Below are 72,089 nucleotides of genomic sequence, written 5' to 3'. Positions count from 1 at the left end.
CACCTACTGTGTTTGGCATGCAACATTAATTAATACAATACACCAAAGGCTAGACCCAAGTTTCTAAACCAGACTCTATAGTAGAACTTTCAGTACCAAAATAATTTGCTTTCAATGTTGGTAAAATGATGTGTTTTAAAGTTCATGTTATTTAGTGAAATAGCTTTTAATCAATCAAAAAAGATTTTTAAAAAATCACAAACACACGCAGGTATCTCTATTGTCTGACCAGTAGCCTATATTATAAAGTGCATGTCATTTCGTGATCCACAGCCTCATTTCCTAACTTTTCTCCAAAACAAATGAGATTTTTATACCACTGGAAACCCCTGGCTACAGAATGTTTATGTACAAAAAATTTCTTGCAGATTAATTTTGTTTGCAATAATCGTGCGCAACTTGCAAGTACATAGTTTGAATCAACTGAAATTTTGGGAATGAGCTTTTTGGTGGATATCTATAATGAAAAATGTCTTAAAAAGAGGATGCTAGGATCACGAAATACTCCTTTAAATGGTGATGCAATAGAATATAATAGAAAATATTATATGATTCTGATTATCTGGTATGACTTTCCATTTTGAATGCAGTAGGCCTAGTGTATAGTTTCTTTTTTTAATTAGCTTACATTTGCTCTACCATTTAGACTACGTCATGCATGGCCATCTTTTATAAAATGAAATTGGAACAATGGCATAGCTTCCAGGGGCTCTGGCAAAATTGCATACCCACCCCTCCACCTGCCAGTACAGGAACAAAAAAGAAAGAAAATGTGGGAGAGAGAGGAAAAGATAGAAGGGATTAGGGATCTAAAATGAGCGTTTATTGCGTTTCGACAGTATTTTTGTGGGACATGAGAGCACCTCGGACCTATCGAATTGCATTCTGAATACGAAGCATGTCTTTCTGATATCAAATAATTTTCATTTTTGAAAATCACAATATAATACAAATTTTATAACAAATTATAAAAATTTGATATTTTTCAAATTTTTGATATATAACAGTCCTTGAAGTAAATTATATAAATCTAATGACATATTCTTAAAGTGTATGTAGCAGGGAGGAAAAGCCCTAATTTTTTTTTTGTTTTGGGAAAAAAAATCCATATCTTCAATATAATACGAAAGGTCAAAATTTTCAATTGATCGTCGGCTTTTTATCCCACCTACATACACTTTAAGTATAAATCATCAGATTTATAAAGTTTACTTCAAGTAGGCCTACTGTTAAATATCAAAATATCAATTTTTAATGATTTGCCATAAAATGTGTATTAAATTGCGAATTTCAAAAATCAAAATTATTTGATATCAGAATGACATTCTTAGTATTCAGAATGCAATTCGATATGTCTGATGTGCTCTAATGTCCCACAATAAATACTGTCCAAACGTTCATACCCCAGCCCTTATAAAGGGAAAGAGAAAGTACAGATCTGTACAAATATTCCATGAGATTTATCTTATCACTATATAGGCTACTCGTAGATCCAAGGATGGTGATTGTGGATGACAATATTTTAAGGAGCTTAAAGGGCTATCATTTTCTTCGGAAGGGAGGTCCCAAATATATTGGGAGTCATAAATTTTTGAAAAGAAAAATGAGGGGGGTCATAACATTTTTAATGACCAAAATGTAGGGAGTCACAAGATGACCACAGATAGTATGTTTATTTTAAAAAAAAGACTGATTTCAATACAATTTTAGCCTGTTTAGGGGCAAGGTGTATCAGTGGTGGGGGTGGGCATAAATTTTTTGTTGACAAAATGGGTGGGGGTTGCAATTTTATTGACGGCAACTTTTTGTAAATTGGGAACACCTTTCTGAAGAAAATGATAGCCCCCTTAACATGCTAAAGGCAAACAATAATTAATGATTCTTTCATTTCTTTATCCCCTCAAAAAAGTGCGTAACATCTACACAAACAGGCCTGTACATGACATGATGTTTTTGCAAGGAAGAAGTGCAGAATTTTCTACTTCATCTTACTTCATCTAAGAATGTACTTTTGTTGGATATTTTGAACAGCTCAAGTTAGCATGAAAAGTGGTCCCTTTGTGAAATCTTCTTTTTACTTGGGACCTTCTTTGATAATTTTACTCTGAAAAGAGGACTTACTTGTTGATGTAGGGGCGTCGCACCACAACCCCCATACCACCCCTTTTTGGTGGATTTGGGCCCCTGCCCTACACAGGCTAACCCCTCTAGCAAAAATCTCAGCTATGCTATTGAATTGTTGTTCAATTACCTGAATCTAAGTTATTACCCGTAACTTTCTGGATATCTTGACTTCTCTATCACATTTCCATCCCTGATTTCACCAAAGATACTTCTAAAATTCTTGAAGATAGTTTGTGGAGTGCAAATTTTCACTGTGCATGTGTTTGGGCTGAGTAAAAATAAAACATTTTTCTATTCTGATTTTTTAAAAAAAAATGGAGGAGGGACTTTTTCAGAAATGAGACTTTTCTGACTTTTGTCGGAATTGCAACTTTTTTGTGTACACATATAATCCTTGAGACCCCCTCTCCCAAATACTAGTAAACTGATGCATTATTTCATCAAATTTGCGTTGTGTAATTTGGTAGGCCAATAACAATATTACTTTAGGCCTAGTATACGATATCCAAGACTGAGAATGAACTTAATGAAGAAGAAACAGAGTAATATTATAGGCCTATATGTTTTCTTATATCCACTATAAAACAAAAGAAATTGAAATGTGCATGGATTAGCTTTTCTGTGTCCACGATTTCGACTTTCCACTGCCCATATTAATCCACAAAAAACAATTGGAAACAACACAAATCCTGTGAGGTACTACTTCCAGCTACATCATTGCTTGGAATGTTCTGGAGTTTTGAACCTCTCATTTTAATTTAATCTGGAAATGATATTATTGACATTAAGTTTACTTGACAACATTTTTTTGTATAACATTCATGTTATACAGATAGACTAAGATGACAAACATTAAACCATACCACACAATGCCCCACATAAATTAGCATGAACTTGCTATGTGTTCATTTTTGTTTAATGCTAAACAGTACAATGAAAATTCTACAGAACATGCTGAATGCTTGGAAATCATTCGGGATCATGGAAATTATGTTTTGTTTTATATTATTGGCACCTACCTATACCTATCCTATTTGCCAAGCCCATAAATAAGACCTTGCCTGCAGGATCTCACATCCTTGGGTATACAGAAACTCATACTCCACAACTTGAGTTTGCATTTTAAGCACTATACTGTTGTATGAGGCTATTGAACTATGTCATTGGAAATGAGGCTAGTTTGCTTCCAAAGACTTGAAACAAGTCTAACACTTATCGAAGAAAAAGTCTACTACCAGGATCACCATCACCATGATTTTGGAAGTATATTAAGGCATAAAGCTCTACATAGCTCTATAGTATACATAATTTTACTCAGTTAGCCTGAGAATCTTTGGCATTTTGGTATGCAGGTTTATGCAGTTTTATGCACAATCTGTTATGCAAAATAGACTTGCCGCTGCTGAGTGTTGTTTTCTTTGTTGTTGTTTTTTGCCAAATTTCTCATTTCAAAAATACCATGACAATTTGAATGACTTATCATTCACTTCTAAGCATTATAATTTTTAATTTGTTTACAGGTTCGCTGGGATCACTCAATGGGTCCAGTTTTAATAATAACACTATATAGTCTACAAACTAGACCCACGGACTAAGAATAAACTTTTGCCCAGCCAGATGATGCTGTCTGGTACTTTCTGCAATTTGCGAAAAATATACTGCCACAAACATTTACATGTCTGAAACTTTAAATAATCAGACAAACTTGGATAACATTACTATTACATAATACCTGGCCTTGTGCTCACAATTTTAACCAAATCAGCATGCACATAATGATATGCTGATTTATCAGTGGGTATACATCATGCACATCACAATCATTCACTTGTCCACTCACTGGACTCAACATGCTGAGATAGCTCCATTGAAATATAATTATTGAAGTATTAAAATCATAGATTAATTGGTAAAATGAATTAAGTTAGTTGCTGAATGACACTGACAGACCAGCACCTACCTTATAAAGTTTCACTGGAGTACTTCCATGTCCTGGGCAAGTCAACAATATTTTTGGCAGCTTAAAAATTTGCCAGATTTTTCAGATATTTTTTAATTTTCACCAGAAGAAACCATGAGGCTTACAAAAAAAAATTATAGGCCTACACACAAAAAGTCAAAAAACAAGAGACATACTAAATAGAAAAGTGTGGATTTATTTAGATAAGGCCCTTTACAATTGATTCTGAGTTTACTGTTCAAGATTTTAAATATAGGACGAGGTGACTTTTAATTATTAATTATCTATTATTTTCTTTATTTAGTATTAGTTATCACAACCAATTATCAGCCCGTTTTGCCTGGAGCCGGCATTTAATTATTTTATTACTATGCTTACTTTTACACATACACTGTAGTATAAGGTGCAGTTATGTTGTTTGTTTATTCATCATTATTGTTGATATGATTCATGTAAAAGTAAAAGTCATTAAAAGCAATTTTAAAGGACAAAACAATTAAATATTTTGCAATTTTCAATTTTGACCGTGGGCGGTTCACAATAAACTAAGAATTGATTGTGAAGAGCCTAAAAGTGTTTTTATTTTTTATGAAACAAAATCCACCTGCATACAGCTGCATAACAATTTAAGGGAAGCAAGAAATAAATCCCTACTTTTTTTATTTAGTATGTTTGATATTATTTTTGATGACAAATTTGCTAAGTGATGAAAAAATCTGGGATTTTTTCATCACATCAATTTGTGACAGGGCCAAAAGCCAAGGAGGCATTTTTGAAAATTGAGTTACTATATTAAATTATTTACCTTGTAGTAACATTAGGCTATCATTATACTGAAAACACCAAAAGTCTTGTATACTTGGTTCTAAAGTTATGAGGTTTTGTGATGTGCATTTTCTTATCTATTTTATTGTTTTTTTACTCCATATTTTTGCCTTTATCTCAGTTTCAAATTTGCCACCTTTGGCCTCCATGGACCAGATCATGTTACATTTTAGATTTCTTATGGTTTAAAAAAAATTATTTTGTGAGGAAAAAAGTGAGGATTTTTTTCAACACTCTGCAACCTTTTTTTATTGTGCTTTTTATTATTTTGTGAGGAAAAAGGTGAGGATTTTTTTCATCGCTTAGCAAATTTTTGTTTACTTGTACATTATATAATATTTTATGAGGAAAAAGTAAGGAATTATGTTTTATATTATTTTATGAGCAAAAGACAGGAATTTGCACCACTTTCCAGTGTTTTTTATTTCCTTTTGGGATTGTTTCCCAACTAAAAAACCCAGTGGAACTATTATTTTATTATTAAAAATTATTTTATAAATCAGCAATTCTAAAAAGTGATGAATTATAGGATGGCAAAAAATGAGGCCACTTTTGTTATACCCTAGGCATGAATAATTTAAGAAGAGAAATATAGGCTATATTTAAAAATAAAATGAAATTTTCTTATTTTGTGATATTGGCAATTAAAAACCTATCCCTGTAATAATTCAAATTGCTTATGTCAAAATCTAACCTTTTCTGATCATAAATATAGGCCTACACATAATTATAATCATTTTCAGTAAAGCAATATCCCGAGCAATATTCTGTGCAGAGCTTGCCACCTTAAAAATATGGTATGGCATGCTAAAATAATTTGAACAAAGACTATTTTCAGATACTATTGCATTGACATGAAATTGCATTTCATAAAAAAAAAACCATTAGGCCAATGAAAGTCAATTCCGAGTTTATCGTCCCTTTTTTTTTCCCCATGTTGGTGAGGTGACTTTTTCATTTTTCATTTTTCATTATTTCATCAGATTTCATTATTGACCTTAAATGCATGTTGATTTAAAGCCAAACTCATACGTGTGAGTTATAAACATGTTTTTATATGGACAGGGACTAGAAAAGTTAGAAAAGAGCCTGGTTTTGCTTCCAAGTTATGAATTTATATGTTTTACAAACAAAAATATATGTTTCCAATTGCTAAAACTGGTGAAAACACTGATAATTTGAAAATAATGAATTATTTTGGCAGTTTTGAAAATTGGACGCGGGTATTTTGGTTTCCAAAAAGTGACGCGGGCGGGGGACGATAAACTCGGAATCGACTTTCATGCGCCTTACAATGTACATTAAAGGAGTATTTTGTGATCCTAGCATCTTCATTTTCAGTAGATATCCATGAAAAAAGCTTATTCCCAAAATTACAGTTGATTCTGATTTTGCGTTTGCGAGTTCTGCATGATTACAGAGGAGGCTTTTAAGGCATTCCTACAATGCACTATGATTGGGAATTTTGATCAATATAACCTAATTTTAAAGACAAAGTCCCCATAATTGCCACACACACAAAATGGTAATTTTAAAACCGCAACCAATGAGCTCAATAGTTGAGACTTATAACTTATATTTGACTTTCTTACAGGAAACTTTCATATTGTCCCACTGCATTAATTTTATTCATAAAGTCACAATGTTTTGAATGTTAATTTAAATAAAAGGATGAAAACACCAGATATTTGCACACAACTGTAGGTCAACTGTACCACATGTGTACAAAAGCCAGACACCATATTATAGACAATGTGTTATAATTTCGTACTGGTATACCAGAACGAAATTCAAATTTCACAATATCTTTGCTAAACGAATTAATCTGCAAGAAATTTTTGTATAGCCTATACATTTATGTATAAAGCCAGAGGTTTCCAGTGATATAAAAATCTCAACTTTTTGAGAAAAGTAGGGGATGATGCTGTGGATCACAAAATGCCCTTAGGTCACAATCAAAATACTATTAAAGAATGTTGATTTTATATTGTCTGAGATGTAATTTGCACCAACCTAGATTGACCCACAGTCTCGGTTCGGTTCCATCTCTGGATAATGTAACAATAAATAATCACATTAATGCTCTATGAACAAATGTGACGTGTCATGTCAAAAGGAGACACTTTTGGGCAGGATCTTAAATGGAGAAAAAGCCAAAAATCTGCCCAGGTGATTTTTTTTGGGGTTTGTTGCGAATTTGTGATGTTATTAATGTTAAAAATATTGTCTGATAGTTTCAGACCAGAATATAACTGGCATCTTGTATCTTTTGAGACATTTTGTCAAGGTAATTCCTACTCTCAACACTGTCAATGATATTTGTAAAGGCCGATATCTTAATTTCCAATTTTATAATACCATAGCTTACGAACTCAATATCTTCGCTTAGGAATGTCCGATTTCATTGGGGATAAGGCATTATGGAGCAAAATATCTCTTTATTTAAGATATGTAAAAACCTCAAAATTGATAACCTGCCCAGGGGGGGCCGGCCAAGATTGGCTCAATTTTGACGTTGTCATTGGTTTTACACGTAAACACAAAAATGTCTCAAATTATTCCAAAACTGTACGTATGTTATTAAGCACTATTTTATCAGTCTAAATCCGTTGAGGTTCGCCAATGAACCTCATTGTAAGTACTGTTTTTTTATATTTTTTTTGTATGAATAACGCACGATATGTTACGATATATACTGAAAATTTCCTCTACGTGTATCAATGAGTTTACGTGGTGTAGTGGTTACGGATCTCGCCGCCCACGCATAGGGTCCCGAGATCGATTCCCATCCCCGGCGATGATTAAAAATGTTTCTTCTTCTTTTTTCATTGAATTTAAAATTATTTATTTTCATGTGAAAATATATATATTGCACTGGGAAATATATTTTGTGCATTTTTTTTCTGTAATGAGGCCACTGAGCTAAAAACGGATCTTGGCTCCGGGAAAAAATAATTGCGTCCATCGTGCAGGCAGTGTTGCCGTCATATTGTCTGTTTTGTTTACGCTTTTGGCTGTTGCCACATTGAATAATGTAGTCCACCATCGTCTGAACCTGCCCAAAAGTGTCTCCTTTTGACATGACACGTCACAAATACCAAAATCTTGTAACCCCACCCCCCTTAGTTTTCTCAATGCCAAAAACCCATTCCTCTTCATCCACAAGTCCACAAAGTAGAAGACCAGCCTGTGACCAACTCATAGAACAAAGATTTGAACGTTATTTTGTGATCTTTGATTGATTCTGAATCAATTTAGCTTGGGCTCACCTCCTGAAACTTCCGGGCATTCCGGGGAGGGGTCAATCAAGGCAGGGGCGATGCTAGCTGGGGGGGGGGTGTATGGGGTGTGACACCCCATACACAATTTTGTAGGCAAAATTGACTTTTGTCGTCAAAACCATGTGATTGTCGGCAAATGTAGTCAAAGCTATGTATGATTGTCGACAGATTGCAAGAGTCATCTAAAATATTAATTGTGCTGTTGTTACGTAATATAGCTATGGTTAATGTTACAGTAGTTACTCATTAATAAAATTTCGTCAACATTTTTTTTTTACTCCTACGTTTTAGGGCTTTTAGGGCGCTAGCGCCCATAATCCTTTTTTTTTTGCTTAACCAAAAGGAGGCCGGGGGCACTCTCAAGTCATATATTGGTACACGTCATTAGACCTGTCAATAGACCTCTTTTTGGGGAGGGGTAAATCTCCAAACTTCACCAAACATGAACACAGTACAGAAGTATTATGGAACACAACCAAAAAGAAACACAATACAAGTCTGACTGTACAAAATTCTAGTAAATGGAACTTAACCAAAAGGAGGCCCGGGGGGAGGGGGGCACTCCCATATACTGGTACACATCATTGGACCTGTCAAAGGACCCACTTTTTTGAGGCAAATCAGATTACACCTAATGACCCTCTGTATTTGTATAGAAATTTACACCAAATCTTTGCCCAACCTCCCTGCCCCCCCCAAATCAAATGGTGCATCCCCTAGGCCTACTCATCAAACAGGAGTAATACAGACCTTCACTTAACAGGAACACACACAGTACAGCAGATCTGACTCTTGGCTCATCCAACAGAAGAAATCATAGAATATCCCACCCAAGTTCACCAAACATGAACACAGTACAGAAGTAGGTCTATTATAATGGAACGCAACCAAATAGAAACACAATACAGGACTGACTGTACAAAATCCTAGTAATGGATCTTAAACAAAAAGGAGGCACAGGGGAAATGGCACTCCCATCCCATATATTGGTACACGTCATGTACCTGAGGCTGATATGTCAATAGACCCCCTTTTTTAGGCAAATCTCCCACCCAACTTCACCAAACACAGTATATAAGTATTATGGAACACAACCAAAAAGAGACTCAATACAGGTCTAACTGTACAAAAATTCTAGTAAATGGAACTTAACCAAAAGGAGGTCGGGGGGGGCACTCCTATATACTGGTACACATCATTAGACCTGTCAATGGACCCCCTTTTTTGAGGCAAATCAGCTTACACCTAATGACCCTCTGTATTTGTATAGAAATTTACACCAAATCTTTGTCCAACCTCCCTGCCCCCCCCAAAAAAAAAAAATCTAATGGTACATCCCCTAGGCCTACTCGTCAAACTGGAGTAATACAGACCTTCACTTAACAGGAGCACACACAGTACAGCAGATCTGACTCATGGCTCATCCAACAGAAGAAATCATAGTAATATCCCTACACATCATTACCTGGCAATAGACCCGTTTTCTGATGCAAATTTTCCACCAAACATGAACACAGTACATAGTATGGAACTCAGCCAAATAAAAACACAATACAGGACTGACTGTACAAAAATTCTAGTAAATGGAACTTTAACAAAATGAGGCACAGGGCACTCCCATATATTGGTACCGGTACACGTCATGAACCTGATATGTCAATATACCCCCTTTTTTGAGGCAAATATCCCATCCAACTTCACCAAACACATTAGGCCTACAGAAGTATTATGGAACACAACCAAAAACAAACACAATACAGGTCGGAATGAAACTTAAACAAAAAGGAGGCCCAGGGGGGCACTCCCATCCCATATATTGGTACACCGTCATGTACCTGAGGCTGAATAGACCCCCTTTTTTGAGGCAAATCTCCCACCCAACTTCACCAAACACAGTATATAAGTATTATGGAACACAACCAAAAAGAGACTCAATACAGGTCTAACTGTACAAAAATTCTAGTAAATGGATCTTAACCAAAAGGAGGCCGGGGGGATCACTCCCTTAACCAAAAGGAGGCCGGGGGACACTCCCATATATTGGTACACATCATTAGACCTGGCAATAGACCCGTTTTCTGATGCAAATTTCCCACCAAACATGAACACAGTACATATTATGAAACTCAGCCAAATAGAAACACAATACAGGACTGACTGTACAAAAATTCTAGTAAATGGAACTTTAACAAATTGAGGCACAGGGGAGCACTCCCATATATTGGTACCGGTACACGTCATGAACCTGATATGTCAATAGACCCCCTTTTTTGAGGCAAAACTCCCTTCCAATTTCACCAAACACATTAGGCCTACAGAAGTATTATGGAACACAACCAAAAAGAAACACAATACAGGTCTGACTGTCAAATATTCAAGTAAATGGAATTTAACCAAAAGGATGCCAGGGGGGGCACTCCCATATACTGGTACACATCATTAGACCTGTCAATGGACCCCTTTTTGAGGCAAATCAGCTTACACCTAATGACCCTCTGTATTTGTATAGAAATTTACACCAAATCTTTGTCCAACCTCCCTGCCCCCCCCCCACAAAAAAAAATCAGATAGTGCATCCCCTAGGCCTACTCATCAGACAGGAGTAATACAGACCTTCACTTAACAGGAACACACACAGTTCAGCAGATATGACTCTTGGCTCATTCAACAGAAGACATCATAGAATATCCCACCCAAGTTCACCAAACATGAACACAGTACAGAAGTAGGTCTATTATTATGGAACGCAACCAAATAGAAACACAATACAGGACTGACTGTACAAAAATTCTAGTAATGGATCTTAAACAAAAGGAGGCACAGGGGGAAATGGCACTCCCATCCCATATATTGGTACACGTCATGTACCTGAGGCTGATATGTCAATATAGACCCCCTTTTTTTGAGGCAAATCTCCCACCCAACTTCACCAAACACAGTATATACAATGTAAGTATTATGGAACACAACCAAAGAAACACAATACAGGACTAACTGATGATGGAACTTAACCAAAAGGAGGCCCGGGGGGGGGGCACTCCCATATACTGGTACACATCATTGGACCTGTCAATGGACCCCCTTTTTTTGAGGCAAATCAGCTTACACCTAATGACCCTCTGTATTTGTATAGAAATTTACATCAAATCTTTGTCCAACCTCCCTGCCCCCCCCAAAAAATCTAATGGTGCATCCCCTAGGCCTACTCATCAAACAGGAGTAATACAGACCTTCACTTAACAGGAACACACACAGTACAGCAGATCTGACTCTTGGCTCATCCAACAGAAGAAATCATAGAATATATCCCACCCAAGTTCACCAAACATGAACACAGTACAGAAGTAGGTCTATTATTATGGAATGCTCCTGTGCCTGCTTTGTAAATAAAACAGATAACACCATATCTTTTGCATGATAGTTACACTAATGTCTATACTTTTCAAAAATATTTTTTAAATTTTTTTACGTTGTGTTATATTCGTGTCAGGGGTCAACAAAGGGTCGGTCACGTGTGTGACATCAGACGGATGCAAGCTTTTGGATTTTAAAATTTCTAAATTTCTGTGAATATTAAAGGACCTACATATTCATACCAAATGTAGTAAAGCATTGATATCTTGCAATTACAATAACACCAACATTGACAAGAAACATTTGTGCCTGGCTGTGTTAATTGAGGGTTTGATACTAAACGTTTGGTAACGTGTGTGACATTTGGTCTTGGTCGTCTGAATGTCACACACGTTACCAAACTTTTGGGTGAACAATTAGAGTATTTTATAAAAGCAAATTTGTTTCCAAATTTATTTATTATATGCCCTATAACCAACTAAATGTATTGTTTAGGGAAAAACAGTGGTGTCATGTCAACAATCACTTCATCCAAACTTTCCATTAAAACTAAAATAACCGGATGGTGACACAGAAATCCATATTCTTAGGGGTAGGGGTAAAACTTGGGTCAGTTTTTGCTCTTTTAAGAATATTTCAGGTGATGTTGAGCTAAAACTTTGTGTTTAGGTTCATTTTGTGATTTACTTTTATATGGCAACTACAAATCAGGTAAGAATTACATGTTTGGGTTTTTTTCTTCCATAAATTCCATTTTTAGCCTATTTGTGTGTACAATCAAGGTTTTATCACATTTGTGAGGACACAACCACAAAATGATACCATAGCAGCAAGGTATCAAAATGTTGGTACTTATTTTGGTGTCAGTGGATAGAGGAGACCCATAGCTATACATTGATACCAAAATTCAACATCATAGGGTGCTCTTAATGGAATTCCATGGCGGAGTTTGTACGTCACACACGTTACCAAACTTGTCACACACGTGACCCCGGTCACGTGTGTGACTTGTTAATTATCATGAATTACGTAAAAACTAACAATAATAATTTCCATTTAGGAAGCTGGAATGGAGGGTATAATCAGTCTACCTTTTGACATAAAATATGAAGTTCAGTTAATAAAATCTTTTCTGATGGTAAAAACAATTGCATGTTTTTGGTCACATGTGTGACATACAAAACCAATTACCGGTAATATGTTTCGTTAATTACGCGATTGTTGTGGTTTGAAAAAATTTTCAACAGTTCTGATTTGTTTTAGTGGCGTCATAACAGCATATTTTTAGGAAATTAAAAAACAGAATTATAAAATGTTAAAACTACAGTAAAGTGTTAAAATGGCCCAAAAACCTTACTTTTAGACCCAAAACTAACAATTATGTTAATTTATGCAAATTAGGGTGTTCGGCGATTAATTGTTCATGAAAATTACAGTTCTTAAAACTTTGAACTGTACTTGTCGCAAAAAAGTTTTAAAATAAATGATACCTACAATTTGATTTTTTTTCAAATTAGTTTCATTTTCTGAAGAATGGCCCCATATATTGTTTGGTTACATTAATTATACCAAACTGACATGCAGTGCTATCTACTGAAGATAGTATGTACATGTATGGCTTGTGACTTGTTGTGAGAGAACCTTTACCAATCATGTCATGCTATTTTTTTTTAAATAAACCCAACTTGACAAGTAGTGCTTTAGTGCTATCTACTGAAGATAGCCAAATGTGACTTTCAATCAGAGAGGACATTTTTGATTCATAGGATGAACACTTACTATTGAAATATTCAATAACAGATCTTAACATTAAAAAAAGCATTTAGTACAAGTGTAAAAAAGCATTTGGTACAAATCATATGAAATCATAAGGGATTCTTATTTTAAAGATGTTTTATATATGGAAGTCTATTCAATGGATACAATCACTGTTTAACTTGAGCGTACAGTTCTGTTATCAAATGTTGCACAGCTGACAGCCAGACTTGTAGTACCCGTACTCGAGTCCCAATTTTCGTACCCGTACCTGTACCCATGGCTCTGTACCCATACCCGTACCCATGACTCCGTACCCGTACCGGTACCCGTACTCCGGGCCAGTACTCACACCTTATTTTGGCTTAGGACCCATACCCGTGGCTTCGGACCCGTACCCGACCCGTACGCATGGAATGGGACCCGTACCCGTACTCATGGCCCGGGACCAGCACCCGTACCCATGGGTACGGGTACCATACAGTACATGGCTAAATGCATGCAGGAAAGTGAGAGTCAGAGCTAGCTCTACTCTTACTTCCCACCCATGAATCCCACTGCACTGTGAGCCCCACATATATGTTAAAACAAATCTAGGTTACATGGGATGGGATGGGGTTAGGTGGGGAGTAACACATTAAGCCAGATAGCCAGTGCCCTAAATTTTAGCCTGGCCCAGGGCCATGAAAAAGGTAAATATGGCCCTGGCTACACAAAATGTGTATGCTACATATTACAGTGTAGATTCCTACATTGTGACAGCCTCCAGACTGATGTGCACACTTTATGCTACCCATATACATACAAATTACATGTCGCATTCACACTCTGACAGCTTCTGACTGATACAGAAAAAAGCAGCAAACTGGACAAACATTTCAAGAAATTGTGTTTTTGTGGTGAATTTCAAGTTATCGTGTTCATAGCTTTTATTCATCATTTTAATATTCCCCATCTGAATACACTCTCCTATAGGCCCACATGAACAAGTGCACACATGAAGAACTACCAGGGTACATTATGACTGGTGTGAGCAGTGAACACTTTCCGCCATGTACTTGGGATCATAGGTTCTGTGTTGGAGTGTGGTAGTGTATCTGAATAGAGAGTTCCTTTACCTGTAAACACTTGAGAAATTTATGATTTATAGTAGCTTATAGGCAAAGTATTAATAAATCTTGGATATAATTATCCCGATGTACATAATTAATGATAATGATTATATTAAGCTAATTGGATAATCTGGTATGTGTGGCAGGATGTGTGGATGTGCATGAAAGCTAGGCTCCACTTATTTGGAAAATTGACAATTAATTTTAAAGTCTACCAAAATTGGATCAAATTTGAGATCCAATTGATGTTTTGAGATAAATAATAACTTGAATGCTATATCACTGCTAAATGTATGTTGAAATTAGTATTGCACAGTGTGTGTGTCCATACAAAAACATAGTTTTTTCATTTGCATGAAATTTGCATCCCAAAATATGCCACCTTTAAGCTAGATTCACTAACACCATTAATATTACATCTGTTTTTGTACTTGATTAATTCCTAAAACCAGTTCTGCAACTTTCTGTAAATGAGAGTACTTCTTTGCAAATAAAAATGTCTCGGCAACTCATGGCACACATACAACTTAAAATGTCTGTTGTATGATTATGACGTAATAAATTTCTGTAATTTTTTTGGAGCAGACTGTAGTTTTATTCATTTGTTGTGGCATAAATGACATCAAGGAGTGTATTTACAGCATGGTATTGCTAATAAATTAATGTTTACACCAATAACAAGTAACCGTACGCATGGCCCCTACCTGTACCCTTACTGGGACCCGTACCCGTACTCGAGTCCCAATTTCCGTACCCGTACTCATGGCTCCGGACCCGTACCCGTACTGGCACCCTATTTTGGGTTCGGACCCGCACCCGTACCTGTACTCATGGCTTGGGACCCGTACCTGTACCCATGGCCTGGGACCTGTACCCGTACCCATGGTCTGGGGCCCGTACCCGTACTCATGGTTTGGGACCCGTACCCGTACTCATGACGGGTCCCAATACTACAAGGCTGCTGGCAGCAGAGTAGCTATACAGTTCAGAAAGCCAGGTGTATCATCAAAACCTAAATGTTCCATACTCAATGTTTACGAAACAAAGGTGAACCAACATCAGCACCAGCTAACATGCCCCCATCGATTTGAAAATTTAGAAAATCCCATAGAAAAATGTCAGAAAAATAGCCTGTGCCCTCCCCCATGGTTGGTGCTCTCCTACCAATAGGATAGCCCATGTTACGTCACACGGCTTTCCTGGGAAGTTATTAAATAAAGTGATTGAAATTCAATATTTTACAGAAAATGCCATCTGGGAACAAAATATTAATATTAATGTTCTGCTCACTGGTGAAAACTGATTGCTCATCAGACAAAAATTGTCAGAAAGATACAATGATGATACCCCCTGCTAGTGCTATGGGAGGGCATTCATTCACATGTAATTCAGCAGCTAAAGTTTGTTCCTACATGTACATGTACGGTGTACGACATGTGCCACTTTTGCCAAAAATTGTTTTATTTTTTCCAAAATTGTTTTATTTTTTCCAACAGACGTTTTACTTTTTCCAACAGACGTTTTACTTTTTCCAACAGATGTTTTACTTTTTCCAACAGACGTTTTACTTTTTCCAACAGCTTTTACTTTTGCCACAAATTTCCAGATTTTTGCAAAAAAATTCCACTTACTTTTGCCACAAATTTCCACACTTTTGCCAAAAAATCCCACTTACTTTTGCCGCAAATTTCCACATTTTTGCCAAAAAATTCCACTTACTTTTGCCACAAATTTTTCAAAAAATCCCACTTACTTTTGCCACAATTTTTCACACTTTTGCCAAAAAATTCCACTTACTTTTGCCACAAATTTCCACACTTTTGCCAAAAAATCCCACTTACTTTTGCCGCAAATTTCCACATTTTTGCCAAAAAATTCCACTTACTTTTGCCACAAATGTTTACACTTTTGCCAAAAAATTCCACTTGCTTTTGCCACAAATTTCCACACTTTTTGCCAAAAATTCCACTTACTTTTGCCACAAATTTCCACACTTTTTAAAAAATCCCACTTACTTTTGCACAAATTTCCACATTTTGTAAAAATCCCACTTACTTTTGCCACAAATTTCCATAATTTTGCCAAAAATCCCACTTACTTTTGCCACAAATTTCCACACTTTTGCCCAAAAATCCCACTTACTTTTGCCACAAATTTCCACACTTTTGCCAAAAATTCCACTTACTTTTGCCACAAATTTCCACACTTTTGCCAAAAAATCCCACTTACTTTTGCCACAAATTTCCATAATTTTGCCAAAAAATCCCACTTACTTTTGCCACAAATTTCCACACTTTTGCCAAAAATCCCACTTACTTTTGCCACAAATTTCCACACTTTTGCCAAAAATACCACTTACTTTTGCCACAAATTTCCACACTTTTGCCAAAAAATCCCACTTACTTTTGCCACAAATTTCCACACTTTTGCCAAAAAATCCCACTTACTTTTGCCACAAATTCCCATAATTTTGCCAAAAAATCCCACTTACTTTTGCCACAAATTTCCACACTTTGCCAAAAATCCCACTTACTTTTGCCACAAATTTCCACACTTTTGCCAAAAAATCCCACTTACTTTTGCCCCAAATTGCCATACTTTTGCCAAAAAATCCCACTTACTTTTGCCACAAATTCCCATAATTTTGCCAAAAAATCCCACTTACTTTTGCCACAAATTTCCACACTTTTGCCAAAAAATCCCACTTACTTTTGCCACAAATTTCCACACTTTTGCCAAAAAATCCCACTTACTTTTGCCACAAATTTCCATACTTTTGCCAAAAAATCAAATTTCCATACTTTTGCCAAAAAATCCCACTTACTTTTGCCACAAATTTCCATACTTTTGCCAAAAAATTGCACTTACTTTTGCCAAAAAATTTGACTTACTTTTGCCACAAATGTCTATACCAGAGACAAATCAAATCCGGGGTCAAGGTCCCACCGCGTGGCGTCAAGCTTTGATCTCATCCATCATCATTCCATGACACACGAGTATACAGACCCCATGCCTTTATGTACAAAGATCTTTGATATGTACAAGGTAGCACAAGGGCGCACACCGCCAAATCATTAGTTCCGTTAAAAACAAAATATTTTTGTCGCCACGGAGTGGCACTCATTATGTAGACTTTGGTCCAACAAGATTTAAGCAAAACATCTTATGATAAAACATTCCTGTGATTCGGCTGGTTGAAAGTAGGTCAAAATGTAATAAATCGAATATTGAAAACTGATATTTTTAATATTAATTTTGTCTTTTCAAAAAAAAAAAAAACGGGTTTGAAATAAATTGTTTTCTATTTTTTCTAGGACTTAGTATATAAATTCACAGTGGCGTAACTACGGGGGGCAGGGGGGGCGCCAAATTGACCAATTTAGCATCGATTTTGCGCCCCTCCAGGCGATGAAAATCAAAATTTTTGCATTTTAAGACAGTATTCAACTTCTAGTATAAACCAAAATTAATTAGTGATAGGCCTTATTTGTCCAAAATTGCGCAATTGTTTCAAGAATGGGGGGTGGGGGGTGGGGGGGCATCTAAGACATTCTCGGGTGGGGGTAGGGGCGCCAATTTTGTTTCTTGCCCCGGGCGCTACCAACCCTAGATACGCCACTGTAAATACAACTATATAGCATAATTAATAACATGTAGGCATGTATCTGACAAGTTTGTACATAGACAATTGATTGGTCTATGGATTTGAACTATCTCTCTTTTGTCATGTTTGTTTTAAAATAATGCTCCTGCACTGCTCTTTTTCCCAGAGAGCCCCCAGCTTTTGGACAGCGCAGCTCCCACAGACCCCTGAATTAGACCAAAACAGCGCACTGAAAGACTCTTGATTTTAATAATATCAGCTCGCTCTAAAACTAAAAGACCCCTAAGGGGCTGTGCAATAATTGTATATGAGCCCTGCGGGGAGGGTAAATTGGGGGGGCAAGACATTTTTGGCGAGCCAAAAGGGGTGGGCAAGCAATTTTTGGCAAGCCGAGAGGGGGGCAAGTGATTTTTGGCACACATGGCGCCATTTAAATAAAACGCTCTAAAAAGGCATAGGAAAACCGTATGGAGACGCTTAAATATGCAAATTTTCCTGCCCGCTGCGCTCGCAACATGTATATAGAACATTTAAGCCTTAAGGTTTGCAAATTGGGATCCCAAAAATTTGGCATGAGTCGTTTGGAAATTTCCCCCCCCCCGGGCTCATAATTATTACACAGCCCCTAAATTGCTCATTCCGCATATTTCTTTTTCAGACGATTTTCAACCAGAAAACCAAGAAAGACCCTTGATTTTAACCGTTCGCAGCTCCCAAAGATCCCTCATTCCGACATACAATCAGCCTCCAAAGACCCACCCCTCAAATCTGCGGGGGAGCATAACCACCAAAATGTATGGTATGCACCTCCCCCGTAATGCTCCTGCATGCAAATGTAGAAATCAAATTGTAAACTACATATTGCGAATAATATATTACAACTAAATAAAAGGTTATGATTCTAATGCGAGCCATATTTGTTTCAGTTTTAAACTAAAAATGTCAGTTTACTTCTCAATAAAATTATTAATGGAGTGTTCAGAAATACTTTGTGGGGGGCTGGTAAAAAGGGAGGGGGGCCAAAAAAGTTTTGGACCTTAAAAGAGGGGGACCAAAAGTTTTAGGTGGTAGGAAAGGAGGGGGCCAAAAAGTTTTCCTCTTCAAAACCCAAAATTTGCGCGAGCTTCGCGCACTGAGAGCCTCTATATCACTTTTAACATGGGCAAGTTTTAGTTTTCAGTGCTTAGTGTACACATATCTATTAATTAATATAACAATAAAGATGATCAGCAACATCTGGATTGGTCTAAGAAATACTGACACTTTTTATCATAGAATTTTATAGCTCTTCAAAGTAGGCTACAAGTATGATTATGTACCAATCTGATCAAAATACAACTAAATCAAGAAAATATTGCAAATAAATTTCTTTGCACGTAAACTGCACACTTCAGTTTACTATTTCTCATTGCAAAATTATCTTGTACACATAGCCCCATGTGTAGATTTACCATAAGGCAGAGTGGGCCCAGGTCTTTGGGGGCCAAAACTGATACCTGTGTACATTTGCGTGACCAAATTAATCTCATATTTGACCATTTTTAGCTTTTTGCATAAATTAGTTTCAATTTTAACAATATTTGACCATTCAAGCTTCACTATGGCCAATTTTTTGCGCGGTTCGCGCGCATTTGTACTATCATAATAGCCACGGATCCAAATTATGCTGATGTGCCTATGAACCTCGAAATAAATCCTCTATTTCATTTATCCCTGTAAAATCAGATAAACACCCTGATTTGGGACAAATCTAAATTAAGTATAAAATGAAAATTTCCTTGTGCTTGTATTTCATGCGCAATTGTCCCATCACCGGGAATGTTTCAAACATTTGCCTCCCTCAATGACATGTGACCCAGATATCACACCACTGGAAACAACACTATTAAGTATGTTTGTTATACGATAATGGGGGGGTAAAAAAGTTTTGTCTGTCAAAAGAGGGGTCAAAAAGTTTAGCAGTCCATCGAGGGGGGTCAAAAAGTTTTCGAGCGAAAAATTTGAGGAAGACCAGCCCCCCCCTACCAAAGTATTAATGAACACTCCCTAATACTAGAATATTGGTAAAAGACAGAAAATAAAATAAAAATTCCTTTAAAAAGGAATGGGGCACCCAATGGGAGCTTTGATGTGATGTGCTGCAATCTGGGTGGGAGCACTCCCACTTTGGAGGTAACGCGTATGTAGGGCTGTTAAGACCCCCTTTTTCACCATCGTTGTCACCCAAAGACCCCATATTGTTCCTTTAGATCTGTCACCCAAAGACCTAAACCTATATTATTTCCATCTGAACAGCAACGAGTCTCGTCTATCACTGATTTTGTTAATTCTTTTGAAATAACAAAGCCATTTGAAATCATTTAGAACTATAAATTCAATTTTAGAGGCTTCTTTAGGCTCTCACACAAAGACCCCATTAAAAAAGTCATATTCTCACCCGGATCTACTCTCTCAGGCAAATGACCCCATATTTTGTACTGTAAAGACCCCCTTTTTCACCATCGCTGTCACCCAAAGACCCCAATACCAGCACACGCTGTGTCACCCAAAGACCCCATATTGTTCCTTTAGATCTGTCACCAAAGACCTAGACCCATATATTTCCATCTGGACACAACACAACAAATGTCAATTGCAACTACCGCACTAGATTTTCCAGGGGTAAGAGACCATCAGCATCCTTTTGTTGTTGTTGTTGTTTTTTAAATAAGAAATCATGTTTATCGATGGAATTCACGCTCCTTGATCGACAAAGCAGCTTTTTTAGATCAATGCCACATCAAATCATGCCGCTCATCACCTGGATCATACTCTGCGATCGTAAAAGCACCATCTCTTAAAGCCTTAATGTACGATCTTAGCTGATCTTTTTAAATTTTTAGATTTTTCTTTTTTCTTTCAAAATGATATTATGCAATCATTATGAAGTTCCCAATACATTTGGATGTGAAAAACATGGGAATTTGCAAAGAAACAACATAAACTTCACCTCTATCACTCGAAATATCTCGCCGCACTTTTTGGATGAGGACGGCGAGTGCGGCCTGCGGCCTCAGAGCTAGTCTCCTACGCAGCCAGTTTGGTTACGCTCCCTCCACACGTGTGGATCTTGTCACGGAGTTTGAGCCCCGTGCCCCGTACAGATATCCAGAAAATGCATTTCCAAAATTTGACCTCTGCATGACCTTTGACCTGACCCCTGCAAAATGTTCCCCTGGTTAAGAAATTGGTTGTCACTGAGTTTGAGCAGATATCCAGAAAATGAAATTCTAAGATTTGACCCAGATAACCTTTGACCTGAGCCTTGCAAAGTGTTCCAAAATGTTCCCCTGATCATTAAGTTTATTGTCACCAAGTTTGAATCCCGTAGCCCTTACAGATGTCCAGGAAATGCATATCTACTATTTGACCTCTGCATGACCTTTGACCTGACCCCTACAAAATGTTCCCCTGGTCATAAGATTTGTTGTCACCGAGTTTGATCCCCATACCCCTTACAGATGTCCAGATAATGCAATTGTAATATTTTACCCCCTTAATGACCTTTGACCCCAATTGCATGTACTAGGCAATATAGGCACTTTGAAAGCCGATTCATATGTGCAAGTGACGTCATTTTGCTATGTAATATGTGGCAGAAGAAGCATTTTTGAAGGTATTTGAAGGTATATCAGAAATGCCCCTTTAATAATCTATAACCCCAATTATGTTTACACCCTATGGGCACTGGACAGGCGATACATATGTGCAAGTTACATAATAGTGCATAAAGAGTTCATTTGTTTTCCAGCGGAAGAACAAACCGACCGAAAACAGAACCTAGCAGCTGGGGTGTACTCCCCCCAGCTAGGCAACAAGGCAAGTTGTGTTTTTTATTTCTAAGCTGAGCATACTCCTTAAAGCAATAATGTGTGATTTGCATAAGGAATAGATTTTTATTTAAATGTTTGTTTTCACTGATCACATTATCCCCTTTTAATTTCGAGCCAAACAAATGAGGTATAACCAGGGCTGTCAACTCTCACGCATTGGCCGTGAGTCTCACGCATTGGGTCACTTTCTCACGGTCTCACGCCAAGGTAGTACAATCTCACGCTTAGGTATTAAATCTCACGCAAAAAGCTGCAAAATGAGTAAAATCTCACGCATTGTCATGAATAATTTGTTGCTCCTACCCCCCCCGCTTTTCACATTCTCGAGCGCCGTGGCTCAAATAATGGTACAAAATAACATTGGAGTCGGCAAATCCCGGTACGCCTCTGTCTCACGCCAAGCAATTCCAACAAGTTGACAGCCCTGGGTATAACGAAGAAAATTGCGATTTCATTCCAACGCCTACAATGCGTGTACTAAGCTCGCTGATCGTATTACATGTAACTCGGGGGGGTCACTACCGCGATAATAAAAACGCGTGAAAGGGTAGTTTTTCGTGGATAGGCACGATACGCGCGTATCGTGTTTAGGGTGTCAACTTGAAAACATGAAATATTTGTTTGTTTGTTTGTTTGTTTACCCAGGTTGGTCCGTGAGGGACACATGCTAATCCATGGAAAACCATGGACCGTTCCAAGCTCATACAAATGCACAAGCCTGGATAGCCAGTGTAGGCTAATAATATACATGCTGGCCTAGATAGCTTTGATAAACAAAGCAAGAAATGGAAGAAAATAGCTAGGAAAAAGAGAAAAGAGAGAAGGCCACTCCCAAACACAATAGTACAATTTTACTCTCAGCCCCTACTTGGGAAAAAAGGGTAGCAAAATTGCAAATGCTAATGCGCGGAAATAAAATTTAGGGTATGAAATTTGATGCAAGGAATAAAATCCCTGTTTAGGGTGTGAAAACACCTGTTTAGGGTAACGTTTTAGCCAAGGGAAATCCTTGTTTAGGTTGCTTTTCAAAAGTTGATTATCGCGGATGGTGTACAGACCACAATGGGAGTGCCCCCCGGATGTAACTGCACGGAGCATCGCGCTCGACGTGTGTACATACAAGCTGACATCCACGGTACATGTTAAATTTTACTGTTATTAAAGCACTTCAGGCTTAGTCTATTACGTGGTATTTTAGTATACCACTGGGCATTATAATATTGTGCAAAAAGTAGAAATCCGAGTAAAATTGAGGGCGTCACTGTGAAGCAGCAAAACAGTTGCGAAGTAATTCTAGCAAGACCGAAATTAGAAGCTTTTTGCAAAGTCAAGCCAAATAAGGGGCCCGCAAAAAAGGCAGAAAACTTTGGGAGTTATAAATTAGCGAGTTGACACAAAATACTAAGATAGGAGTTAAGGCCTTCTCAGTAAGACAAAAAACATTTTTGAAGTGATCGTAGACAAAATACAATCACAGCATCACCATCTGCTGAAGACGCTAGTCGAACTAGTGAAAACGTTCCAGGTGAGCGAAAAATAGTGTAGTGTTGAAGTTAAACTCTTTAATCATTTTTGAAGTATTTTGGGCCTTTCTGTGGACTTACAATCAAAAGGAGAATCATGTTATAGCATAATAATTTGAGATATATATATATGAACTTGGTTCCCAAACACAATATTTGGAAAAAAAAAGTAGGCCCTCGGATTGAAAAATGACCAGAAACGGGTTTTCAGGAAAAACGGTGATGGTGTTGTTTAAACGCCCGTCGAAATTGAATCGAAAGACTACCCGTTTACTAAACATATATGTTACATTTTCTTCGATTTGTAATCGATTAGTGATATTTTATATTCAATTTGCAATGAAACAACAGTGTGGGCCAACAAACCAAAAAGTTTTTTATTATTATTATTATATTTTGTTTAATTTTACTGTGTTTTTATAACATCAGGTTTTTTTTCAAGTGTACTATGTACAGTTCATGTTGTATATGAGGCTACAAATCTCTTCACGTGCTATAATTTCACCCAATGGTTCAGTGATGCTGATTTTTTTTATAATAGGCCTACTTTTCTTTTTTATACTAAAATGTAAGAATGGGGTGGGGTGGGGTTGGAGATGGAGGGGGTAGCAGAATGTGCAGCCAAACCGAAGAAGGTCCAAATCGATATTTTATCTCTCTATCCCATAAAGGAGCATAATGTACCTGTTGGTCTATAGAAAGTAAAAAACTGTAATTGGTTCATTAGTACAAAGCAGTAAGGGGCTGCTGTGCAATAATTATGTGTACCCCTGGGGTGGTAAATTCTTAATATTTTCTGCCAAAATCGCTTGCCCCGTCCCGTCCCCCCCCCCCCCCCTTGGCTGTGCCAAAAATCTTTGCCCCCACCCCGTTTTTCCCCGTTTCCTGAAAACCCGTATCTTGGTCATTTTTCAATCTGAGGGCCTACTTTATTTTCAAAAATTGTGTTATATATACAATTTTTTTGGGAACCAAGTTCATGTACCGGTACAGGTCTCAAACTATTATTTATGCTATAACATGATTCTCCTTTTGATTTAAGGGGCTGTGCAATAATTATGAGCCCAGGGGAGGGTAAAATTGAGAGGGGGAACATTTTGGCGAGCTGAGGGGGGGGCAAGCAATTTTTGGCACGCATTCATGGGGTGCGTTTTAAATAAAACGCTCTAAAAAGGCTTCGGAAAACAGTACGGAAACGCTTTAATATGCAAACTTTCCTGCTCGCTGCGCTCACAACATATATCTAGATCATATAAGGTTTGCAAATTGGGATCCCAAAAATTTGCATTTTGCAAAAATATAGCACATCCCCTTACAAGTCCACAAAAAGGCCCAAAATACCTCAAACAAGAACTGTCTTTAAAAAAAACATTGCCACGGATGAACATGTTTCACAATTTTGCATTGATACAAATACAAATGTACTCTTAAAATGTGTGCTAAAATATCTAATTCAGAATTGTAACAAAAAGCTTAATGGATATGATCCAAGTATATAAGTGTCCCAACAATCAATATTCAGTTGACCTCAAACCTTGAAAATTTCCCCCTGAAAGATGATAACACCCACCAAGTTTCATTACCGTCCAATGGAACAGCAGACCTCAGATGACCTTGACATTAATTGTGATCACATCCACACCACCTTTTCTTGAAAATGTTCAATTGACCACATTATGGCCTTGACATGACTTTAAATTGTGGGCGCTCAAGTGTGATCACACCAAGCAAAGTTTCAGGACAATCTATGACATTTTTCTCGCTTACATCTATCATGTTTCATGACAATCCAAAAGACCACCAATAATGGGACATGCACCCTTGAACAACTAACCAAATATTAACTCCTATATCTTAAACAAATTCTGTCAACTCGTTTATTTTAAATCCAAACTTTTCTGTCTTTTACCAATGTTTAATAGTAATATCAAGAAGTAAAGTGCGCCTTTTTTAGTTTTAATATAAATAGTTAAAACAGAAAAATAAATATGGTTCGCATTAGAATCATGACCTTTTATTTAGTAATATTATATTATTCGCAATGTGTAGTTTACAATAATTTGATTTCTACATTTGCATGCAGGAGCATTAGTGGGTGTTGCACATTATACATTTTGGTGGTTATGCTCCCCCGGAATTTTGAATGGTGGGTCTTTGGGAGCTGATGGCATGCCGGAAAAGAGGGATCTTTGGGAGCTGCGAACGATCAAAATCAAGGGTCTTCATTTTTCATTGAACAGACAAAATTATTGTTTAAAATATTATTTAGTTCAATTTATTACATTTTGAACTACTTTAAACCAGCCGAATCACATGACTGTTCTATCAAAGTCATGAGGCCTAGTAAAACTGTTTATCTCTCATGGTAGCCCCCATGTCACAAGGGAAAACGCGGTAAAATGAGAAAAATCGCACAAAAAAGATAAAATCGCCAAAATTTCCCACAAATTCTGCTAAGTAAGCTTAAAATGTTCAAAATAGTGGAAAAAGAGGAGAGATTCTGCAAATAATGTGCAAATAATGTGCGATTTACCGCGTTTTCCCTTGTGACATGGGGGCTCTTACTTGCAGATGATTTTACATGCAGAACTCAAACAGGTGATTAAACCATTGGGCTATTCCAGTTAAAATCCATACACCCCTATGGAAGACATGCCCTTAATCCTCCACACAGGGAGTGTGAATTTCAAATGAAGTTACCTGAATAGGCGATTCCATTTGATATCTACACCCCTGTGTGCGCGATTGAGGTCACAAAAGCGACAAAAGAAGAAATGTTGGGCTATTCCATTTGAATTCCATACTCCCCACCCGGCAAAGACATCTTCCACACAGGAGTGTGAATATCAAATGGAGTTGCCTGAATTTGATATCCACACTCCTCCGTGCAAGATTGACGTCATGAACTCCATCTAGAGGGTGTAAGGATTTTAACTGGAACAGCCCATTGGCTGCATTTCACACATCGGACATATGCAGGTAAGGTGCTGTATGTATCATTGTGTAAGCACATTGTGTACTTTGAACTGTGCAGCAAATTTGATTTAAATTTCCCGCCTTTTTTTTTTTTTTTTTTTAAGTCAAAGTCCGCAAGTAATATGTGCGTTCTCGAAAAGAAACTTTAATGTGCGATCAATTCTATTTTTTTTGACGACAGAGGAAAAAAGCACTTGAAATTCCGGAAAAAATCATTTAAAGTTTGAATTCTCCCATTGAACCCTGTGGTAAAGCCACATTTGGAACTCAAATTGGCCAATATCCTGTATATTGACTGCCTTCAAATTGCAGGGGTTGAAAGTATGGGCAATTTCAAACATTTTATTTTTTGGACCCCCCAACACCCCCCACCCACCCACAATGCATTTTTTCCTTCAAAAATTTGGTGTAAGGCGGGTGATATAGCCCCCATGTCACAAGGGAAAACGCGGTAAAATGAGAAAAATCGCTCAAAAAAGCTAAAATCGCCAAAATTTCCCACAAATTCTGCTAATAAGTAAGCTTAAAATGTTCAAAATAGTGGAAAAAGAGGAGAGATTCTGCAAATAATGTGCAAATAATGTGCGATTTACCTCGTTTTCCCCCCGGCGTTTTCCCTTGTGACATGGGGGCTCATGGTCATCATATGCATTCTAGCACAGTGGTTGATAAACTCACTAGTCAGTGAATCCCATGGCCTTGAGTGCATGCATGCAGTTAAATAGAACTCAGGGCGAAGCACAGGCACAAACATATGAGCCAAGCTTGTCAACTATTAAGGGGTGTGCAATAATTATGTGTACCCCCAGGGTGGTGAATTCTCAAAGTGGTCTGCCAAAAATTGCTTGCCCCCCCCCCCTTTGCCTGTGCCAAATTATCCCTGACCCCCCCTTTTTGACGTACCAAAAAACCTTTGCAGCCCTCCCTTTTTTTGACGTGCCAATAAATCTTTGCCCCCACCCCCCTTACACACTAAGATTTTTGGGAACCCGAATTGTAACCCTTAAATTGTCTTAGCATATAATGCGGGCTCAGCGAACAGGAAATTTTGCACATTCGAACTTGTTCCTAATGTTTTCCTACACCCTTTTAGTAATATAATGGTGCCCAAAATATCTGTGCCAAAAATCGCTCCCCCCCCCCCTCTTTCGACCAGTCAAAAATTGCTTGACCCCCCTTTCGACCTGCCCAAAAATGTTTGCCCCCCTCCCCCTTTTGCCTGCCAAGAAAATCTTTGCCCCCCTTATAATTCACCACCCCGAGGTACACATAATTTAATATTGCACCACCCCTAACATGACTAAGTCAACTTAATGCATACCGGTATGCAAATAGAGCAAATTCCCATGCCAACCTGACAATAAGCATTATGAACCTAAATTAGACATAAATTCCGCCAACATTGGGTGTGTATGAATAAAGCAATAAGAGACCCACATAGCACCCAAGCGCAATGGCGGATCCAGAGCAATCAGGGGGGGGGCAATTTTCGAAAGAAAATGAAAGTAATGGGCGCGAAGTGGCCATCCCTGAGCGCTTGCGCAACGGAGGGGGGGGGTGTCTGAAGTTATAAACTTTTGGAAAATGAAGATCCAATTGAAGCCATTATGGTGGACTACCGTAAACGTTCGCCTAATGGCGCTTTTGGATTCTTAGAAATGTGAGAGCGCCATCCTTGTAAAATCTCAACAGCATTAAGGATACGTGTATGTTAAATTGAGCAACCTGGACATAATGCCTCAGAAAAAATATCGTGACATGACCCAATACTTTAGGTCACTAGTTTAGTTGCTAGAGCAGCAAATGTTTTGGGGTTTCTTCAGGTATTCTTTCTCAAAGTGCCATTGGACTTAATTTGTAAATCGATTCATACGTTATACCTAACTCATTTTGGTAAATCTTTTTATAATATTGTAATTTCTTCATATTTTTTTAATATTCTTCAGTTCAAAATTACACCCTTCTATTGTCTGACCCGTTAGCTCAGTCGGTAGAGGTGCGCCTTGAATGGTGAATGGTACTGGTTCGAATCTTGATTTCTGCCACCACATTTATGTGAAGAAGGGTCAAGAAATGTTTTTGGATTTTGTCCCCATTTTACGAACGAATATTGTGAATTTTTTTAATTTAATTTTAATTTTCTTATTTTTGTTTAGATAAATAGGCACTGCGAACAAACGGCAACAAAAACCGCTGACAAAATTTGCTCCACCTGCTACCTATCAATGCGTGATATATTCCACTACATTTAACAGTTAAATGACCTTTGAAAAATATAACGGCCTCAATGTTTCAAATTGTGTAACTATACGCCGTAGAAGTGACGTAGTTAATCGGATTAACTACCATAGCAATAGATGAATACAATTTTGACTATACCGCACTGCACTACAACGTTCACGCGGTACCGGTGCATTGAACCATAGATGTCAAAGAAAGGCTGATCACTCGCACCTGTAAGATAAGTATCTTTGAAAAAAGCGGTATTGTATTCAATCTATATTCAAGCAATCTGCTTGTAGTGCAGGGCGGTCTATTCAAAAATTGTATTCATCTATTGCTATGGTAGTTAATCCGATTATGACGTCACTTCTACGGCGTATATACATTACTTTATTCATTTATGCATCATAAATTATCAGCTATTTTTTCTTTTCTTAAAAGGATCGAACCCAAGTAGATCAGACCATTGATCATATAACTATCAGACCACGAAGTAGTTACGTAACTCTGTGATGGTATCGGACCCAAGCACTGTTTGCATGGCGATCATTACGATTACGCTATTTTGGTATGCCTTTTTTGTGTACTGATTGTTTCGATCGTGGTTCATTACTTAAGCGCGTGATCCCGTTGACATAGTAACATTACGTAACTTCGATACCGGGCTTCGATACTGAATAGTTGTTGAGTGCACATAATATGGAAAGTCATTGGGGTAGTGTATGCCTTCCAAAGCGCCTTATAACATGTTCTCATTGTGTTGTGGAATCCTAGCCAGTATTCAATGAGGCCTTGCGTTTATCGATTGGCTCCAAACAAAGGATTTGAACCGGTTTCTTCCCCGTAATCATGGCGCAGTGCAGTCCATTCAATCAAATGTTGTCATCAACCTATTTGATCGTAGTGCATTGTGTTATATGTGTGAGACGAACTGTCGCGGTAAATGCAATCATGCTTTTGTTGAATGCATTTGAGTAGTCTGCCATATTTACGGGATGATGATACGTCATATGCACAGCCTCTATTCAGTTGGTCGTTGTATGATTTTGTTCGTTCACTCATTCAAATTTTATTTGGAGACTGAGTCTATTATGATACATCCTCCGTGGAACAGTTTCAAACAAATATAGCTAGGGATTATTGGGGCAGAGGTTATCTTTTGAATCCTCTTAGAGGGCTATCATTTTTTTCGGAAGGGAGGGGGGTCCCAAATTTACAAAAAGTCTACGTCAATAAAATTGCGTACCCCCTATTTCGGCAACAAAATTTTATGATCCCAAACCCCAAAATTGTATCCCGGAATTGTATTGAAATCAGTCTTTTTGAATAAAATAACACACTTTCTGTGGTCATCGTGTGACTCCCTACATTTTGGTCATAAAACATTTTATGACCCCCTCCTATTATTCTTTCCAAGACTTTATGACCCCCGTATATTTGGGAACCCCCCCCCCCTTCGAATAAAATGATATACCTCTTACGACCACTGATGCATAGGCAAGGACACTCGCGCGAATTGAAAGACTTGTCGCATGCGATAGTTCGTCTTACACACATAACAAATGCCTAAACGATACAAAGAATCATGAAAAAAGACACATACAAGATAAAATAATAAAATTATATAAACAATGTTAAAGATAAAATCAAGAAAATAGAGAATAAAATTTCCTCAAATCAGAAAAAAACCATTGACAGACATCATAATCTGTCAGAAATTACTGCATGAGATTCGAACCATCAATCTTCTCCACAAGTTCTCTTTATCCTCGCACTATAGTCTAATGCTCTGCTCGCTGGGCCACAACGTATCAGATGAATGATTACCGCATTATCATGAACAAGTTTGTTCGATCTTGTTCATAATTGTATGTGTCGATAGGTTTCACCCTTTAACTACACGTACCCTTAATGATCAGTGATAATAGTCGGCTTTTACAGGGATGGCGCTCTCTCATTTCCATGAACTCCATAGCGCCATTAGGCGAACGTTTACGGTATTTTGTCACTATTAATGTGTAAAATTGTATGTTTGAAAAGGCCGAAAATTTGCGAAATGACGGCCCAATTGAAGCCATTTCGTGGACAAGTTTTGACCTTTATAAATTACCCGTTATTGCTTTAGCTGTAAACATAAAGTTGCGCACGCAGGGGTGTCTGGGGGGGGGTATGTGAGAAACTTTTGCAAAATGAAGACCTAATTGAAGCCATTTGGTGGACCATTTTGGCACTATTATTGTGTAAAATTTTAGTTTGAAAAAGCCGAAAATATCAGTTGCGAAATGACAGGCCAATTGAAGGCACTTTTTTTTAAATGAATTATTGGTTTAAACATCAAATGGTGGGTGTTAAATACAGACACGAAAACGGGCACTTGTTTGTATACACAGGGGTGTCTGATGGGGATATTCCCCTCAGGTTTGAAATTTTTTTAAATGAAGGTCAATTATTGAAGCCATTTAGTGCATCGTTTTTACACTTTATATCATTGCTTTTTGAAACAAAAAAGGGCCCGAACTCAATTTGTAAAATTTTAAATGTTACACTGACACTTTATAGGCCTATGCATGGATCGATGTTGAATTGAAGTCAGCACAGAGTCCGTCTTAATAGGCCTTTGGTGACAAAATGTGACGGGCTCTACATATCGGCGGGCCCGTCTTAATTTTCACATGCTTTTGGGCAGAGAACCCGCCTTCAAGCAAAATAATCACAGACCTATATAGATTGACCCGACTGCGATTTAGGCATGGGTCTACTATACGTGCAATTTAACATTTTCCTTTCTCCCGTTTCTCCCTTTCTCTCCTTTTTTCCCTCTTTCTCTTCTCTTCTCTTCTCTCCTTTCCTCTCTTTTTTTTTTTTTTTTGGGGGGGGAGGAGGATAGGGGGCAGGCCCGCGGCCCCCTGAATCCGCACCTGCCCAAGTGGTCTCTTATTAAACATGTTAAAGTGCAAATTCCATATGAGCGCCATGCCACTCCGTGACGACAATTTTTTAACGGAACTCATGATTTGGCTGTGTGCGCCCTTGTGTTTCATAGAGAAGGCATGGGGTCTGTATAGCGTGTCATGGAATGATGATGGGTACTAAAGATCAAAGCCTTGACGCCATGCAGTGAGACCTTGACCCCGGATTTGATTTTTCTCTGGTATAGAAATTTGTGGCAAAAGTAAGTGAAATGTGTTAGTAAAAGTATAGAAATTTTTGGCAAAAGTAAGTGCAACTTTTGGGCAAAAGTATGGAAATTTGTGGCAAAAATAATTGGGATTTTTGGGCAAAAGTGTGGAAATTTGTGGCAAAAGTATGTAGGATTTTTTGGGAAAAGTATGGAAAATTTTGGCAAAAGTAAGTGGGATTTTTTGGCAAAAGTGTGGAAATTTGTGGCAAAAGTAAGTGGGATTTTTTGGCAAAAGTGTGGAAATTTGTGGCAAAAGTAAGTTTATTTTTTTGGCAAAAATGTGGAAATTTGTGGCAAAAGTAAGTGGGATTTTTTGGCAAAAATGTGGAAATTTGTGGCAAAAGTAAGTGGGATTTTTGGCAAAAATGTGGAATTTTGTGGCAAAAGTAAGTGGGATTTTTGGCAAAAATGTGGAATTTTTGTGGCAAAAGTAAGTGGGATTTTTGGCAAAAATGTGGAATTTTGTGGCAAAAGTAAGTGGGATTTTTGGCAAAATGTGGAATTTTGTAAAAGTAAGTGGGATTTTTGGCAAAAAATGTGGAATTTTGTGGCAAAAGTAAGTGGGATTTTTGGCAAAATGTGGAAATTTGTGGCAAAAGTAAGTTGGATTTTTGGCAAAAATGTGGAATTTTGTGGCAAAAGTAAGTGGGATTTTTGGCAAAAATGTGGAAATTTTTGGCAAAAGTAAGTGGGATTTTTTGGCAAAAGTGTGAAAAATTGTGGCAAAAGTAAGTGGGATTTTTTGGCAAAAATGTGGAATTTTGTGGCAAAAGTAAGTGGAATTTTTTGGCAAAAGTGTGAAAAATTGTGGCAAAAGTAAGTGGGATTTTTGGCAAAAATGTGGAATTTTGTGGCAAAAGTACGTGGGATTATTTGGCAAAAGTGTAGAAAATTGTGGCAAAAGTAAGTGGGATTTTTGGCAAAAGTGTGAAAATTGTGGCAAAAGTAAGTGGGATTTTTTGGCAAAAGTGTGAAAAAGCAAAATTGTGGCAAAAGTGTAGAAAATTGTGGCAAAAGTAAGTGGGATTTTTTGGCAAAAGTGTGAAAAATTGTGGCAAAAGTAAGTGGGATTTTTTGGCAAAAGTGTGGAAAATTGTGGCAAAAGTAAAAACTGTTGGAAAAAGTAAAACGTCTGTTGGAAAAAGTAAAACGTCTGTTGGAAAAAGTAAAACGTCTGTTGGAAAAAGTAAAACGTCTGTTGGAAAAAGTAAAACGTCTGTTGGAAAAAATAAAACAATTTTGGAAAAAGTAAAACAATTTTGGAAAAAATAAAACAATTTTTGGAAAAAGTGGCACATGTCGTACACCGTATACATGTATATCCTCAAAAATATTTTGCTTTATTTGACATTTTGCTTGTGACTTTTTGTGTTATTGCTTGATGTGCACCACATAATACCATGAATACAGTTGGTTTAATTGTGATGTGTATATAATTGTGAGTCTACTGTGTGCTTATAATTAATTTTTCACCAATGTGTGAAGGGGCAAGGGCATGGAGCGAAGGCTCCATGCAGGCAATGAGAAGTAAGGTGCATTTTTGATACAGTTTGTGTGGCTCAGTGGGTGGGTGTATTTTTATGATGGGAAAAGTTGCTAATGAGCAGTGGCGGTGCCAGGGGGGCATTTCAAAGACTCAACTCAACTCAACCACTGACCAACCGTACACAAAGATCATATACCCATGAACAGGTAACTCCTGAAGGTGAAAACTGTATGTACAGGGATGTATCAGACCATTTGTATCAGACAGCAGTCATGTGGGGGTATTTGTGTGTGTGTGGCCATGTCTTCAGAGTCTATGGTGTGGCACACTACATGTAAACTCACAGTTAACTTGCGCCCAGGGACTGGAGAAGTGTCACTATAGTCTGTCCGCTTAGAAGTACAAACCAAATCTGTGGCATTGGGGGTCGATGCTTTGCGTCACACGCGAGCGTGATGCGTAAAGAGCGTGGTTAACAAATCGCGCAGCAGTTGGCGCGCCAAAGAAGCATTGCACTGAAATAATTATTCTCATACCTCCAGTTTCCGAGGTCTATTTACTTTGAACTTCTATGTGGACAGACTGTATAGGCTGCGTGCAGCATACAGGATAATGAATTGCAATATATTCAAATACCTACGTACATTATAGAAAAATAACATCATCATCAATCATCATCATTATCATCATCGTCATAATAATGATAATACTAACAGAAATTCACCTTTAATTCTAAACATCTTTTCAAAATTGTCCCACACAATGTGCACTTAGTAGTGTGCACACACAAACTACAGATAGCTTTGCTCCAAAGCCGACCTATTTTCCACCCAATAGAAGAAAAACTGAAAAACCATGCCATATCCCCTCTGACCACACACTAGTAAAGACCGGCAGTCGTTAGTGGACTTTCGCGGTTAGTGGGGTGGGGTCATCAGTGGTCTTTCCTGCAGTGTGGCCCTGTTGTGATGTTGGTGAGCCACTGGCTCGCTTCGCTCGCGTGCCTTGCCTTCGGCAAGGGGATAGTGCAGTGGTCTGTACTTCTGAGCACAGATGTGTTGGTGACTAAATGTAGTTTTGCCTTAGCATGCTTAGTACTGGTAGTGATATCATGTTTTACTATACATTTTCTTCACTTGCTTATTTTACTCGTGGATCACTGGATCTTCTTAAAGGGTACACCGAGGGCTCTGGCCAAGAGCTAACTACAGACACCTTATAGCCCTATGGAAGAGTACCAGTTTACTGAGTGGGAGCTGATATGTATGGTCCAGTGTGCATGTTTCTCTCTTTCAAGAGTATTTAATGGATTGGAAAGTTCCAGAACTCCAAGATATTATTATATGCCCAAATATTTTATAAAATTATACATTTAATTAATTATCAATTATTTCATTAATGATTTACAATAGTTTACAATAATATGATTCTGCTCAGTGACAGATAAATCTCAATAATTTGGTGGATATTTAGGATTATATGACAGATCACTGATTTGAGAGCCCCCAATTAATTTGGAAAATGGCCAAATAAGTAAAGTCAACAAATTTGAGATCTATTTTGACATTTTTCGATAATCATTTTACATGGATTTAATTGGACAGGACTCGGACCGGACTTGGCTTTCTTATTGTTATTAACACATGTTTTGACAATAATATTTGGCAGTTTTATAGAATTGTTGACTATTTTATCTAAAAACTTGGTGATTTTGACAAAATATAATTTTGACGATTTCACAAAATTTTTTGCGATTTTACCAAAATGTTGGCGATTTTACAAAAATTTTGGCGATTATACAAAAATTATGACGATTTTACAAAAAATTTGGCAAATTTACTAAAATTTTGGCGATTTTATAAAAATAACGGCGATTTTACCAAAATTATGGCGATTTTACAAAAATTACGGCGATTTTACAAAAAGTTTGGCGATTTTACAAAAAATTTGGCGATTTTACCAAAATTTCGTCGATTTTACAAAAATTATGGTGATTTTACAAAAAGTTTGGCGATTTTACAAAAATTGGGTGATTTTAGAAATATTTAGGTGATTTAACAAAACATTTGGCGTTTTTATGCGAGTCTGCGATTTTAGGCGAATTCCCGCGTTTTCCCTTGTGACATGGGGCCTCTGTTTGATACCTTTTAAATGCACAATAGACGTAAAATTGCGGTGGTTTCAGTATAGAATTCTAAATAGAATCTTAACCACCAATACCTTCATGTATAAAATCAACCAAAGAAATAACAATTTGTGCACATTTTGTAATGAGGAATCTGAAACAATTAAGCATATCTTCACAGAATGTAAAAAGGTGAAACCAATTTGGGTTCAGCTACAAACCTGGTTTTTACAAAAAGTTGGTATTCCTGTTACCTTAAATCAAAACCATATTCTTTTTGGAACAGACATAAAAAGAGTAATCATGCTGTAAATTTGATTATTATCTTAACCAAATTTTATATTTATAGAAGAAGATGTCAAAATTCGTCACTCTCCTTTTTACCTCTTCAAAAAGAAATTGAAAATTATCACATTCTGGAAAGATTTATTTATTTAAAAGACTTAAATTACCAAATATATCAACGTAAATGGCAGGTTTGGAGGGGCTTATTTAATTAATGCATTCGATGATTTTTGTCTACACTATTATATTTGAGAATTGTGCTGTGATAAATTGTTCTGTCTATTTGTTTTGTATTGTTGTTGTTTTGTGTTGTATTAAAAAACCCGGTAGAGTAAGATATGTAATATGTTTAAGGAATGAAAATTTGATTTGCCGGAGAAAAAAAAAAAAAAAAAAAAAAAAAAAAAAAAAATTATATTGTATGTGATTTTTTCTTATATTATTGACAAGATTCAGTGGCTTAGCCAGGGGAATAGAGGGAAACTACCGGTACCCCTCCCTGGTCCCTGGCCACCGAAATTTTTTCTGATACTAGAATCTCAACTTTGATGGAGGGAGTCAGGAGGGAGGCAGTCAATTGGGTCATTCACATACAAGTATGTAATCATGTATAGCTTCAGGCCCATACGCAGTATTTAGTTTGGGTGTGGATATGTGGTACTTCCAAAGAGGGGATCTTTGAATTAAAAGTGCGCTTGTAAAAATTAGGAATTAAACCCCTAAAATTATCAAACTTTTTTTCCCAGTTTTGGACCATTTCATTGAAAAAATATGACTGTTCGCATGATGACGCAATAGCATCACGTGGGATACCTGCTTGTGCTACGCTTTCTGAATTGGAAGTTTTTTTTTGTTTGTTACGGTTAGGGTTAAGGAAAATTTCACACAGATACTGGCAACGGGACTCGCAGATACAAGTTTGCATTATATTCGCTTCTTTATTTAATTCTTAAAAACCCACAAGGGGCGTACAAATATGTTGAGTATAATGGTTCTTAGGCTTAATTTCAAAATGTTTGAACCAAACTTATAATAAGTCCAGGTTCTACGTAAAGTTTGTACTAAACTTATGTAAAATGAGTATGTTTTATTTAAATGAAACTTTAAATGAGGTATGATTAACACCTGTATAAGGTGGTACTACACCCCCTGATATATTTTGTGACTAATTTAGCATTTTTCTCAAAAAAATAACTTTACACTGGTAACAATAGTTATGTATGTTATAAGGCACAGGTTATAGGGGAAAGGAATCCAATTCCTTTACTGAAATTTCTGTGATTCAAGACAAGTGGTTCATTATATATGTCAAGAAATGAGGTACATATTCTAGCGGTACCTCTTTTCTTATCATAAATAACATACCGCTTGTCTTGAGTCACTGAAATTCCAGTGTAGTATCTGAATTCCTTGCCCCTATAATATACATAACCTTTGTTACTAAGTGTGTTATTATTTTTTTAGAAAATGCAAAAATAGTCACAAATTTATCAAGGGTACAGTACCACCTTAAGCAACAACAAAAATATAGTTTGATTTACTTGTCCTCAATCCACCAACCGACCCACAATTTGCCAAAATCAGGGTCGGCCCTTTAAAAAAAATTAATTTAGTTTTTAGTTTAAAATGTTCAGACTAATTTACCATCATATTCTGTTTTCTGTACCAATACCTGGCACTACATTTTATAAACATGTAATTTATAACCAGTTATAAAGGGAATGGTATAGAATTACAGAATATCATGTCTATCATGATAATATTATACAAATATATACTGCCATGAGAGGTTCTGGTTAAAACTATGGCCCCGAGGTGAGATCAATAGTATTAATTGATATCAACGAATGACCACAGTTTTAACCAGAACTCGAATAAAAGGCAGTATATATTTATTTATATACTTCATTAATATGTTCTTTGTTCATTAATTGGTTAAAAGATAATTATTTTACGTTTTGACTCTCCAGCTTCTATCCTGAGTGAATAGCACGACCAATTTAAGCACAACCTATATTTTGCCCTCAAAAAAATCGAATAGGCTAAAATCGGGATAACCAATTACAGCAGCGCGAAATCACGCTATGGCAGTTTCGCGTGCGTGAACTGTTCCGTCGCATCAAATGCGCGCACGCGGAAGGCATGTTCAAAAGTACTATTTACGGCTCATCCGGGACATTGCAAATACTATTTACGGCTTAGAGGTACTATTTACGTACTGATGGTAGAACTATTTTGGTCATGTGATCCACTTTTAACCAATCAATGAACAAGAATATATATTAATGAAGTATACAATATTTGATGTGATCTGTGAAAACCCTTCACATGGCAACATTCTGCATTTTGTGCACAAAAAACATGGAAATATAGAACTCTTTTCATTTTGTACCTGGGATTCAATGTCAAAGGTTATGAGCAAAGAAGGATTGAAAAAAAGATTTAGCCTTTATTACCTTTATAAAACAAAATAGGATAATGCAACTGTTGCAAAGGGTTTTCACAAATCACATCAAATCAAAACAATCACTCTTTTTATATTTGTGCTATTTTTTCCACAACATATGAAATGATTGAAATACACATTACCACTGTATTATATAAATATTTAACTTTATTTCTTAATGAAAAGTGTGCCAAGGTTTGGGCATCAACGTCTAGGCCTTGTGCCTGCGTGTAGCGCACTATAAATCTCTGCACATTTTTTAAATATACAATCCAAGCAAACACAATGTTTCTACATATTCGCTTAAGGTTATAAGGTTAGAAAAGGTTGCGACAATGTTGAAATGTTGTTGCCGGGTTATATAAAGGCTATAAAACATTTTCATAACATTCACAAACACTTCGAAAACTTACTGCAAAACATTCTAACATAATGTTATTTAAATGTTGCAAACATTTTGACATTTTATGATCCTGTAGTATTTTTTTCATACACACATTTTAAAACGTTTTCAGTCCTTCAAAAAACATGACATGTTATTTAAAACATTTTGACCAAAACCCAAAATATAACCCCTTTAGAATATAATAGGGTGTTTCTTTTTTCAAAGTCTGTAATTGGTTTGTGTTATCCCTCTCTTGTCTTGAAATGTTAAGTGTTTAAGTCCCATTCGGGGATCCCAGCGAAAGTGTAAAAAAACTAAAACTGTTAATAAATTAGTTAAAAGTGAAGGATAAGTCGTTAAAATTGTCATTTGGTATTTTTGAAATGAAAAATTTGGCAAAAACAAAGAAAACAGCAGTATTGCAAAGTTGAAGTCCCATTCAAATACATGTAACTAATTTATATACTGTCAGTATAAAAATGACAGATTCATGTAAATGTCTTATTTTGTTTCAAATACACAGCTTTTAGCTGAACCACTAGCAGGCTATGTTAGCACATATATGACAATGACAATGGTACCAAGATCAGAATTTTGATGATTTTTATGACTGTCCTGATGAGCAAATCACTGAATGGGCCTTTAATTTCATTAAAACATCCTTGATTGCCCCAAAATGGGAGTAGTCATTTAAAGGGGTATTTTGTGATTTTTACATTCTCATTTTTAGGGTATAGTTCAACAGATATCCACAAAAAATCAAATTTCAGTTGATGCAGACTGAGAATTTTACAAGTTATGTAATTATTACCATACATGTATTATAGTGCACCATAGACTACTGTGTTGTAATTTGGGGCTGTCAACAGTCCGGAAATACAAATTGGTCGATGTCATCAGACAATCAAATCTGAAAGACAACTTATGTTGTAAGCACACAAATTATGATGGAGTTCCAGATTTCTCTTTTGGAGTAAGTTGGGATGTGGATTACAAATGTCTCTTTAAGCCATTTGGTCATCATTATATGGGGCTAAAATTGAGCAAATTGTTCTTGAAATTTACTGAAATAATGAGGTCCTGTCGATTTTTTGGCAACAATCATGCGGATGTGCCATCATTGAATGACTGTGGGCCACCAAACACCCCTTCCGCTTTTGGATTTTCCTTCACCATGTTTTTCAGTTATCTCAGCTATCATAATCTGCTTGTGCTTGTTTGCCATTAATCGGGTGATGGGTATGGGCATAGGTCAATCAAAGGTAAACATGGGGATCAAGTGTCCACTGCTGTCCAGATTTCAATAAAAATGCATGGTCTCAAATTATTTGTAAAATGTAAAATAAATTCAAATAAGGAATAGTTCGCTCTGTCTAGCATGCTTCGTTTTTACTGCCTAAATTTATGATTTGGTCAACCCTGTATAGGCCCTATTGAACATGACCTATTTTGTAATGTTTGCCATGAATCAAGACATCCTAGATGGTAAGAACTACAAACCACTTTGGGATAAATTTTGTTGAAATCAGAGCACTTTTACATTTTGTATAGTTTGTGGCCAAAATAACTGACCATATACTGGCTTTGACCTTTCTGCTTGTAACTCAAGAATGGTATGTTGCAGACAGGTCAAATGCTATTTTTTCTGAATCCTTCACATTGGAATACTTAAGTTAGTACGGTTTTTAACAAAATTTTGAAATTTGACCCATGCGTTGACCTTTGAGCAATCTTTACGCTATACCAATCACCAGATTAATGGCAAACAAGCACATTATGATAGCTGTGGACCTTTGCCAACAGAAAAACATGAGAGTGAAAGTCCATATGGACAAACTAACCTAGTCAATTTAACTGCTGCATCCCCCTTTATGAGATTGTTTTATGTTTGCACTTTGTACAATATATTACCATGTATCCTTGTTCAAAAAATACCCAAATCCTAAAGGTGCATGTAAAGGCCCATTTAGTGATTCTTTCATCAGGGGTTCGTAAAATCATAATTCAGGTTTTGGCACCTTTGTCAGTGTCATGTGCTAACATAGCCATGTATTTTAGACAAAGAAGACATTTTACACAAATCTGTAATTTCTCTACTTCAGTAGAGAAATTAGCTGCATGTATTTGAATGGGGCTTCCCATGCAGCTTCACCTTTGTCAACACTGCTGTTTTCTTGGTTTTTTGCCCAATTTTTCATTTCAAAATACCTGAATTACTTATCCTTCACATTTAGGCAAATTATGAACAATTTGAATTTTTTTACACTTACGCTGGAATCACTGAATGGGCCCTTATTAAATACAAAGAAACATAGAAAATGTTTATTACTCTAATACCGTAAAACCCCGTCTACAAGCATATATAGTGTATTTTATAAAACCTTAATTAATTCGAAGCAAGCGTTAATATACCAATACAATAGATCGGTCTTAAAATAATACTTGTTTGTATATGTTTGGATCCATAATTTATTTGCTCAAACTCCATAATGGCGACTGGATTAATGTAGCTTTCATCAGAAGCACACTATATGCTTGTAGACGGGGTTTTACGGTAGTCCATTTGGCTTCCTTGAGAGAGTGATGTCAGAACTTTGTTGGAGTAAAATGTACATCATGCGAACAGCGAGCACAGACGTACCACCTTTAGTGATTGCACCTGTAAACATGCATTTTCTTTGGGTCACTGTGTACACACGATTTAATACTACATGTATGCACACTAGAGCACACACTGATATCACTTTCTCGAAGCCAAAGGACTATAATAGCTATTGGTCATAATCATAGACTGTAATAGATAGGCCTTACATTGGCCAGACATTTTAGAACTTTGCAATGAGTTTTAGTAAACATTCAAATTTACAGTGTATTGGGGTTTGTACATGAGGTCAAATTTATGAAATTTACTACACAAGTAACATTTGTACTTCAATTGATGCTCAAAGCAATTGTCCAGTGTTTCCCTGACAAACTTCCATTTGATAAGACTTAATTCACTATTTTTGCCATATTTTGGCCATGTTGACTGTTGAGCTATGATTAGTGAGCATCTGCACATCTCAGCTTTAGGGACAACAATCCATTATTCAATCAAAGAATTTACAGATGGGAGCTTTTTCTTGTATATTCGACACAACCACCTTACATTCTATGTGTGTCAAATGTGATGACGAATCCATCAGCCACTTTTTCTTCCTGTCCTGCTCCAAGATCTCCTCTTCCCTCGACCTAAAATACACAATGATGCTCTTGCTGTCTACCTGGAATGACCTGTCTCCTCTTAGGGTATAACTTATCTCCAATTACATCACACTTCATTTCCTCCAATTATGACTGGGCTGAAAATTGAGAATGTTAAAATATTAGAACATAAATTGAACTATTGTTTTATAAGAACTAAAAAACTAACTAAAACAGTAGCTACTGACAAGTATAGGGAACTTTAGATGGATCTAAAAAGCAGTGTTGCCAAAATTTTTCAGTGTCAAGGCGTAGCGAATTGGTTTGACATGCTGCGAGGAATGACTCTCAAGTAGCCCAATTTTTAAGATTCCAACATAAGTGACCAATATCAGATATATGGGCAGTTCACCCGGATTTATAACGTAAATCACCCAATTGGGCGGAGAAGCAATTCACTTTAAAAAAACGTACGAAAGTTACCGACCAAACAATAAATGGTCACAAAAACCCATTGTCATTCCATTTTGGAGCTTCAGAGACTAAAACCTTCATAATTTGGCTGAATTGAAAGGAAAATAAAGTCAAGTTACTGCCGCGACCTGACTCTTGCAATGCAAAGTAGCCCAATTTTAGGCAAGTAGCAGAACGTTTATTTGAGTATCAGCAGGTGATTGCCAAGTACATGTAGCCCAATTGTGCACCTAAGGCACCACTGCTGAAAAGATTCAAGAAGTGTACACAACCAAGGAAATTAAGGGGGTTCGAAACGATGTTTCTGGAAAACAGAAACTGAATTTAGAACCATTTGAATAGATTGAATAAGTTAAGCTAAATACACTGAGCAGAATAGTTTTTGTTTGAAGGAAATCGGACATACGGTTGTCAAGATAAACATGTTTTTAGTTTCTTTGTATTCTATTGTTTTTGCCAATATATTGATGAAGTTAATGAGGAAAATTGGCAAAATGTGCTCATGAATATTCATATTTGCCAATATTATACCAATATCTTATGAATAAACCTTCATACTACTTTTATTTTATATGATTTTGACATGAAACTTTGCCAATGTGTTTTCTATGGCTAAAACATTAACATGTGATTTTCCGCCATCTAATTTGCATATTTGCATAATTAGCATTATACTTAAGGCAAATTAATTATGCAAATATGCAAATTAGATGGGCGGGAAAATCACATGTTAATGTTTTAGGCCATAGAAACACATTGGCAAAGTTTCATGTCAAAATTCTTAAAGGTAAAAGTAGTATGAAGGTTTATTCATAAAATATTGGGAACATATTGGCAAAAATTAATATTAATGAGCACATTTTGCCAATTTTTTCTCATTAACTTCATCAATATATTGGCAAAAAACAACAGAATACAAAGAATCTTTCAACACAATATCTCAAAAACCGTTTGTCCGATTTGGCTCAAATTTAGAATTAAGATTATTTTGCATATCTCTCTGCAACAAGTCTATTTTAATCTCAATCAGAGCAACTTGATTTTGCCTTTCGTACCACCTTAAACAAATAATAAATGATTAAAAAGACAAAACCTAAAAGTTGGATGTCGCTGTACAATGTAGAAATTAATCAGTTTTAAAATGTGTTTTATAACAATTCTTTATGACATGAAGCAATACTCCTGACAGCTTGCAGTCTTTACATTATTTACTATAGATGTTTCCAAATTTTACCAAAGTAAAGCATCAAACAACTAATTTAATAAACAACAGTCACAAAACATTGGGTGATCAGTGTGCTTCCCATGACAATGGGACGCACAGGGAGGGGGGGGGCTGGTTAATCGCATCTCATTACTCATGTGTTGTTGCTACAGACCATAGGCGTAGATCCCGGGGAGATGGGGGGGACAGTATGCAAATTAAGGAAAAAAATCAGGTCATGAAATCTGGTCATCCGCCAACATTTTTGGTCATCCGTATATATTTTTTAAAGTTAAATTAGAACATTGCACATTAAAAACCCTTTTTTATTTAATCAACCATGAATGATCCTAGCAACTAGAGCTCTAGGTCAAGTAACACTCCAAAGCGATTTTTTTTTTTAATGTTACAAAGTATGGGCATCCGACGGATAACCAGCAGTGAGTTTCTGGTCATCCGCCAGCAAATCTGGGCTTTAGGATGACCACTTAATTTACACACTGTGGGGGATAAATCCCCCCAATATTTTGCCTGGGGGATAGTTCATACAATCACCCCCCTCCCCCAATGTTGACACCTGTATGTGGGTTTCTGACCAAATTTACCTCATATTTGGCCATTTTAGCCCCCCAAATGGCAAGTTTTGCGCGCTTCGCACAAATATATTCAACTTTTGCACTAATGTTGCCAATACGGGGTGGTCCAAAAACAACTTTACCCAATTAAAAAGGTTCATATCTCAAAATTGAAAAGTCTGCTTCAAATTGTTTTTACATATTCATAAAGAACATCCCCTTAACCCTAACCCTGCTGTATACTACAAAATACTACTTGATATATGCGCTATTCATGCGTGCATCCCACGTGGCAGATCGAATCGGCAGATCAAAGAGGGAATTGATCGGCCAAGCCTAAAGAGCTGACAATAAAAAAGTTAAAGAGACTATCTCACCATGAATTCCAGAGATCGTTCAAGGTAATGATCACAATGAATGGATACCACAAGCAGCAGAGCTCCTGCAGAATCAGATGACAGATGCCAATGTTGCAGTTCTTCGACCCCAAACTCATGTAACTTCTCAGGTAGAAAAAATGCTGCAAGACAAAAAAGATACAGAACCCTGTCAGTGGCTATGTAGAAGTACATTTGACTATATATGCATAAATGCTATACAAGACTGTGTATAAAACTGAACAGTGAACATAACTTGATGAAAGCTGGCTAATGACACCAGGAACCCTGTAACCAAGTGGGGAGTGAGTGGAATCATTAGGATGAAATGCAACTCATGTAGCGTGTGAACGTACTAGTGCAGCAGCAGCGCGATATAATCAAAAATTGTTTGTACTTATTGAGGGTAGTCCGATTATTACGTCACTTTGACAGCGAATAGATACACAGTCAGTCCGAGTCGTATAATTGCATATATCAATACCGAGGAAAGTGGATTCGGTCAGAGAAGATGAGAATCTATTCTCACCTTCTCTGGTTCGATGCCCTCAAGGCAAATGAATGGGTACTTCCCAGGGGGATGAGACTGCATAGGGTTAAATGTCGGGACCTAGGTCACAATTTGAGAAGAGATGAGGTCCGACCAACGGCCATTTGCGGAAGTAAAATGTCACATCTATGACATTTACCATAGTCTGCCTATTAGGAAGATGATTATATATCCTGCATATTTAATGCCTCATCAGTTAGGGATCAAATCAAAACTCGACTGCCGGTAGCCCGCCGGTTCCGTCCGGTTGGCAGAGGTCATTGGTATATGAATATTCAAGAAAGCATGAGTAGCAACCGCCGGTTTGTTTAAGCACATAAACCGGAGAGATTAACAAAATGTTGATATGTTTATTTCGCGATCACAATAGCACATACTTGAAATTTCACGGTCACAATAGCACATACTTGATTGAAAGTACTACACGGTGATCGATTTTTCTTAGTCGTGTCACCAAAGCAACTTAATTTTGGAAATGATTTCTTGTTTATGGCTAAAATTGCTTGAATATATCACCATTGTTTAAATCAGTTAATTTCAGTTCAGAATAGTGTTTCAATGATTTCTATAGGTTAAGTAATTTAGAAGTTGTGAATAATTATTTTGTGAATCACATAGGCCTGTATTGGTGATGGACAATTATTATTTATAAACTACTATAGGACGATTTCACGAAAGGTCATTAGTTCAAATCTGCCTCCAGAAGACATGATGCTGCATAAATCAAAAAGAAATCCCCAGTTGAAGTGATATTGATTGACTCATTTGCTTTGTACTTCAACTGCGGATTTCTTTTGTGATTTATGAAAAAAAAAAAAAAAGCAACTTCAATGCTAAAATGAACAAAATTGAGGACAATCATGTCCTAAAATCGTGCCAAAGGAATAGGGGTCTCAAATTTACAACAAGCCGGCGTCAATAAAATTGCAATTCCCCCTATTTTGGCAACAACAATGTTATGATCCCACCACCGACACCCCCCCTAAACAGGCTAAAATTGTATTGAAATCAGTCTTTTTGAATAAAACAAACACACTATCTGTGGTCATCTTATGACTCTCTACCCCCCATTTTTCTTTCCAAAAAATATATGACCCCCCTGTATATTTGGGACACCTCCACCTCTTCCGAAGGAAATGATAGCCCAAAATGGGGTTGATTTTTTTGCGGGGAATTTGGGTCTAAAATAGACCAAAAGGTAGATTTTGTCACAACATTTCTGTCGACTGAGCAGGGAGGGACTGAATTGTCACACTGCCCCCATGGCTAATCTCCATTGGTGCTGATGAAGGGCGCGGTGCCGAGGGGTGATGGGATTCGCATATATTTTATGTATCTTGGAAAATCATTAGTTCTTCTTGCACATCACCTCAACGAGCCTGGTCAACATCATTGTATGCCCAATATACCGGCCTAATATGGCCTATATTATGAACTTCAGCATAAATTCATGAAGCGCCATTCAAATATAGCACAAGGCAGCTATTAGTAAACTATGTAGTTTACATTTGCCCAAAGCTGCTCTGTGTTTAATTTTGTGAATTAGGACTCTGAAAAAGTGAAGAAATCAAGAAACTATGAACAGGGCAGTTATGCAGAATGAATCATAAGCTCAGCTATCATTTTCTAAACATATTGCATTTCAAGTAGCTGCCTTTGTATTCAATGTTACAGCAAAATACCTTTTGATAGGCATGTGACTCGACCCCTCGAAAATGATCAATTTCAACCAAATTTCACACGAGGGGTTCTAGGAAGTGGAACACCATAGGGGTAGGTAATAAAGTCTGCACAAAAAGTAACTCAGCTGTTATAAATACGCCTATAGATTCAGAACTAATAATTGTTTTCACAATATTTTAAGGGGGAATAATACCCTGATTTTCATCAGTACCCCTCTTCTTTTTTTTTGTTGCAAATTTATGAAGTACATAAATATGTTCATCACCTCATGTCCTGAACTTATAAAATATATCTACATACAAAGTGTTTTTAAACCATTTTAGTAAGTCATTTTAGCCCTATATATTTTTTTTTTACTGTATCCTAGTTACTCAGATGCGTGTTTCATAACAAACCATAATTTATTCTATTCAACATGTTCAAGTAGGGTACATGAATAGAATACATTAAATCCTTTGTTATACTCTATAGAAAATCTAGTGGTGCATGCAAAATATATAACACTGAATAAATTAAATAAACACTTACACAATGGATGCATAGTCATTAGTCAATGTGTTGTTAGGAGAAGAAAAGGCTATTAGGTCACCGTATGTCAGGTTATAGGTCAATTAGTTCAGGTCAAATTTAAGCATCAATTTTGAATACACATGTGAGAGTCTGTGATATCATAATGAGGCATAATTTTGATATTCTGTCTTTAACTGGATATATATCGAGAAGTGCAAGGTGGATATGATAATATACCTTGGGATGTAAATGGTGAGTACAATTTAGAATGCCTAGTTGAGATGGATTTCACAAATAAATATAAAATAGTTACCAAAATCATAAAAGTTAAGCTTACGGAAAACTACCCAATATGGTGGTATAGAAAAAAAAAAATACAATTTTTTTCAACATTGCTGTAGTATGGTTGTGGTAACCTGTTACCTGTGGCTTAATTAAGTTTCAGTGAAATAATGTCGCAAGTTAAAAATACAAAATATAGCTCAACATTGAAAATAGAAGCATTTTAACCAGTTCCTTTTTTTTGATAGTTGTGGAGCACCAAGTTCATGAAGTCATAAAAGAAATCAGGAACCACTTATTCCCATTTTACATATCAACTTTATTTCCCTAATGTGTTAGCAACACATATCCAAAATTTTAACGAAATCCGTTGATAGTAAGCTTTCAAAAATGAAGTGAATTTAAATCATCAGTGATGTACCTCCTTTTGGCTTCTACTTTTAAAAGCATGTAAGCTACGTTGATATCGATGCCACCAATAAAACGAGAAGATTTGCCCCTTCATTTTGCATACCACTTTGTCCAATTTTTTTTTGTAATTTCTTCACAAAATGCAAAAAAATGCAAAAAAAATCAATGGGTGTATGTAGTACCCCCTTAACATAAAAAGAAGGATGATTTATTTACGCGCATTTTGATACCCCATTTGTCCAATTTTGTTCAATATTGACAATAAGGAAAATACCCCAATTTGAAGTAAGCGCGAAGATAATGGCGGGCTTTACGTGTGTACAGTGCTGGCATTATAACCATTGATCGCTGTAAACTGCAACTTTTAAATTCGGGTATTTTTCTGTAAAAGCACTACTGTGTTGTTAAATATTGAACGACATTTGCCGAATGGGGTATCAAAATGTGTAAATAAATCATCCTTCTCTATGTTGAAATATTGTGAAAACAATTATTAGTTCTGAATCTATAGGCGTATTTATAACAGCTGAGTTACTTTTTGTGCAGACTTTAGTTCAATGCTAACAATTTAGAAAATTTGAGGGCTACCTATGCACCCAAGCCTCAGTGTTTGATTTACCAAGAAAAAGTTACTTGAATTTGTGCAGGTAACATAGATAATCTACCTGCACAAAGTGAAAGTAACTTGCACACAATTTAACCATATAATAAGAAGTTTGTGCCATGAAACTAATCATCTTTTTTACGGTTGAAAAGTAAAAATTGGTGTCATTTTGTAAGGGATATTTATTACTTCTTTGATTTAGAGGCACATTGCAGGTTTCTGATTCAAACATATCCAACTGTGTAATTTACTACTAAAATTCTACATGCACTTGTGCAGGTACATTTGAAAAGTTACCTGCACAGAATTAAAGTCACCTGCATATGTGCAGGCATGCAGGGACTGCAGGTGGTAAATTGAACACTGCCTCTAGTAAGCAGTGTGGGTACTGGGCATACCTACATGTACGCTTGCATACATTAGAGTCACGCGGTAGCCGTGACCAGCAAGTTTTTAAAAAAAGACCGATAAAGAAGACTAATAACAGATGCTCCCTATGAGACTATATTTACACGTAACATTAAAACACTTGACTTCTATTGTTCGATGTTATTTTTTTTTTTTCGCTGGGTACAAAATGTATCTAAAACCATGCTAAATGTTATTTACAGTCACAGGTGTAATATCGTGACAACTCATTAATTCCAAAAGGGCCACCAATCCTACAGTCAATCATTGTTCGTAATAAACAAATATTTTTGCTTCCATTTCACGCGGTATTTCATAGCGAAAATTAGTTGCAAATCATACTGATCCAGAATTTTTGGACACTGCTACAGGTCTACCTGGTTATCACCTTCACACTACTTTTTCAGAGTCACTTCCAAATATACCCTAGCAGTTTCCTGGATACCCTACATACAAATTCTGAGCCCCATTCGCCAAAAAAAATCTAGTTTTTCACAATTCTTTTGTTCTTATCGGACGACGCATCCATTTATATAATAAACGCTGTATTTCAACACAGTATTTTACAGCAGAGGTCCGTGGCCTAATGGTTAGTGCGCTTGACTCCAGATACGCTATCCCGAGTTCGAAACCCGGTGACCAACTGATTTTTTTTTTCAATGTTTTATTAAACAATTTATTGTCATTAATCAAGGATAACATAATTTTAAACATCCAGTGCTATTGTGATATTATTTTTTTATTAAAGCAAGTTGTTTGATTCTCATGGAAATTTGTTTTTGTGTTAAGGGATCTAAAATGAGCGTTTATTGCGTTTCGACAGTATTTTTTGTGGGACATGAGAGCACCTCAGACCTATCGAATTGCATTCTGAATACGAAGCATGTCTTTTCTGATATCAAATAATTTTCATTTTTGAAAATCACAATATAATACAAATTTTATGACAAATTATAAAAATTCAATGTTTTTGAATTTTTGATATATAACAGTCCTCGAAGTAAATTATATAAATCTAATGACATATTCTTAAAGTGTATGTAGGGAGGAAAAGCCGACGGTCAATTGAAAATTTTAACCTTTCATATTGAAGATATGGATTTTTTCCCCAAAAGACCTAATTTTTTTTGGTGTTTTGGGAAAAAAAAATCCATATCTTCAATACGAAAGGTCAAAATTTTCAATTGATCGTCGGCTTTTCATCCCACCTACATATACTTTAAGTATAAATCATCAGATTTATAAAGTTTACTTCAAGTACTGTTAAATATCAAAAATATCAATTTTTAATGATTTGCCATAAAATGTGTATTAAATTGCGAATTTCTAAAATCAAAATTATTTGATATCAGAATGACATTCTTCGTATTCAGAATGCAATTCGATATGTCTGATGTGCTCTAATGTCCCACAATAAATACTGTCCAAACGTTCATACCCCAGCCCTTAAGGGCCTATTTAAAAACACAGCATAATGTGATACAACACCATCAAGGATCAAAAGAAATCTGAATAACACAAGAAACCAGATCAGGTATTATAGGGTATGCAATACGACGTTACTCATTGTTATTCTCATTAAAAATATATTTTGTCCTACCACGGGCAAATTCGCATGATAATAGGACAATGATGATTGTGATATGTATGAATGATTGTTCCGCTAGTATGGAAGGCCAGCAGGAAAAAAAAATATCCAAATAACATTTATCAAGCATATATAGTACGGAAGCGTCTATGTGACACAACTTGACAAGATAATTATCTTGCCATGTCGACTTATTATCAGCATTATGTCAACATGACGATATAAAATATCTCGCAAGACAACTGAACAAAGAAGTCAATATGGCAAGATAAATTATCATGCTAAGTCGACATACCAAAAATGGATGTCTTCTTCCCGAAATAAATTATTATGCCAAGTCAATTTAGCAACAAATTAATATCTACATAGCAGGATATTTTGTCACGTCCAGTTGACTTAACAAACAATATAAGTCAACATGGTAAGATATATTATCATACCAAGGAATAGTAATTTTTTACTCCGTATAATTTAAATTATTGAAAAGCATCCTCGGGATGTAGAGGAGGGGCGGCCGAAATTAAAGGTAAAATTAAATCTCAAAAGACCGCCGACAACCGCCGCTCAATAGGGATATCCAACCAGATTGCCCCGCAGGGTTACAAAGAACCGCAAACCGCGGAATTTCGATATCCAGCTAGATTGCCCCGCAGGACTCAGGAACCACAAATCTTGAAATATGGATATCCTGCAAATTAAAACCACAAACCGCGAAAAACCGCCAACAACTGCCGCTTAATAGAAATATTCAACTATATTACTTCGCAGGGCTACAAAGAACCACAAACCGCGAAATTTGGATATCCAACTAGATTGCCCCGCAGGGCTATAAAGAACCATAAACCGCGAAATATGGATGTCCAACAAGTTTTAACTATAAATTAGCCCTCGATAGAGGGCAAAGCTTGAAGGATTAGGGAAATTATAACCACGAACCGCGAAAGTTGCCTTAACAAACAATATAAGTCAACATGGTAAGATAAGTTATCATACCAAGTAATAGTAATTGTTGACACCGTATAATTTAAATTATTGAAAAGCATCCTCGGGATGTAGAGGAGAGGGCGGCCCGAAATTAAAGGGAAAATCTCAAAAGACCACCGACAACCGCCGCTCAATAGGGATATCCAACTAGATTGCCCCGCAGGGCTACAAAGAACCACAAACCGCGAAATTTGGATATCTAGCTAGAACTCAGGAACCACAAATCTTGAAATATGGATATCCTACAAATTAAAACCAAAAACCGCGAAAAACTGCCAACAACTGCCGCTCAATAGAAATATCCAACTAGATTGCCCCGCAGGGTTATAAAGAACCACACACCGCGAAATATGGATGTCCAACAAGTTTTAACTATAAATTAGCCCTCAATAGAGGGCAAGGCTTGAAGGATAAGGAAAATTATAACCACGAACCGCGAAAGACCTCCAACAACCACCTCAATAGAGATATCCAACTATATTACCGCAGGGCTACAAAGAACCACACACCGCGAAATATGGATTTCCAACAAGCTTAAACAATAAATTAGCCCCGATAGAGGACAGGGCTTGAAGAATAAAGGAATACCACGAACCGCGAAAGACCGCCAACAACCGCCGCTCAATAGAGATATCTAACTAGATTGCCTGCAGGGCTACAAAGAACCACAAACGGCGAAATTTGGATATCCAACTAGAATGCCCCAGTGCTACAAAGAACCACGTACATTTTAGTTATAGCTACATATACTCGTATTTTTTATTGTCATAAATCAAGGATAATATTATTCAAACTTCTATTTTTCGCTTTATTCGTCTTATGGAGTACTTCGTAACCGGATGACTTTTCAAGCTTGGAGCTACTCGGCTTCATTCATAAAAAGAAACGAAATCTACCAAAAAAACGTTGACAACGTAAAAGCAGCAAGTTTAAAAAGCCCCACCTCGGCTCACTTTTTGAAACTTGGTCCCATTTGTAAAATATACTGATTTAAACTTTGTCATAATTATCAACTTAAAACATTTCCAGAAGTGTTATGAATCTTTAATGTGCCGATGCGATATATTACTTAAAAGTTGTTAGCATTCTGGAACGATCAGAAAGGTTATTATGTTGTTCTTGGCCAATATCCTATATATGTTTTGTTTTATAATAATTATTAAGTTCATGATCAATGACTGAATTAAACGAATAACAAGTAGGGATGTTAATGGCAATGATGCTAAAAAAACACCGATTTGCTGTTGATATTCAAAATGGGGCCAAGTTTCAAAAAGTGAGCCGAAGTGGGGGCTTTTTAAACTTGCTGCTTTCTTTACGTTGTCAACGTTTTTTTGGTAGATACATCATTACATGTATCCCCGGTATGTACAAAATGTATAATATTTTGCAGTAAACTTTTGGCAACCACATACTACAGTGATGTCACAAAGTTAAACGTGTATCGTGTCGGTGCAAAGTTATAAATTGCCTCAGCAGCCAATCGGACTTGCGTTGAAAAGCAGTACATACACATACGCTTAAAGTACGCTCTCGTCAAAGGTTTACTGCAAAATATAGCTAGTATTACAATCAATACATGGGATAGCATACATCATATGCCATAAGATTCATCCATGGATGTTGCCCGATGAGGTATTCACACCTCCGTCACTACCATTTCCACTGAATTCTCCGCGATTCTCTAAGATGTCTTGGGAAGATTGGTCCAGGGCACACACATACAAAATACCACTTTTTCACATAATTACCACTTCCTACCATTCCTCATGTGAAGATCAGACTTAATTTAAGGTGAAAGACCTTGCAATTTTCTTAACAGGACTTTGATATTGTCGTTTTGGACACATCATTTTCCATTAACAATTGTTAATAAACTTTGAGAGTATAGCTTTGGTTCAAAATGTGTTGTTATTTCTTCACTTCTTGATTCATAACAGGTGATAACTTTTAAACTTGAAATGGTTAACAAAAATTAGCCAACTAGCAAGCTTTTAAAATCTGTGTGCCACTCCAACACAACCCGGAACAAGGCACCAGACATATTTTTGAATTATAGGCTTCTAAAGATGACATTCCATAAAAAATTCAAATTTTGAAATTCTTAAAAGGGCTATTTCACGTTAAGTGTGCACTTTTCAAAATGGTGCTTCAGCATTTCTGGTTACCTGAATTTGGAACATTATATAATGTGGGTGATTTTATTAGATGGGTGTTATGGAGGAGAAGCTACAGGAGCATTTTCATTAAATTCTGACAACTTTTTATATCAGATTTTGCATTTACATGCATTTTCAACACATTTCTGGAGTCCCACTTCATATTTTGAATGTCTTGTGAATGATTTCTTAGCAATATACAGTAATAAGCCTCCTTTGTAGCTATTGCTTTGGTAACAAAGTATGAAGCATACACAATGCAATGCAAGTTATTTGGCATAAATTGGTCCAGTATTGCGAAAATTATGACCATTTTTGTAATTATGTAGATTCTGCGTTAAACAAAAAAAGCGATGTCCTCTCCAAAACAAGTACTATCAAAATTGAAACTAAATTGGTAGTTCCTGCCAAAACTTGCATCTGTAGAATCTTCAGGGTGTTCCGCAATCATAAAACAGGACAATTAGTTCTGAGGATATTTGTATAAAATATCACAACCTGCCAGTTTTGGTGTCTTGATTCCGCGTTAAAAGTGTGTCCTCTCCAGAACAGGGGTAAATCAGCAATTGACACAAAATCAAGGGTAAATGTTTCACTTTATTTTAACAAAATTAACCTTCTCCTCTCTCTAACAAGACACGGCATTAGTTTTTAATCACAATACTCAAAGTAGCCAATATCTGATGATATCATGTTGTTAAACAGAATGTCCTCTCCAGAACAACTAAACACTGTGGTCCGAAACAGCTCAAAAAAAGCATGTACCGGTACTTTTATTTCAAGTGAATGTTTCATCTAGATATTGACAACACATCTAAAGTGAACATTTGTAGTCAGAAACATCTATTTTCAAGATATGTTTTGATGGTGAAAGTGTGGATTTCATGCCTCACCAAATAGCTGTGACCTGTGTCTGGATTTACAGGAGCCTTCATTAAAAGTAAAATACAAGAGATGGTATGCTTTTCTAGCAGTATTTGTGTGTAATAACATCTGATGAAAACTTTTAGACTGATGAAGATAAGTATGCTGCTTGAATATCAGTGAAAAAAGTGCAAAACTGATTGTTAAACAAAATGTCCTCTCCAGACACCCATACGTTGGAAAGCTCAGAAAACACAAGTTCTAATGAAAAATATGGGAACTTGACAATATTTAATTAAAACACATCAGAACTAACATTTATGATAAGAAAAATGATACACAAGAGGATATACTGTTATAATAAAGTAAGAGTTTCATGTTTTTCAACAATCGTTTAACTTGCTTCTGGATTTGCAGAAGCCCGCACTTTAATTTTTAAACAAAAAAAAAATGTCATGTAGAATGATTAAAAAATGTGTATTATCATCTAATGAACAATGTAAACAAATGAAATAATTTTGACCCATACATTATTTGAACTACAAAGCACTGAAGTGGTTAATGTTGTTTTGTTAAACAAAATGTCCTCTCCAGACGCCATGCATTTTCCCATTGAAACTTTAGTGATGAATTTAACAATGTTATTGATGATCCCACGCTCTGATATTTTGGAATTGAATTTGGTACATCATAACGTTTTAAAAATCATAGAATTTTTATGAATTTAAGGACTTCTAATTTTGACCCTCTGTGGGACTGTAAGTGTACGCTTAACGTGAAATAGCCCAAAAGTTAATGGTATTTGACTGTGGGACTAATAAGTGGACTTAGTTTAGAATGTGCTTGGTGCATGTGCTTAGAAATTTAAAGTTTAATTGCTATCTTCAGTAGATAGCATTGGAAGCATGTACCCTAATGATTGCAAGTCAAAAGCATGCTTATGTATAACTTAAAATGTTCATCCCGGGTGATCTAAGTTTTTCATAGAAAGCAATTTTGCCAAATGTCAAATCACCATCACATAACAAATGAATACAAAATCATCTACAAACCTCACCAGATTTTTCCTTGAAGAAAGCCATGGGTAGGTCTGCTGGAGGTTGAATTACAAAATGTATTCATTCCATTACTTCTATCAGGAAATTTGAATTGCATTTGTCCACATGATGTTGGGTTATTTTTCGGTAGATTTGATTACAAGCCAGGTGTTGAGTTGTTGTATTATCATCTTCAGATCCTCAGATGTAGTTTGGTAAGCCAAAAGAAGATTTTTACCCAGGTTCTTTGGTGCTTGTGGTCATTTTTTAATTTATTGCTCGTAGAGGGTCTTCCGCCATTCTGAAAAGTCTTCAAGAGTTACTGAAAATTAAACAAATTGAGTTGATTGTACTTGATTCAGTATCACATGTAATGCATAACATAGGCATGAACTGTTGTACAACACCTTTTGTTTGAAGAAACTTTTGAAAAGAAATAGTATCAAAAATTGGGCATGTCTATTTTGCGTAAAAAATGTGAATAACTGTTTTTCTCAATTTGTCAAACTCAAGGTAGAGATCATTCAGCTGTTTCAATATTATTACATAGTTCATGCCTTGAATGTTGGGCTTGTTAAAACAAAAAAATCAGCAAAGCTAACAAAACTTGAACCATGAGTCTCACACTACTTTTTGCGATTGTGGATTGCCTGCTTATGCAATGAACTTTGGTAAAAGAAATGTCCCCCCCCCGGCCCAGACACCACCATCCCTCACCCAGGCTGAGAACTTCTAGCCCTGTTCACCTGAGAACATTTAATCAAAACTTCAATGAAATATTTGACCTCAGATGACCTCCTGTAAGTCCTGTTACCTTGAAATAACCTACAAATTACATTACATCCAGGCTGTGCACAGTGTGCATGTACATCAGATTCAAATTCAGATTTATGTGAATTAGACCTATTAACGTGATACATGTAGTAATTCTTATTTATTTTCCCAAATTTAAATTGCATTTGATAAAATAAAGTAATTGTCAGTTTCAGTTTTAAAGGGACATTTGTTACGGTACCACAAATACATTTGGACCCACCCAAAGTGCAGCTATGACCCAAGTTTGGTTGCAATATCATTTGAACTGCTCACCTGAGATCATTTAACAAATACTTTTTTGCAACCAAAACTTTATCCAAATTTGTCACATACATGTACAGCCACACACACAGGTGTCATGTGACACACCCCTACGCACCCCGACATTCAAAGCAAGGAATTGTGATACACATGTGCGTATTGTGTGTCTGTCCCGGCATTCAAAGCGAGGACATTTTAAGTACAACACATTCAAATTGTCTGTATTAACATGCATTCAAAGTGAGATAATAGTGTACTCTATTACCCCTATGGTATAGGGCCGGGACTGCTCATGGTCAGTGAGGTCTGAAACCTAGTACGCTCTTGTGGAAAAATTGAGTTAGCTTGAAATTCCCCTGGACAAGGAACTATACTGCTAATTTGTATCATTGTAACCCGTACAAAACTCGGGGAGCTGATCCTGGTTGCGAAGGTTATTTGTGGAATTACCAGCGACAACCTGTAGGCCTAACGTGTGCTGAGGCTTGAAATTATTTTTTAATTTTCATGAACTAAGTGACTCCGGTACCAATTTAGTTAGATTTATTTAAGTGGAATCTTTAATTATATTTACGTATGCAATAATGCTTAAAACTACACATAAGTTATAGTTCTGTATGCATGTGAAATAGTTATTTTCCCTATATTGTATATATATATATATAAAAGTGCATTTCATACTGGTCTATCTCGAGAAGCTTCGAGATAGACCAGTATGTGATGCGTCTAAAGTCACGTATTGAGATCAGTGGAGGTAGTCCCCAAGATAGACCAGTATGTGATGTACTTTAAATACGATATAGGGAAATTAACTATTTCACATACAGAACTACAACTTAAGTGTAGTTTAATATTGCAGACGTTAATATAATTCAAGATTCCACTTAAATAAATCTTTTAAGTATATATCCTTTAATTTAAAACCACCTTCATGAAAATCCATAGTCTAAAAATTATAGAAAGGAAAACTTAATACGAAGATTTTCAATTACGATTTTCTCGCAAGACGTGTTTTTCGAGTACTGCCAGTATGTTATGCGTCCAACGATTTGTATTTATAAACATTTTTGTTTACTTTATGAAGAGCCCCCACACAAAGTTGGAAAAATCAGATTTTTCCTGGGGAAGGGCACAAGATCCAGGGGTCGATTTCGCCACTGGCCCACTGGTATGCAGTTTCCATGGCAAAGGCTGTAAATGCTCATTTTAAGCAAATATCTCCTGTAAAATAGAGCTAATTTCCTAGTAAAACTAACAAAAATGGGTCTAAATAAATGGCTCAGGCTGTTTCCATGGAAACTGTCTTCTCTTTGAATTCACCTTGTAGCTTTAAAACTAGAGCGACAACCGCACCATAGCTGAACCATGTGGCTTCGGCAGTATATTGTGGTAGGCCTACATGTATAACACTGTCACCCGGAGTCTGTAATGGACATAATCTCGAAATGCTACGAAGGTATGACCGCCCGAGTGGTGTTAATGAAAGAGGATAAGTAAAGAATAAAAAATAAACTAGAGCAACTGTGCCCTTACACAAGGTAAGTTAGGCGGGTGACTGTGACGATCTGATCAAGCAGCAATACTGTGCTGGATAGTATTCATTTTAATAAGACTGTTTCATTAATTGCCGTTTTATATACCTTGATCGTGGAAAGCTGGCATTTTGAAAACTTGATTTTTTGCCTCTGTATGCCCCCCTTAATGACCTTAAATGAATTTTAAATATTTAAAACATGTTAAAAATGTCATAAGGATCATTGCATTTAAATTTCAGCTCAATTGAAGCATTTTGAAAACTTGACCTTTGACCCCTTTATTGCCCCTTAATGACCTTAAATGAATTTTAAAATATTTTTTAAATGTTTAGAATGTCACAAGGATCATTGCATTTAAATTTCAGCTCAATTGAAGCATTTTGAAAAACTTGACCTTTGACCCCTTAATGACCTTAAATGACTTTTAAAATATTTTTAAATGTTCAGAATGTCATAAGCATCATTGCATTTAAATTTCAGCTCAATTGGAGCATTTTGAAAAACTTGACCTTTGACCCCTTAATGACCTTAAATAAATTTTAAAATATTTTTAAATGTTTAGAATAATAAGGATCATTGCATTTAAATTTCAGCTCAATTGATGCATTTTGAAAAACTTGACCTTTGACCCCTTTATGACCCCTTAATGACTTTAGAAATATATTTTTAATGTTTAGAATGTCATAAGGATCATTGCATTCAAATTTAAGCTCAATCGGAGCATTTTCGGTTAAAATGACCTTTTTTGACCCCTGGGTGACCTCTGATGTTTGGAAATATTTTTATTATATTCTTTATGTTTTCAGCCCAAATGGTTAGTTAGTAACCTAGTAACCTAGTAACATACATGTAGACTAATATAGGCTGATACCATTTCATGGTTCAGCAAAAATAAAGAAGTCCTGTACCGTTGTATCAATGATGTAATTCAAACTTTTATAATGCAAGAAATTGCTATGAAAAAGGGTCGATTTTTGACCAAAATTACTAAAAACTAGTCCAAAACAGAAATGTTTTGTAGACTCATAACCGGAGCGATCTTACCTTTCCGATGTTGATTAAGATACTTCTTGCATCGATCCCGAGATGCGGAAAACCAATAGTCATTTTGTCCCACATAAATGAATAAATAACAAAAAACCCGATCCCCGGTCGACTCACCCAAAAGGTGACATCACACCATCTGATCGTCCCTTATCCGACTTGGGATCCCCTACTCGGACCAAACTTGTAGGGGTGGCCGGGGTCCGGGAATAATCAACATCGGAAAGGTAAGATCGCTCCGGTTATGAGTCTAAAAAACATTTCTGACTAGACTCAGTACACCGGACGATCTTACCGTTTCCGATGTTGATTAAGATACTTCTTGCATCAACATCTGAAAGATCGATCTAGCAAGTAACCGACGGATGGAGGTACAAGATTGGTCAGCATCTGATCAGGGATCGGGAGCGGGTAACGATGGTTTTCGCGAGGTCAGAAAATATTTTCCCCAACGGTCGGGAAACAAAAAAGACCACGCGATCACAGACATAAACCTCCTTACTTAATAAGTTCGGTGGTTAAGAATAGAGACACTGGTCTCTGGGTTCAATGCTGAGAATTCTGTCTAGTCTGAAAACCTGGTACCCGTACACCACCGTATTATGATCGCTTCGAACAATGTCCCGGTAAACCTCCGCCCCGTCTCTGATTACTAACGTAAACGGAAGTATCGTAGAGAAGGGCGAAGGTGGCTTCCGGGACACCGCCTGCTAGATCTCCTCAAGGGACAACCGAACGGTATACCCAAGATGATGATATAGCTCGTGTCGAGTGGGTCGTGGGACGCGAAACCTTCGCGATCCCCCTGACTCCGCCAACACCTGGACCAGCCATTGCGACAGCGGCTGGACCGAAAGGCTCTGTAAGGGTGATGAATGCGGTCGTGAGTCCCTCGCAAGGCTTGTGTTCGGAAGAAATAGTGCTGCAGCGCCTTATCGGACACCCCAGCCTATCTTTGGCTTCAGCCGAACCTTGCCCAACCCTGGGGATTGGAGAGGGACGAATGTCGGTATGCACCGCGCCCGTTCGTAGCCACGAGAACAGAGCGCCGAAACAGTGTCGCTCCAGTGTTTGTGAACACGGAAGCTAACCTCGAGACCGTGTGCAACTCAGCACCGCCGTCCCGAAGTCAACGCCAAACCGGAAATCCATCTTGAGAGTTACGTATTTAAGCGTCGCTTTTGACGGAAGCTCAAAATGGTGACCCTTAAAGTAATCTAAGACTGTGTTGGGATCCCTTAGGAGGATCACTTTCCTTTTTGGCGGACACTCGTTGAACATACCGTCGAGGCGTAGACTAATAAGGTAACCATCGGCTATGATAGTCGACCCGTCTCGAAACCTCGGTGAATGGAGAGGACAGCTGACTTATAGCTGGCCCCAGTGGCCCGCTGAAGTCTTGCTTGGAACTTTTCTGTCAGAAACTCCGAAACTAGCAGCACAGAGGCTCTAGCGGGAGAGCTACTTGTCTCATTGCACCAAGCGTAGTATGGAGCCAGATTCTGGCTATACGTACGGAGGGTAGACTTCCGTCTAGCCCCGGCGATGAGAAAAACAGCTTCTGATGAAAAGTATCCCTCCGCTGCGCGTTCCCTGGTAAGGGCCATGCAGCTAACTGCAGGTGCTCTAGTGATAGACTGGGTACCTCCGCTCCGGGCATCCGGAGTAGATCTGGTACCTCGGGGAGTGCCAGCGGCCCTTGGCAATGCAGTCTTCCCACCCGATCTTGGCCACCACCCTCATGAGTAGTGAGATCGGAGGGAATGCATAAGCTGTCATCCCTCCCCAGTCTATGGACAGAGCGTCCACGGTGAATGCTTGGGGGTCCGCGACCCTTGAGCAGTACACCGGCAGTGGATGATTGCGATGAGATGCGAACAGATCTATCGAGGGGTGGTACATCCCTTGAAGATCGTCTGAGCGACCTGCGGAGCAAGGGACCATTCTGCTGGTCCCGACACCCTTCCTCGTGCCAGATTGTGCGCGAGGATGCTGGTGACGCCCGCGATGTGTATCGCTCTCATCGTAATCTGCCTGAACTTGCACCACCCTCTCAGGTGTCGTGCATGCAGGCACAATCGTGGTGGCCCGGAGCCCCCTTGTCTGTTGGGGTAGGCTACCACGGTTGTGTTGTCCGTCAGGACAACGGTATGTGATTCCACAATCACCTCCTCGTAAGCGAGGGAGGTTGATGTGAAACTCTGTCTCTATGGCCCCCATAGGCCCGAGACGGAGTCTCCGTGGATGTGGACCCCCCAGCCCCGTTTTGACGCTATGGTCGTCATTACGTGACATACCGGGGGTGCAGGAAAACCTGACACCCTGGGTCAAATTGGGCTGATGGGTCCACCACCAGAGTTCCTCTCGCGCGATCTCCAACAACGGAACCGCGGGGATATTGGGTGACGACTGGGCCTGCAAGCAGGCTAGAAGGTGTAGTTGGGTAAGCCTAACGTAGAAACGGCAGTACGGTACGAGGTCTACCATACTGGCCATTAGGCCTACCACCTTCATCCATGCCACAGCGGGTATTGCCCGAGACTCGGCCAAGAGTCGGGCACACCGCACCATGTTCGTCACCCGCTCGGGTGAGGGCACCGCGAACCCCTCCGTGAGGGTGATCTGAGCCCCTACAAATAGTGGTGTCTGCGTCGGGACCACGCTGGACTTTTTTTGTGATCAAAAAAATCCAGGGTCCCGCACCCTACGGACTATCAACCCCATGAGACCCGTAGTCTCCGGTGGAGTGTGTCCGTATATGAGCCAAACGTCCAGGTAGCAACTGATGTTGACACCCCTGTGCTTCAGGTACGCTGCCACCGCTCTGACCAAGAGTGTAAACACCCTGGGAGAGATGGACAGGCCGGATGGCCGGTATCAAAACTGGTAATTTTGATCCTGTACCTAGAAGCGCAGATACCTCCGATCTTGAGAGGCGATTGGCATATGCAGATAGGCGTCCGAGAGATCTAGCGATGCTGTTCCCATACCCCTGATGGGGCAGGCTAGCACCGAGGCGAGAGTCCCCACCCTGAACCTCTTGGGCCTGAAGAACTTGTTCAACAGCCTGCGGTTCCGGATGGGACTCCTGTCGCCGGTCTTCCTTGGAGCCAATGGCTCCAAGATCACCCGCAGAACGGGGGTAGACCGGGACAATCGCCCGCTTCGTGAGAAGCTGTGTGATCCCTGTCAGTAGTGCCCGACGCTGGGGACCGTCTGACGGCACTACTGTGGACCTCTGAAATGTGCAGACGAATGTGGGGAGACTGGGTTGCCCGTCTGTAACCTCCACTCACCAATGACCATACCCAGGCGCCCAAAGAGATGGTTTCCCACCTCTGGGCGAAAGCCATAAGCGGTCGTCCACTGGGAGATCCCCCTGTGGAAAAATCGCCGAGCCCCCAGGAATGCTCCGCCTAGCTTCCCTTGGAAGAGCGGTTGCTCTTCTTCGGGGCTTGCCAGCTGTTCCTGTGCTACCCTTGCGCCTCCCAGAAATGGGTGCTGCAGAGGTAGTGGGCTCGGGTACTGTTGGTAGTGCACGGCCTGCTGAAGTCGGAGCTCCTACCCATGGTAAGGGCAGTTTCCGACTTCTTCAGAGTGCTCCCGTTGGTAGCTTCTTTGTCCTCCACCGTAGCGCAGAAGCATCCAAAGAGAAATAGGACCCTGCCTTTCCATCGCGTTGAGCGATTGGAGTGGCAGGCCCCCCGGTGCTGAGTGGACATCCTATGGGCTAGGCCCATGGAGCTCTCGTTGAGGCTAGCTGTTAGCACCGCTAATAGGCTCACCTCGCGGAAGAGCTCAGATGTTGTCTGAGCGTCATACGCTTGACGACATCTGGGTCCCTCTCGGATCCCCTCAGGTAGGTCCTGTGGTCCTCCCGCGTTACACGCAGAGGAAGCGTGCAAGCACGCGGCGTCATAGCTCTAATGAGCTCGACAGCCCTACGATATCTACCCTTGAGGTTTGCCGGGAATGAGAGTGCAGGCGTCCCCTGTGAGGAAGCAGCAGCTGAGCATCCTACTGAAAGGATCCGCTGGTCCTCCTCCATGGACTGCCCTTGAGGGGGTGACCGGAGGAAGATCAGTGCTGTTGCTCCCCTCGCGGGGCAGCGGGGGAAGGAGATTGTAGTGATGTCACTACCGGACTCAGCTTCCGACTCCTTTCCCTCGCCCACAGTATCCGTATCATGCTCCGATGATGACGGTAACTGGGGACGGGCATCTGAAAGCGGGTAAGAAGGCATAACCACTGTGTGGCTCGCCGACTACCTGCCAGCAGAAGAGGGAGTACTCCCGCAAGACCCTGAAGTACCCGCTATGGCACCACTGGGTCCGCATGCTCTCGCAGCCGTCGTCCTAGCGCTAGCAGCACGGGGCCTACCCTGATCAAGATCTGGGTTAGCCCCATGCCGGCTGGCCTGGTCAACAGCTGATGGTACTGCGTGGCCATCGCTAGGCGACACTTGCCACGGTGCTAGACCGTGGAAGAAAACACCCTGCGGCGGGTACGACGGGGCATATCCAGCCGGCAGCTGACCCTGAAAGGATCCGCCAACAGGGTAACCCCATGGTACTGCAGTACCAGCACCGCCCCCCTTGTTGCCACACAGACTGTGGCGACTAAGGCGGGTGCTGCGGTACCGGTGCGGTATCAGCGTGGGTACCCGTGAGGGTTCCCGACTGTGGACCGCTGTACCCTCGCCACACTGCGTTCCCTGTTGGGGGCTCAAGCTGTGTGCTGGCGTGGTACCGGCGCGGTACTAGCATGGGTACCCGTGAGGGTTCCCGGCTGTGTACCGCTGTATGCGTGGTTCCAGCGTAGGTGCCCGTGAGGGCTCCCGGCTGTGTACCACTGTACCCATGCCTCACTGCGTTCCCCGAGGATCAAGCCGTGTGTATGGGTACCCCGCTATACCGGCTGTCCCTTGGCTAGAGGGAGCTTGCCGAGTACCACGGGTATCTGAGCGTGCATACCCCCGATCAATCACCTCGCCACCTGAATAGGCAGCGTCAATCAATGGAGCCATGCTCTGTTGATTTGACAGTGATCGATCAAGAGAGGGTAATTGACCCATTGACGATAATGGATCACCCACGCTCCGCTGGCTCTCGAGGACATAAGTGGGTTGTTGATCAGCTAGGCTGTTCAAGTTACCTACTCTACCCTCTAGAGCTTCGCCCAAGGTCGCTGTGTGTGGCGGACCACTCACGGCAGTTATGGGCGGGTGCATAGCGGCTACCACTGAAGTCAAGCCGTAGCTCGTCTTTGTAGCTGCCACCGAATGCACCTGGGTCGCTGTCCCGTGAGAGACTGTGAGCCCAACCCCTGAATAATCGCCAGCCAGTCCCTGTGGACAGCCAGCAGCTATTCTAGGGCCCAGGGTATCACTCGGCGGTCCCGCCATGGAACGCTGCCGTGTGACAACCCCAGTTGGTTCTGCTAAGACTACACCCACAGCGTTAGGCGCGGTATCGTCTCTGCTGAACCCATGCATGCTAGGGTTCAACCCAGGCAAGCCCGGGGTACCCTTTGCATGCTGCCCGTCGCTGGCTACTACTGTGGCTGTTAAAGCCCGTAGATATGCCTGCAACAGACGGGTGTCCTCCTGCTAAAAACCCGTGAGGATTTTTGCTAAAGGACTGGTATCCTCCTGCTACAAAACCCGCTAGGGTTTTCGCTGGTGGTTACCGCTCTGCTGCCTGCTACTTTGCTCCGACGTATAGTCAGTGCTTTCGCTGGCTGCTGAGCCTTTGGACGCGCTAGCAGTCCCCGAAGGAACCGCCTGCTTGTCCGGGGACCGGAGCCCCCTTAAGCAGACCTGCCATGACCCATAGGGGCTGTCACAGCGGAATCTACCGTATCGACTGGTATCCTCCTGCTACAAACCCGCTAGGGTTTTCGCTGGTGGTTACCGCTCTGCTGCCTGCTACTTTGCTCCGACGTATAGTCAGTGCTTTCGCTGGCTGCTGAGCCTTTGGCCGCGCTAGCAGTCCCCGAAGGAACCGCCTGCGTGTCTGGGGACCGGAGCCCCCTTAAGGGTAGACGAGGTATTGTTGGTCGAAGCAACCTAAACATCGATTTTCATTATCTATATCAATATATTATTGAAAATTAACGCCTTGATGTTTTGCAAAAGTTCATTCTACAAATCATATACTTTGCAAACTTGCTTAATTTATTGTTGTTAATGAGTTATGTACGTTTTACAAAAGTGTTGTTGTTTCAGCCCTCTTTACAACGTAACTCAAGAACCGCAGCACCTATAAAAGTTTATCTGTGATATTTTAATTCTTCTGCACGCCCGCTATGAATTGAGCAATGCAGTTTTTGCCAAAGCTCACTACCATTCGTAAGATGCTGTGAACTACGAAATCACAACAGTTTAAAATAATTAATAACCTTAAGCAGACCTGCCATGACCCATAGGGCCTGTCACAGCAGAATCCACCGTATCGACCTTACCAGTGCCCTTGGTAGATTTCTTCGTCTTATGGCGATGACGGAGTCTATCCAAATCGTCAAGCTGGAACTCGGATAGTCCTAAGCAAAAGAAAGACATCTAGAAGATCGTGAGCACTCCCCGTGGGTGAAACAGAGCGGGTGTGGGTCCCATTCCGCCACCAGGGAAGGGTAAGCCCGACAGGGCCGAGGCGTAGCGAGGAGAAAAGGGAGGGGCACTACCCCCCCACATGCGACTCAAGCCCAGAAGGCAAACCTGAGCACGGAGGCTGGTCGCTAACGTTAGTGGTAAAGTAAGGACAGGCTAACTTTATTACTAAAATGTCAGACGGGTCCCTACCAAGCCCCACCGTATGAATATCTGATTAACTCGTCTTATCGGATGGTAATGAAGACATAACGATAGAGTAATCACCCTAACATAGCAACAATAACCTACCGTACATGAAATACAATGTGCATGTACAAACATCTATTGTAACTTACAGGCTGCAATGGTTGTTTTACGTGGGAAACAAAATGAATGGCGCCAACGAGCGGCCATTTTGAATTGCTTGTGTGTCCCGTATACAAACGGAGGCACGATATGTAGCTAAGTTTTGGATTGTTTTTGTCACTTTTTCGCCAGAAAATGTCGTCAAAACTATCCTCAGCCGAACAATACCGGTATGGTTTTACCTAAGGTGTGAAACTACAACCGTATATCTCGCCTTGGTCGAGAAATTGATACACAGTGCTATGAACAATCGATAGGCACGTCTGTGTCAGTCGGAGACCAAAGAGGATAAGGGACGATCAGATGGTGTGACGTCACCTTTTGGGTGAGTCCACCGGGGATCGGGGGTTTTGTTATTTATTCATTTATGTGGGACAAAATGACTATTGGTTTTTCCGCATCTCGGGATCGATGCAAGAAGTATCTTAATCAACATCGGAAACGGTAAGATCGTCCGGTGTACTGAGTCACACATTTTACTTTTAGGCCTACTTATGAATTCCAAGAGGTCAAAGGTCACAGAAAAATATTATGATCACCAAAAACTGGCATTTTTACCCATAAATTAAATGTATTGAACTTTAAGCGATGATTTTATTTACATACAAATTTCAAATATCCTTGTGACATGTGTTCTGCACACCAAATATGAAGTTTCTACTTTGTTTAGTTGTACCGTAGCTAGTTTAAATGTGCCACTTAATATAGGTAAAAAATAACAAAAATCCTTTTAAATAGCATGACCGTTGACATGGAAACGGAAAAGAATGCAACGGTTACAGATTTGGCAACATGGCAGAAAAGATTCTCCAGACTCTTCTGGACATTTCAAAAAATGATGTTTGTCATGGGGCTGGCCCCTACATGTATACTGTAGACCTTCTTTTGGTTTCAAACAAATAAAAGTTTGTATTATATGGGCGATTCCACGGTTACTCGCATTACATTTCTTGTGTCCTTTCACATTTCAAGCAGGGACTGTCTTTTGAATTTGCAGGAGAGCAATAAATAGCTCTTCTGGGGCCTTCAAGGTGAAGTTTGATCTGCTCAAGAAATTTGAGCTTTTTAGCAGAAGTAGTTTGTCCGCAACACTCATCAGAATGTTCATTTGGATGCCACCATTGGATTGTACATAATGATTGATAAAAGGTCGTTGACCCCCATGTATTTGTATAGCAGTATCGAAGGTGCTACGGAGGTTATCATCTTCATAGTTATTTAAAACTTAAGGGTACTGTACTACTACACCCCTGTGGTAAATTTTCTCAAAAAATAATAACACACTGTAACAAAAGTTATGTAGGCCTATATCATTGGGGCAAGGAATCCAATTACCGTACTACACTGAAATTTCAGTGACTCAAGACAAGCGGTTCAGTATATGAAATGAGGTACACCGTAAACGGTACCTTATTTCTTGTCATAGATAACAAACCGCTTGTCTTGGGTCACTGAAATTCCAGTGTAGTAATTGAATTCCTTGCCCCAAATATAAATAACTTTTGTTAGGTACCACTGCATAATTAGTTTTTCAGAAAAATGCAAAAATAGACACAAAAAAACAGCGAATGGACATAAACTTGTGAAAAATCATGAAAAGTGCCCTCATGCTCAATTTTGACCCAAAATGTCACTTTTATGAAACTTCCAAAATTAGGTATTTTGAGCTCATGTACATACATTACACAGCGTTGGAAATAGCTGGTATCGCATAGCAAAATGCTACACAATTTCATCAATTTGCTATACAATTTTGGAGTTGAGTAGCATTTTTTCATGCCATAGAATTACACACTGAAGTACGGTATAATGTGAAGGTAGGCCTACTAAGAGAAAAGTAATGAAAGCAAATTTTGCTACGCACAAAAAAATGCTTAATTCCAACACTGCATTACACCAAAATCATACTCAACATGCCAGAAAAGGACTACTTTGAAGGATTTTGTACTCGAATCCACTCCCTCCACAATGATAAGGTATGGTGACACTGACACAAGAGGGCGGTTGCACACTTTTTTCTCGGACACCCGGCCAAAAATTTTGTCATTTCATGTTGAGATAGATTAGAACTAAAAAAAAACTGTTTACAAACAAAAATAACCAAAAAAGTCATTTTGACTTCGGTATAGCCCCCTGGTGCCGGTACTATATAACGTTTTTAATTACCGATACTTCGGGTACCGTACCAAATAAATTTTTTTTTTTTTTTTGTTCAGCAAATATATTGTGAAATTCTCTTGGTCGGTACCACGTCACATCCATTTGTGCATTGGAGTGAAAACAACTTATCGCATATTTTTATTTGTAGTGAGTTGAACCTGGCACAATTAATAGCTTGTGATACACTTTAAGTGAATGCGAATGTTGTTTTCACTCCAGTGCTATTGTCAGCCGGTTCATGCCCGGATGTCCGACCGACAGAATTTGAATGTTCTGGTACACCAGAATGAAACCAGAGAAGATATAGGGCCGGATTTACCATTGGGCCAGATGGGCCGGGCCCTGTCACCAAAATTGCCCCAGGTGCATCTTCCATTTTACTTTTTAGCCCCAAAAACACCATGTTATTGTTTTGGGCCAAAATATGGTACAAAATTGCAAATTTATGAGCACTTTGCACACAATGGTCTGTTAGGTATGAAAGGTGAATTCAAATTTGCTATCAAACCACATCAAAATATATAGCCTACCGTATCAAAAAGCCCTTTAGTAAAGAAAGCCAAAACTTGAACCGTTTTGTCATAGCCATGACTCGAAAAAAGTGGGGAATTTGGGAAGCTCATTCCCAGGAAATTTTTGTGTTTGGAGGGAAATTCTGGTATTTGGAGGGAAATGTGTCTTTTTGTATATAAAAACATGCTATAAATTGTGGGAAATTTAGCTTGCTTCCCGGGAAATTAACATTTTTCGAGCCGTGGTCATAGCACTTTCCGTAGCAAAGTTACATCTTGACTTTCATCAAAAATATTCAGCCAACTTTTAATGTATCAATTTTCCCAGCATAGTCTCATGATAGAGCAGCTTTGAATATGTGAAACTGCTATCAAAATCTCGGTCTCAGCTAGACCATGTGCGATTATCTCAATTCTCATCACAAAAATAAATCATATATTTGGGTCAGTCATAATGTCACGTGAAGTATCCAACATATGTATTATAATGTAGGTTTCCTTGAAAATCTGTTCTTTATACATGTAATATATTGTGTAAAGGGCTCCGGTTTTCATGGCCCTATAAGAACAACTATAGAAAAATTATCAAATTCGTGTACATTTTTGAACCCCGGCCTTGAACATACATGTACTCTTTGACTTTGCGTGGCTGTGCGTAGTAAGCAGTTGTACGCAGATAGCCTCGCAAGTAATATGGACGCGTAGAGTAGCGTTGTACGCGCGTGTAGTTAGCATTATTAGTTGCGGAGTAACAAGCGTAATTGAATGTTCCACGATGTACACAAATTTAATATTTTTTCTATAGGGCCATGCATGTTTCTGGCCAGTCTGGAACTTGCAATTGCATGCTTGGAAGCACATGTCAAGACTGATGCCCGGGACTGATGGAGCCATGGAGCTAGCATTGAGTGAGTACATTAAATTAAAAAATAATTTAGACAGGATCTTACCAAATTTGCGACCTGAAATCTTGCATAACGTTGCGGCGTACTAGGATTTAGTCATCATGGTAGCCGGTAGTAGTAGGCCGGTATTCTGTCGGTCGGACATCCGGGCTATCTCTAGTCTCGGGCCCAAACTGCATGTGGCTCACGGTTTGTTGTGAACAACAGAAACCGGCTGTGAAGGAGGCTACATAGCGATGTTGCTGGAGTGACATTCAATTTCGGAAAAAAACGACACTCGACCATGGAATTTAATTTTAAGTTTGTCAGTATATAAACGGTAAATCAAGTAAGTTTCTTTCACTCTGAAGAGTTAGAAACGGTTGTTTGATTCCACTGACTATTTGCGATCGAAATTTACATTACATCAATGACAGAAATCATCAACAAAAATCGAATCAGGGACTTGTTTTCACTCGAACATCATCAACCGGAAGTGACGTGAACCGGACCGACAGAATGCGTGATGAAAAAAGACGATGGTGGTGCATTGGGTGGTGGTAAGCTTAAAACTTGTAAGGCCCTTCGCACTTGATTATTAGTTTCCTGTTTACCGCCCGCGTCCAAAATTGAAAATCTCAAAATAATTAATTATTTTATTTTTATTTCTAATTTTCTCCTTTAAAATAACTTTCAACTACTTCTACTTACCATTTTCTGACTTTAATAATACCAGCAATAAATGATGAATGAACAAAGAGTACAACTCCACCTTCACTTATTTATAAAATCAAATATTGTTGTGAAATAATTAAATGCCCGCTCTAGTCAAAATGAGTCAATAGTTGCTTGTAATAGTTCAAACTAAATAAAGAAAATAAAAGATAATTAATAATTAATAATTAAAAGTCACCTCGATCGTCCCTTTTTCAAAATTTTTAACAGGAAACTAATAATCAAGTGCGAAGGGCCTAATGTAAGTTTTAACGAAGCCCGGTAACGAAGGCGAACAGAATTGTACGTACGGGCTGACAGCATTTTCCTCGACTACCTTTCCAAACTAATCGCAAATATTTTCTGAATGATTAGGGCCTATATGATTTAGTAAAGACTTTTAATTAAAAGAGTTCTCTCATCGCATATCGTCAGGCTGTCTGTCATTGCTGCTAGCTGATGCCGACGGCTGATGCTGCTGAGCTGTTCCAAGTTTCCTAGAAGCAAGCATCATTGCTATGCGCATGCGCAATACAATCCATAGTTGCCGAGCTAGTTTTCAGATTACACAGTCAGTGGTAACTTTTGCTGCTTGTATAATCCAGATTACGATTACCAATCTGGCACCAATAACTGTTGATTGCTTCTCGCACAAAAGCACCAATAAGTATAGTGACTTCTAACCAATGCCATTAAACCATCTGACGTTCATTTTTGCAAAACTATTCAATCACTATGGAAATAACAAAAAAATGGTCGGTTGCTAGGCCGTTGAGGTCAATAACCTTATGGGTCAGGTCATGACAGCAAACGCGTCAAATGCAAGCGGTGTCCAACACGCGCGGTAAGTGGCGAGTCAAGCACCTGCGCGTACACGGCAACATGGTTTCACGCGCATTGCATGCGGCGCATGGTATGGACGCACTTAATGTTGCCTTACCATGCGTAGGCCTACGCCCAGACAAACAAGAACCTAGACCTATAACTTTGGTTTGCGTAGTGAAGTCAACACTGCTTAGCAACGATTTTGACAAGGACGCAACCCGGACGCAAACAAGCAGACATGTTCGCGTCTGCAGAACATGTTGCGTTTGACGCGGGCGATAACGGCGCAGCAATCACGCAAACGATCGCGTTTTTCGTTCCAGACATGAACGCTTATTTCTCCGCGTCCGACCACCCGACCAAAATCACCTTGGATACGTGGCTTCACCTACTGCCATGGTTAGGGATGGGCAGTTACAGGTCTAGGTGTAGACTGGCCCCCAGTCTCGGTTCGGTTCCATCTCTGGATAATGTAACAATAAATAATTACGTAATGCCTTAAAAAAAAAATGCCAACTCCCCCCCCTTATTTTCTTCAATGCCAAAACCCATTCCTCTTCATCCACAAATCGACGCCACTAATTACACCCACCACAGTCAACCATGCAGCAATATAGAAATATACTCGTATTATAAGTGAACGCGAAAGTCCATTGAGCGCTGATTCCGAGACTGGTCCAATCTGTTAGAGATCTCACTTCCAAATATTCGTGAAAGCACGGTGATTCCGATGTCAATTACGAAAGCCCCGCCCCAGTTTCAATTCAAATATGGTAGCACAAAGCTATGCCGCGGGATGTGACCCAAGATCGGATGGGACACTTGTCAACAACTGAGAGGTATTGAGCTCAAGTGGCACGCGTCTGATAGACCCATGGTACGCGCAATAATAAAAGGCAACCACTCGACTCGGACTTAGGCCTATTGTCCATATTGCGTACATTATCGCGTGCGGTTTGCAAATGTTTGCACA

At 38.5% G+C, this 72,089-nt stretch overlaps 1 long non-coding RNA gene across 1 annotated transcript; it reads right to left on the bottom strand.

Annotated features, from left to right (window-relative positions):
- Positions 1-40,516: 40,516 nt before the first annotated feature.
- LOC140146774 (uncharacterized) lies at positions 40,517-70,076 on the bottom strand. The gene is made up of 4 exons (XR_011858304.1): positions 69,644-70,076; positions 55,426-55,732; positions 44,331-44,473; positions 40,517-41,858 (listed from the first exon to the last, which is right to left on the bottom strand). It is a non-coding gene; the product is annotated as an uncharacterized lncRNA (long non-coding RNA).
- Positions 70,077-72,089: the final 2,013 nt, after the last annotated feature.

Source organism: Amphiura filiformis, chromosome 2, assembly GCF_039555335.1.
Source record: "Amphiura filiformis chromosome 2, Afil_fr2py, whole genome shotgun sequence".
Classification (NCBI taxonomy): Eukaryota; Metazoa; Echinodermata; class Ophiuroidea; order Amphilepidida; family Amphiuridae; genus Amphiura; species Amphiura filiformis.
This window is presented reverse-complemented; position numbering and strand designations above follow the sequence as displayed.